Source organism: Rhipicephalus sanguineus, chromosome 1 (assembly GCF_013339695.2).
Source record: "Rhipicephalus sanguineus isolate Rsan-2018 chromosome 1, BIME_Rsan_1.4, whole genome shotgun sequence".
Lineage (NCBI taxonomy): Eukaryota > Metazoa > Arthropoda > Arachnida > Ixodida > Ixodidae > Rhipicephalus > Rhipicephalus sanguineus.
Window position 1 is genome coordinate 159,360,289 of NC_051176.1, and position 72,089 is coordinate 159,432,377.

Below are 72,089 nucleotides of genomic sequence, written 5' to 3' on the forward strand. Positions count from 1 at the left end.
ACTGCCTCCCTACTACTGTGCCGGTACGGAAACAGTAGGCGCTTGTAAAGGCGCCGCACAACCCCAAGCGACACAGGGAAGTTGCGTCGATATAAGCGCACCAGGTTGTAGTCGAGAGAGAGAGAGAATTTATTTGAAGGCAGAGAGGTCGGCCTGAGCTAATGCGCTCTAGCCTGCTGCTTTGCACAGGGGAAAAAGGAAAGGGGGAAAAAAGGAGTGATGAGGAGTGATGATGGGTTGTAGTCGAAGCTGCGATGAAGGGTCTAAAGAGCGAAGTTTCCAGCTTGCGCATTCCAACAAATTCCAAATTGAAAATGGGCTACAAGGGGGAAGTGTGCGATGTTTCCGAGCACCACAAGACCTTGTCAACAGAAAGCAAAGACATTGTAGTTATACATGGGCGCCACGTGCTGCCTCAGTGGTTCTTTCGTTGCGGTTGATACGGTAATGACCCGGCAGTTAAACTATGCGGCCATCTTTTTCATTATATGGTGTTTAGAAGACGTTAGCGCTTTCATATAGCGCACGGTACTCCTTTTCACCGAAAATAGGATATGTGAAAATCACAGCAACGGAAAAGAAATCTTACATAAACGGGCACCTTTGGAGAGTTCATGCAAGTCCATTCATGTAGCGACACAATAATATAATAATTGTTGGAGTTTTGCGTCCCAAAAACACGATATGGTTATGAAGGACGCCGTAGTGGAGGGCTCCAGAAATTTCGACCCTCTGGTGTTCTTTAACGTGCACATAAATATAAGTACACGGGCCTTTAGCATTTCGCCTCCATCTAAATGCGGCTGCCGCGGCAGGGATTCGATCCCGCGACCTTCGGGTTAGCATTCGAGCATCATAACCACTAGACTACCATGGCGGGCTGTAGCGACACGATAAACGACACAAAATACAGCCCAATCATTTAACACCACAGCTCACATAAATTGCGGTCACACGAACACAGAACGCGTTCTCCAGGGTGCTTGGGAAAAGCCGAAACCAGGTGGCCAGAGAATTGTTGAAGGTTTCTTTTGCATAAATAAGAAGGGCGCAGTGTGTTGGTGTGCCGTCTTTGAATTTATATCGCAACGAATTGCACTTTTTAGACAAGTCTTGATAACAGAAGCTCGGTTGTCATTCTGTTACGGTGATTTCAACGTGACTCGCGCATCCGCCTGAAGTTGCATGGGATGCAATGTTCTTTTCAATTAATCAATTGTCAGTTGGCACTGGTCCGGTCATTTCTTGTCCTCGTTCCTTTGTGCCTCCAAAATTTTTTTCACACGAACACGTACATGCTGAAAGTAATACAGAACGTCACCTTGATCCACAGCGCGGTAGTCTGACTTTCCGATTTGAGACACAAATTGGTCATGAAAACCAGGCTTGCTGGCCGTGTGTGAAGTGTCAGCACAGAATCACTGAACATGGTGTGCCAATCACGTGGCTATTGTATGTAATCAACAGCGCCTCTAAGAGCTACCAGTCTCGATCTCTTTTACGTTGTCGCATGTCATGACGTTGATGAGCGCCGATATTGACAGATATAAAACACTGTCATGATAGCGAACTGCCGTTTTTGGCAGGTAGACTATATGATTGCGCGGATATTATTAGCTCCAAGAAAAGCTTCCCCGAAAATGTCGGTTATTACGTGCTAATCACCTCTCACACTGATATCGTTAGGGTGCATGTTGAAATTGCAAAATTGCAGTCTAGGAGCGGCGCTCAGCTCGAGGTCGGAGGTTCGGCATCAGTAACAATTTGTATAGCGCAAGTAAAACGGACATAAAAGAAGACACCGAGGACAAACGAGCGCGCTTCTGTCTTCTGTGTCGTCGTTTGTACGCGTGTTATTTGCGCAAAGAAAACACCTGAAAATTGTGTTCCCAGAAAAACAAGAATTAAGCTTTCCAAACATGTAATTTTCAGCCTGAGGTCAGTATTAAAAAGATCGTGACGTTTGAACGAAGCCAGATAGAGACGTACTAATTTTTCTGCACCATAATTCTGAATGTCTGTGCATTCTTAAAATAACAAAAAATAAAAATTCGCATACTTTTAAAAAAACCGCTTTAAAAGGTGGCGACATACCTTCAGTTTGTAATGATGACGCGCCTTATAAGCCTTTCGTGATATCCACCAAAACCTGTACGAGACCATAAATCTATGTTGGAGTGCTTTGAAGAGAGCAGAGTTTTCATTACTGATTTCAACCAAAAAATGGGTCACTAAACTGAAATGGCATGCGTATCTTAATCGGTTCAATAAGTGAAAGTAAATATTCTCTGAACCACACTGGTGCGATAAAGAGAGAGAGAGAGAGAGAGAAAGAAAATTTCACCCTCTCCCACTAAAGGCAACTATGTGGGGATGCGAAGCAGCGCATGGGTCGACTTAAAGTTCCGTTCATCACTGATACCTTGCCCGATGTTGACGCGTCCTTGCATGTGGAGCACACCATGAATTCACTGTAGTTGCTGTTGCTTTTATTCGTCCCGAACTCTTGTTGGAGCACGCCACGCGGGTTCGTAGCGCGCCTGCAGAATCTCGTTCCCCGACGCCATCACATGATTGCTGAGAGAGTGCAAGGGGGAGAGGCCACAGCGTCTTACCCAGCCCCTTACACAGGCCAGAACGCGCTAGCGCGTGCCAGCACACGTGGTTTTGTCTGCGTTACAGCAAGCTAGGACAGCATACGGCAGCCAGGGCTCCTAAAGTACTCTGCACGTATCATCATCAAGGCGATCGAAGAGCAAGACGAAGAAGACTTCTCCTTGGCGCGAGCGCGCGCTCTGCATGTATCATCATCAAGGCGGTCAAAGAACAAGACGAAGAAGACTCCTTGACGCGAGCGCGCGCTCAGGATGTTACAGATGGCTAGGGTAGGTTTTAGAAAGCGGACGGTCGCCAATGGAACTACGGACAAAGCCCAGCGCAAAAGCTGCTTCGCATCTAAACGTTACCTGTGAGGTTTTACGTGCCGAAACCACGATGTGATTATGGAGCATACCGTTGAGGGAGACTCCGGGTTAATCTGAAGCATCTGGGATCCTTTAACGTGCATATAAATTTATGTACCCGGTCGTTTTTGTATTTCATCCCGATCGAAATCTGGTCGCCGTGGTTGATAATCGGACCCGCGCCTTCGTGGAACACCTCAGTCCTTAAAGGGGCGAAAACTAGAAGTAGAGGGTCTATTATGCCTATACAAATTTCAAAAGTGGGCCGTAAAGAATATTTCAATGCAAAACAAGCCCTAGAAGTTGCCGGCTGTAAACCCCGCCCACCGCCTGCGACCGCCATTTTGCCATGGCGCGTGTGACGTCTTGTGCAGCACGGAACGAAGCCGTCGTCTTCAACCAAAATTTCAGCCGCTGCAAATCGTTCAATTTCAGTGCCAAGCTGAAAAAGGCTAAAATATCTCGATATCACGTGCAGCTGACCACGGAACAATATCGTTCGCCGCAATGCAGACGCTTGCACAGCTAGCTGCTTGTTATGTCACGGCTCGCGAGTGCACCAGTGTTGCCTGACTCGGGCCGCTCGCGTGTTTATAAAAATATTCGATTATAAATTAAGTGCTCTACCAAATGCGCTAAAATTTCGCCAGCTGATTTGTGAATGCACATGGATTAATCCACATAACACAGAGTATGATTGGGTGTCATGGCCCCTTTAAGCCACTATACATTGGCTATAAAGGAAAGAATGAAAGGATAAATGGAAGTTATAATTATGTTTTATTTCTAGGAATAAAGGAGTGGTTGGCGTAAACATGATCGCAAACAAATTTTAACAGAGACAACGCATTCGATGAGTGGCACATGAGAGGCCGTCTGTGACGGCTCATGTAGGGAATAAACGAGACCGATTTTTCAGTGATGCCTTGCGCCTTAGTCTGCACCGCTTTTAGCATCCACTTTTCAAGTCAAGTTGACCTAATCTATTACGCAACGCGGCCGAAGCGTTGCTCTGAACGGTGAAATGAGTGAAAACCAGCGAAAAGGAATATAATCCGAAAAGCAATCAATACAAAATTGCGGCATGAGTAAGAGAAGGATTTTGTATTTTCTTAAAAGGTTTTGAAAGCTAAGAGGTGCTCTTTCCTGTGGCCGCATACAGTGTTTGCCATGAGCTCTCAAATTATCTGAAGGTCAACGGTCGATGCTCTAACAAGCTTAAATCAGCCTTCACAGCTTTGTCATTGCAGCGATTGGTCGTTATATTTTTACCGACTTTTTGATATTTTAGGCGACATAGTTTCGTATATTTAGTGACTCACGACAGCTACGTGACAGAACAATTAGCGACGTCCTAGAGACTTATAAGTTAATTAAAGCGCTTCTCAAATGACTTTCCTGAGTTCGTGCGATAAAGTTGCAAAAAGTGGCCGAAATTGGTTCCATAGCGCCTTAGTCATGCATGATTAAGCAACGGCGACGTGCACGTGCACTCACGCAGGCCATACGCTGCAATTAATTTGGCTGAGGGAGACAGGCAGGGTTCGCATTATAAAGCCGGAAAATTCGTGTTGTTTTTATTTGTTTAATAAAACCGACGAGATAAGGTCTAAGCGCTGCGGATGCTGCAATTCTCTAAATACTTTCGATCGGTGGGCGTTCGCAGTAGTTGCCAAAGCCTATTTCAGCGAATGTTATGGCCACATTCTGAAAGTGGACACACACACACACACACACACACACACACACACACACACACACACACACACACACACACACACACACACACACACACACACACACACACACACGCACGCACACACGCACGCACGCACGTACGAACACACACACACACACACACACACACACACACACACACACACACACACACACACACACACACACACACACACACACACACACACACACACACACTTTTTATTTTCCCATGTTGTTATTCAGCTCAGTTTCCACTCATGAACGAAAGAAGTATAGTGCGATGATTGCTAGAGTATGATATGTATCTGAAAGCCTGCACCCGCATATATAAAATAGGATTGAGATTTATAAGACAATCATGCCGTTATAACAGCGGATAGCCATATTTAGGCGACATTGACCAACACTTATTACCATTCAGACACATTTCGACATCCCTAGCCAACATTCACCGATAGTCAACCAGCACTAGCCGACATCCGCAATCATTTAGCCAACACTAACCGATATTGTCCACCACTTTATTTAGCGAACACGCTATACAACGTTAGCCAGCGTTAAACAGGGCTGGTAGTCAAGAGTTCCAGAGAATTTTGTCTTGTCAGGTAAACCAATTGTTAAAACTGAAGCAAGCCACCGACTCGGGTCAAAATAGAATGACGTTTCATCAGAATGAGATTACATCATTCCATTATGATCAAGGAATCCACAGGGATTCTGAAACACTGTTTTCACCACGGCCATCGCGGAGGGGTTGAGGGGGGCCCAACACTAGATGAATGGGGAAATCAGCTATCGCTTTGTGTCACCTCAATCTAGGGACAAAGCATCAGTTATCTTGCCTATATTATTGAGCTCAGCTCTTTGTTCAGCCAGGCCGGCTAAGCCTTGTCTCCGAGGATTTGAGAGTATATTTTAAAAACAGTGGAAAATTATGACGAATACGTTGCTCTCGAAGCTTCAAGATGCAAATATAAAGCATATACAAGCATAGGTTTCGAACTTACGGGCCACCAGCGTTCGCCGACGACGAGATAAATTCGAGGCCGAAGGAACCCGCTTCGACGTGTGCCGCCATGTTGTATTTTTTGCGCCGCTGCCATCTGCTAATTTTTTCGCGAAGAACGCGTGCGCGTTCGGTTGCGGTTTCACCGCTGAATTTGGGTGAATTTCATTTCTTCGCAATTATTACTGGAGGCCGCTTTTTCTAAATCTCAAAGCTGCAACGGGTTCTACGCATGGACTTCAATTCCCTCATTTAACGTAACTTCCTAACTCCACTAATTAGAAAGTTAATTATTTGAACTTTTTAATTACTGCCCCAAGCGATGTCTTTAGCCATCTTAATATGCCTGCGGCTACAGAAGAAGCAATTGTGAAGGCGTAGAACAAATATCGCCTTTCCTTGATTTTTGAGGATTTTGGACACATTTCATGAAACACATTGTACATGGCTATGTTATGTTGCATCTCCTCCTCCTTTACCTCCTCCTAACCCTCAGGTTACACCCCTTCACTTCTCTTTCCCACCCCTTGCTATGTTATACTGTACATGGTTAGGCCACGGATTACCTTCTTACCTCCTCCTCACCATGACATCAGTCCTCCTAACCCTCATTTCTCTTTCCCATCCTCTTGCTAAGGCATGCTATACAAGGCTATGCCATGTTTTGCCCGCTTCCATCCTCCTTTCTATCCTCACCTTCACACTACTTCTCCTCACTGTCGCTTCCCTTAACCACCCCTTGCTATACTATCATCATCATCAGCATAATCATCATCAGCCTGTCTACGCCCACTGCAGGGCAAAGGCCTCTCCCATGTTCCGCCAATCAACCCGGTCCTGTGCTTTCTGCTGCCACGTTATACCTACAAACTTCTTAATCTCATCTACCCACCTAATTTTCTGTCTCCCCCTCACGCGTTTGCCATCTCTTGGAATCCAGTCAGTTACCCTTAATGACCACCGGTTATCCTGCCGACGTGCTACGTGCCCGGCCCATATCCATTTCTTCTTCTTGATTTCAACTATGATATCCTTAACCCCCGTTTGTTCCCTGACCCACTCTGCTCTCTTCCTGTCTCTTAAGGTTACACCTATCATTTTCCATTCCATCGCTCGCTGCGTCGTCCTCAATTTAAGTTGAACCCTCTTTGTAAGTCTCCAGGTTTCTGCTCCGTAGGTAAGTACCGGTAAGATGCAGCTGTTATATGCCTTCCTCTTGAGGGATAGTGGTAGACTACCATTCATGATTTGATAATGCTTGCCGAATGAGCCCCATCCCATCCTTATTCTTCTAGTTATTCTAGTTCTATACTATACCAGAGACTATACTATACGTGTCTATGCTATGCTTTTTTCTCTCTTTCTGTTTTTATCTCTTTGTCTCCCTCTTTGTCTCTCTCTCTGTCTAATTTTCTTTCTTTCGTTGTCTCTCTTCCTTTCTCTCTATCTTTTTCTCGTTCTCTCACCCGTAGCAACACAATCATATGGATCTGTTTCTATGCGAAGCGAGGTACGGCTGTGCCAAGTGGTTGCAGGTATACGCGCAGTGACGTCATAGCCAGGCGCCATTTCTGTTACTACGCAATACGGACAACCTAAAAGCTTGAAGGCAAAGACCAACTGGTCACAACGTGTGATTAGATCCTGGTAAAAATGAAAAGACATTGAAATATAGTGAGACTCCAGCATCCTTTTTGCGTTGTGAGTAGGATTAATATTTTTAAATCGTGTTTAAAAGTAACGAAAAACCGGTATGTCGCGCAGCCTAGTGGAAGAGCCTTGAAGCTGGATTATGGAGTCGATCACTTTTTGCTGTACGTAGTCACGTAGTCTGATGCTGTCGTGCGCGCCATAATTAGTCCTGAAGATTAGAGTATATATATTATTATCTATCCCGGTTCTATTTTGTGCTGCTTACGACGTAAAAGGAGTTGCACGGCAAGAAGCGGCGCTGCCTTCGCGGTAGCCAGTGAAACATGTCGAGCCGCGGCGCATGCATGCGGAGTGCACGCATGCGCAGCAGACCGCCGCGCTCGAACACGAATGGATCACGCGCTCAATGTTTGCAGCTTGGGTACAGTGGCTAGCTTGGGTTTTCACTTTTGTTTACGACTTCATATTCGCCGCAGATAGAAAAATTCTGATTACAAATGTTTTACGGCACTTCCAACGTTAGCGTTCCGTGAGGAGAAACTCTCCGCGGCAAGCTTTCCATTGCGCTAAAGAAAATGGGCACCACAAAAAATTGTTGTCGCTCCCTTTCAACTGCTCCGCAGTTAAAACATTTGCAGTGGCTTAGCTCGGCTATGCTAGGATATACGTAGAGTCTTAGCTTTCCAGATTGTCTAGGATTATTAGCCTTCTTCTGTTCATTCTTCGTACGCTGAGCGGCTATTTGCCAGGCACCTACTTCGGGATCCGATGAGATAAGCTTCTCGGCTCTTCTGCGCCGTCGAGCAGCATTTGCGCTCTCCTCCTCCATGGCGTTACCCACCTGCAATGCCAGCCAGAGGCGCTATCAGGCGGTCCCAGTGCAGTGTCAGACGGCGACTGCACAGCGAAGGCGAATAGCTGCGCGCGCGCCGGCGCCGCTGTGTCTATGGCTACGACGTCACTCCTCTCGAATGCGGCGCAGACCAGCAGCGGCGAGCCGCGCGCGGTGGTGGCGGAGTCTGCGCGCGTGTCTACCGCGCCTACGACGTCACTCCTCCCGAACGCGCAGAGCAGCAGCGGCGAGCCGCGCGCGGCGGTGTCGGAGAGCGCGTGAGATGCCAGCTCCGGTGACCCAGCTGTGTGACATCACTGATCCTCGCGCATGCGCAGCACGGCTCATGACCCTCCACGCGAAATCGGCTCCGGCTAGGCAAGTGTAGCTAACGCTACAAACATGGTTGATCCCTCCGACATAAGAATCGGTGAAAACACGCAAGCGAACCGTGTCTTCAGATGAGTATAGTTGATTGTTTATGGCACAATGTCTATTGGTGTTTGGCAGCTATAGTACCGTTTGACGTGTATGCACCTACGTTGACGCCTAGTGGCACATCTTCATACCGACCACTAACGCCAAAGATCATGATTTAACCCTTGAGGTAGCTAAAGTAGTTAACATACACCTGGACAGAACATATGCAGAATCCCGCGTAAGGATGGCATCAACGAGCACATAACACTAGTACTCGATATGCACTTGTTCAAGGCGTCGTCATTTGAGAAGAGAAACGCCAAGGTGTGTGTTCCCCAGTAATAGGGTAACCTACGCCTGTGCTCATGCGTATACCGCCAGCGCTTCATGAATGCGAGAGGCAGAGTTCGTAGCTTGAGCCGTGAACGCGGAAAAGCGTACCGCTTCCCCCTGGCGAGCCTCTCGCTACACCGAAAACTGAAACTGCCGAAGAGCTCCCTGTCGGCGCTCGTTAGTGTCATGATACAGTTCTTCACTTCCCCGATCCCAGACGGCGACACCGACCCCCGCTAACCAAGATCACTGTGAAAGGGAGGAAGTATGAGATATATAAGACGCGTTCGGAAAGACTTATGCATGCGCGTCGGTAGCGCAGTGGGTAGAGCGCCTGGTACCTATCGTAGCGGACCGAGAGGTCGTGGGTTTGACTCCCAGGTAATCCAAATCAACGAAACTTTTACAGCAGAGCTATTATGGTCGAGGTTCGCCATGTATCGTAGAAAATTATAATCATCATTAACCGGCACGTGCTCAATAACTGCCCGATCATTCTGTACAGATGGTTAACAAGAGAAGCTGAAATGTGCCCAATTTTAACAGCGGAGATGTTCAAGCCGGCCGTAAAAACTTTGTTGTCCGCCGAAAACCGCAGGTTGGTATACGCCACAGGAATTGGGCATGCCCCGCTACCGAGTACAGCAAGTGCGAGCATTAAACGAGAGCTATGCTCGGCGAAGTGAAACACCTGAACAAGAGAAAGAAAGCGATAGAAAGGGAAAGAAAAATAGCGAGAAATAAAGGGAATAAAGACATACAAAGACAGAAAGAAATAGAAGGAGAGAGAAAGAGAAAGAAAGAGACAGACACGAAAAAGAAATAGAAAAAAACGGAGAGCAAGATGGAAAGAGAAAGAAAGAGAGAAATAAAGAGAAACAAGGAAAGAGAGAGAAAGAATCAGAGAGAGAAAGAGAATTAAAGATAGAAAGAACGAGAGAGAGAAAGAAATAGAGAGAGAAAGAAAGAAAGGTAATGCAACAGGTACAAAAACAAATACAAGAAACAGCGGTAAAGAGAAAGAAAGAGAATAAAGACAGAAAAAAATAAAGGAAGGCCACCCCAGCTCCGCTCTTCCTTCAGGCTTGGCACCACTAGAGCGAAGCTGCCATGTTTTTTTATTCTGCTTTTTCTTTGTCATCTGTTCGTGTGCATTTCGCCGATGTCACATCCGTGACCGAAATGATGTCAGTGAAGTCTTGATGCACCCCGACATAAAATACTTTCGTGCTTAAAAAGCTATGTTCACGCGCATGGATTCATCCTACGGGACACCTTCCAAAACCAAAGCAAACCCTGCGGAGCTCCTTGGGGGGATGAGCGGGAGTTTATTCGGAAGTCTCCATTCGGGGATTTCATTTAGACTTGAAAAAAGGAAAGAGCTTCAGAAGAAAATAATGAACACCGCGGCCAGGGGCGCAGCCATAAATTTTTTTCGGGGGGGGGGGGGGGGTTCAACCATACTTTATGTATGTTCGCGCGTGCATTTCTGTGTGCGTGGGGGGGGGTTCAATCCCCCCCCCCAACCCCCCCTTGAATACGCCCCTGACCTCGGCCTAGTTGCTGATCAAGCGCAATCAATCAAGAATAACTGAGAAGGTTACTGTCCACACAAACTATAAAAATATAAACGATGCCTTAATTAGGAGGCACGAATTTCAAGCCTACGGAATAGTGTAAAAGGCACCGATAATGATGTGACCCAATCTACTCCGTCGAAGGGTAGCATGAATTAGGCGTGGCATCGGTGCCCCAGCCATAGAGGCAACGCTAGAACAGCACCTGTCAAGGCCTTCACGAGACTTGCACCCGCCACCTGCGGTGCCTGGGCTACCACAGAAGGCGGCCCCTTGAGTTAAGGCGCTGGATGCATGGCCCTCTGCACCAGCAGCTCCTGTACTTAATCGAAACCGCAGGCCCACCCCTTTTCATTTAACCTAAGCCGTCGGGATACTCACGCAAAAAAAAATTAAAAAAATCGAGCACCTGAGGTTCTTTTACGTGCAGGTAAAGCTAAGCCCACGGGCCTCTGGCCGGTTTTAATGCTGTCCCGAAAGGGCGCTGATGAATGTTACACCGAGAATAATAAACGCACAGAACGTGAATATCCATTCATTTTTCTAATTAAACTGTCTACGTGAAAGTGCACGGACACGTGTAGTCAGATAATCCTGCAGGCGCATTTGATGAAAAATGCGGCATGGCGGTTATGATTCCTTGATAACGGCATCATCAGAGATATGTGTATTGTGAACATATTGCTGAAACAACTATCTTAGATCGCACTGCAGCCTCCCCGCACAAAAGAAATTTCAGCGCCGAGGCACCTCAGCGCGTGTAACACCTCTGATACACGAGAACGCGAAAGGTCTTTGGACAAGGCCCATACGTATACAGCGGAAACAAATGAATCCACACGGGGTGACACAAAGGTAAAAGAAAGTATCATCTGTAAAGGTCCCTTGCGGAAGGGAAGCTCGAGCTCCCGAAAAGTTGACTTCGTACGCACATTGCAAAGCAAGGTTCCTTACGATCCACGACGAAGCTGTATTAATTTCAAAGTTTTAAAAGGGGTGTTATGTTTGGAGGGGACACAAATTAACAAGGGTACTCTTTTCCCAGTTTTATGACATTTAGTTTTAAAAAGCAGAGCCATTTGCTTTTCTACGGCGCTTGCAAAGTCAGCAGTGACCTTGCAGAGGAGTTTCATTGCAAAGTCAGCAATAAAACTCCTTTTAAAAAGGAGTCCTACGTAAAAGAAATGGAGATACTTCAAAGGGCACAAAGGACAAAGGTAGCGATCTGAATATTTCGTCGTACAATTCGACGCAAGCAGTGTTCGAGAAAGGAGGACAAAAGGAGAGATACCGACGCCCGTATCTGTTCTTTTTTTTTTATTTCTGTTTCTACGCTACATAGACAGCGTGGTGAATTACCAACATGGCGAGTCTGTTTAGCTTTCGTTTCCTGTGGACCTCCTTGCATTATAATGTTTTGCCTCTTTTTCTGTTCTCACCGCCGAAAGGAAAATAAAACCGCCTCATGGGTTTGCCAGAACGGAGGAACAAAACCAGAGAGGACAACTGCCGTTATTATGGTGCCTTGGGTTATCAGGGCTGAGATAAATAAACGTACCATATTCACGGATCAGTGCAAAGCCTGCGAAAGTTTCGGTGATTAATTATGAGTGCCATATCGCCCTAATCAGGTGTGAGGGGAAAGTGCAAAAACTCAATGAAGCCTTGTTTATTTCGGAAGAGCGGAAACCCGGGATAATCCGTATGCATTCATTTTAAGGACCAGGCACCGACGGAAGAGGAGTGATCCAAATAGAGACAAGCACCGGCCAACTATAGCGCCAGTGTTTGTCTTTCCTTCGGTCGAGCTTAGGCTGTTGGCGCTTCGTGGACAAGATATCGCTTCATTTATTTATTTGTTTAATTTAGGCTCCATGTACCTTGCGCTGTTCGTCCCTGGAATACGCGATCAAATGTTTTGCCCAGAACTGCGGCTGAAACCATTATTCGTTCCCAGTGGCACGCCAGTGAAGTCGCGGAATATAATAAAACATACGTTCGCCGAAAGACGCCACCTTTTTGCAACGTGGCCGTGGCGTACGCGTCTATGCTTTCAGGAGGCCAGAGAAGCAAACTCAGCAACGTTGTTGATGTCGCGAACTATCACGGCGCACATGCACAGTGATATAAAGTAGCCACCTCCTCTTTGTTAGCCAAGAGTGACGGACCTTTACTGAACAGTTAGAGTATCTTAATGAAGTATGGCCAATCCGCAGACTTCGCTTGAAATGAAGTACATTGCATGGTTCAAGTTAATAGCTTTAAGGACCACTGGTACACTGACGGAAGAGCGTCCTTCTTACAACTTTTTGTCCGAAGGTTTATGGCGTCACACCAAAGTTTTTTTTTAAATTCAAACTGAAACACATGGCCTCTCATTAGGCGACGAAATTTCTAGCAGTCTTTTTTTTTGTTCATTTTCGCATCAAAAGTACCGGAAGACAAGTCGGTCACATACTGTATGATTACATGGCACTCATACGTGAGTTTTTTAGACGCAAGTTAAATCTCTACGGCGCAAATTGTGACGCAGTAGTGCATAAAGCTGTGCAAACAGTAGACGCTAAGCAGCGTGTCGAAGCATATACGACAAAGATTGTAGGACAGGAGACGTGACACCTCTGTTATAAAAAAGAACTAAATTCGTGCGAAGTGGGCACTATATTTAAACGCGAAAAGCAGATCGATGGCGCCGTTCCTTCCTGGCACCTGTTCGCAAAATTGAATCTGTCAACGAATTCATAGTTCATTGTTCTAAGCTTTTCCAGCATATGCCTAGTTGAAAACCGTCAACGTACTGAAAACAGGTGACGAAACTAGCATGCGAAAACGAATTATAGTGGAATACCGACACTATTGGAACTAAAAAAGGTTGTGCAGAGCGATGCAAGTTGGCATCGAAAATTGACATTCATGAAGGCCGGTCGACCGGCCGCAACGTTTGTAAACGAATTGAATTGTACATTTTTGATGTGGGTATGTTCATTTTCGCATATATCTTCGGGGTCAACGTATACTTGTTTCTTTCTATATATATCAGGGTGAGATATATGGCACTGAAAACAGTCAACAGTACTAGAAGTGAAGTTTAGCGGAACAGACAATTGGGAAAGTTTGTTGGGCTCGATGTTACGAACGTTCGAACGAAGAAATAAATGTAAGGTTGCTGTAGTGCCATACGTCTATCGCATGTCACATGGCTTAAAAAGCGTGGCAAAAACGTTGGGCGTTTAAGTAGCGTTTTCGGCACCAAAGCAAATGAGTGGCATCTGCGCCGCCTTTGAGCGGAAATCGGAAAGAAGGCATTGTCTCCATAGACAAGCATACTTACTTAAAGAGCGGATACTCCCGTAGGGCCCTGTGGCCGAGCTACTGCACTGCTTTCACAGCCACGAGCGGCTGGTTAGGCCTATAATGTTCTTCCGAGATTTGGGACGGTAATTGGCATAAATGATCAAAACAAGAAAAACTGTTTCCGAGGCTGGAATTTGAACCCTTGCCCTCATGCTCCGAAGGCGAGTGTCTTTACCTCTAGGCTATACACCCATGCTCTGTTAAAGTGAATACGTGTACATCTAAACCATATGAATGTGTTCTACCTATGGCGCAAAACAAATGAAGACAATAGTTTCTATGCAGATTTTACTTATTTTCGTGGTAGCGCATTAAACGTCCTCTGCAGGACACGATGTAGAGTCGACATGGAGGATTGTACACATCAGTAAAATTTTTCCTCTGAGAAAATTTAATGCCAAACTTGCGTTTCGGTGGCCCTCATGAGGCGGCTATTACATGTGCTGACTAACGAGTGGAAGCGAGCATAAATACGATAGATACGCCAGCTGGCGAGTAATCAGACGGTTGCCTGCCCGGCCACGAAAAGGCTCGAGTGGCCGTTCTTAGTATAGTGTATTTCTCTATGTTGTCTCTGCAACGTTTGCGGCGTTAAGCGTAACTCCGTTTTCGTATATGGGGCAGTCGAGGCGCTGCATCAACGTGGGCCATAAAGAGCATGAGAAGGCCAACAAGACTGACAGGCTGTCGCACACATAGTCGCACATCGGAGAGCATTGTGACAAATGTGGATGCGAACCCTACTTTGAGCTACGCACTATCATTCAACGCCATAGGAAGCAACTCGTAAGGCATATAGCAATAGGGTACCATATTATGACAGAGTGAATACGATTTTCTTTAGGAAACAGACATCGATCAGGCTCAATCTTTCGTGCATAATGTCAACGTCTAATAGGTATGAGCGTGCCCATGACTACTGATCGCGCTTGTTCTGTATAATGTTTTTTGGACTGCAAGTAAAATGATGGCGTACGTGTTCATTTCAATATACTTCATAGTTGCATGTCAGCGCCCGTTCTTCCTTGCCATATTGCTTGTTACACTAAAAGAATGAGAACGTCGAGGCAACCTGACTGATATTTTCGTAAAAATCAGCTATTTGACTGCAAACGTAGCAGTAGGGGTTACCGTATTACGGGTGCCTCTAAAATATTGCGCTGGTTGTTGTTCCTTGCGTTATGCCTGCGTGTTGCAATCCAAAGGAAAGATTCGCAACACAAGACCCTAAACTAGAAGTGCCTCAACCGAACCCACAGATATTGAGCATAAAGCAGGTTGTCGAATGCGATGCAAGTTGCTGCCGAAAACGTTCTTTGCTTTCGCGGGGCTCAAGGAACATATAATCTGCCTTTCATCATGCGGTCACCATTTCTGAACAAGAAGCTAGGGGTGTTCGAACTTCGCTTTCCTTATTGAACTACATATATAGAACGTAGAAATGTTTCAGTAAGACTGCAATCTGATGAATCTGAACGGGGCCAATTGCTATAATCCAGATCTGGGGTCGCGTTCTCGTTCTCCGTCATTGCGTTTGTTGTGGCGGGGAAGAGCAGGTGATTGAACAGGCTATAAAAAGTGCTATCGTTCCTTCGTGGCCGTGGCAAAGCACACTCAAGCGCAGAACACTTCTTGAAGCACAGGAAGCAACATCAAGGCACAGAAACGCGAGACAAGAAGACGTTACGAACAAGAAAAGCAACCACGCGCCAAATGTGAGAAACAGGATGAGCGTGCTTCTCGCGTTTCACGTAGAGTAAGCGTACGTTTCCTGGTGTTAGTTTTACGTTATATGATAAGCATGAAGCGCTATTGTATTGGCACTGCAGTTGAACTTTATTCCATGGTACTGAACCCTAACGGTAACTCAACGGAACTATTTCAACAAGTGCTGCCAACTCGACAAGTCTTTGTCACTCGGCGCGGCATTAGCTCAATTTGATTGAAAAACTTTATTCAATAAATAAGAGACATAAGGAAGCCTCAAGGGTGAGTCCCTAGTCCAGGACTCCAGTGGCCGTTGTTGTACGCTCAGTCTGATCCAAGAGACCCTTCTGGGTCTTCAAATCAGCTCGAGCACATGATATCACGGGCAAGCTGCCATATTCCGCAGGCGTGAGAGCAAATAATTCATCAGTCTCAGATGTCTTCGTTTTTCTATTGTCTTTGCACTGATGTTAAAATGTTCTATTGATCTAATCTCGAGTAGCTCATCCTTTTTTTTCTGTGGTCTGTGTGTGCTGTTAGTGACTCATCCTAATTTAACGGTCTCCATGATCCAAGTCTTAACTGTATATTTATTCTTACGGCGGAGCTGTGGTCGGCGTGTGAATAATGGACAGTATATATACCCAGAGAGGCCGTCGCTTTTGGACGCTTTTGTTTCCATACGCATTTCAGCTTTCTTAAATTAGATTTTGTTAACGAACGTTTCCTAACATTTGACAGGAGAAATATAGATGAACAGTGCTGCCATTCCATCGTATTCATTTGCACTTTGAACTTCCCAGAGAAGAACGCTAATTAACGTATTAAGTGCGGTTTACCCACCTGAAGTATTATGCTAGGATACTTGCTGAACTTCATCGACAATAGGTCAACGCAATTTTTCGCGCAAAAATATTCTCCAAGCCACTCGGCTCTAAATGCTCAAGTACAATTGACGCGAAGACTACCCTGACGCTGAGCACTGTTGAATGAGTTGAATATCTTAAAAGTCTATGGTTCACCCATCAAGGACTGTCGCCACCATCGTACTGCATTGGTTTCTTCCACGCCATTGAAGTCATTATTCCGCAGCTTTTTTCTTTAATAGCGAAAGTGTTAAAGCTGGAGGTAAAACGTATGATCGAAGAAAACTATCATCATCATAAACGGGCATGTGCCACAGATATTGGGTAAATCCCACTACTCACCACCGGTCCACTAAAAGTGAAGAAGGTAACGGTTAGCCCAACAGATGGCTGCGAAGCGACAGCAGCGAGCCGAAGACCCCGAGTACGTAACACGAGAAATACTAGGGAACGGGAAAGGCAACGGCGGCGTTATAACGAGAGAACACCAGAGATCGGGAAAGGCACCCTAGCATCACCTAGCTAAAGCCTAGCAACAACCTAGAAGCAACCTAGATGCAACGTAGCATAACCTAGGTAAAGGCTAGCAACAAGCTATAAGCAGCCAGATTACACTCCAGAATCGTCCAGTTTCGCTGTTTCCAAGCCTTGGGCAACTGCCCTACTCTCTGCGGTCAACGTAACCTACATACAGAGCGTTTCAGCGAAGACAAATATTTAAGGACAGGATTTTTTAGTTTTGAATTACGCTTCCTTCAAAAATAACGCCAGCTGTTGTGGACGACGCGTGAACATTAATATAGGTCGATTCAAAATCCCTTAACAACTTTTCTGCGGATTAAATTGTAACTGAAATATTGAAGCAAGATTCTCGCATGCATGCCATATCTAAAACCAAGATAACCTCCACACTTTGCTGCCGAGGTGACATCAAGGGCAGGAAAAAGGCTACAACACCACGAGGCCTGTAACGAGCAGTCGAGGCACAGAGAGTCGGGCCATGATCGTACAGGTTTAATTTCAAAGTCAAAGCAAAGATCTGCACGAGGCTTAGCCGTAAACCGCGTTAAAGCCGAAATTTATACATTAGATAATGGTTCAGAAGAATCCGCTTTGCGCAAGTAATTGAACAAAGCTAATATGGACAAGCTGCCTTTCACATGCAGTCATATGTTAGGATAGGAAAGCAAATACCAGCCTCCTTCTGTAACTCAGAACTATTGCCCGGGTTAATTGCAAACCACTGAAGAGAGCCACCTAAACGCTTCCAGCGATTTGATGTTTTCGACGTAATGCTCACCCGCGTGAAGTGTGCGCATATGTTCTCATTTCTAGGCTGATTGGCACGGCGTGCTATGACATCAGCGTCTGTGCATTCGTGTTGCAAAAAACAGCTAGGTAAGGATGCCGCAATGATTTTTCATTATGTTGGCAAATAACCTAATTATGAGCGCATGAATTAATACGAACTCAGCATTATTATGTTACTAATGTCATTGCTCATAAAGGTACGCTCTCGTTAAATTGTCGGCAGTTTTCGAGGAAATATAAACAGTGTTGCCATACTTTCAAGAACGCTTTTTGTTTTTCATGACATTCCTAGAGATATAGGGAACATATTGTATTTTAATTGTATTGCAATAACAGTTATGGCGACATTCCAAGCGAAAATTTGCCGTCTGCGTCGCTGTGGTGGTCCGCATAAAACAAGTGCGATACCCTGACCACGCATAGCGTATAATTTCGCTTGCGAATGTTGTGGGTGGGCGGGATCATCGCGGATCTGCACAGCGTCAACGCGAACACCAGCGTGGCGGTGCAAGACGGGACTTGCGCGCTGTTTATGATGGAAGTAGGTAAAATGCGCTGAAGTGGACACAAGAGCAGAGAACCACACAGCACAAGCGCCGCCCATCAGCTCTAAAGACAAAGTATGGCGGAATAGAAGGTGCGCACAAAACTTATCCGCCCATGCTCAGGAATGGCCTCCTCCTCGTCTCTATTGAGCGAAGCAATGCCATCCCGGCGTAAACGTGTAATTTTTCGAAACATTTCCCCCTTGGCTGAATGAGATGTCCAAGGGGGAGCCTCTGGAACGCAATTATGTGGTTTTGTTTATGTAAAACCATAGGGAGGGCGTCACTTTCATGGGGTTTTTTAGTAACGGTCAACTCAAGAACGGGCACCAGCCAGAGTACTGCATAGTGCCAGAGTACTGCATGTGAAGTTCTGCAGTACGCAGCCTTCTCTTTATTAAGCAAACACACAACTGGTTAATAGAGGCGATGATGATGGTCCTTGTCAGCATACCCCTTAAAACGCGGTGGCGACCGGTAGTTACCTGGCCTGTTCATTACAATCATGCGTTACACTATATATTACAGTCCAGCACCCTGGCTATCTCTTCTTCTTTATATAGGAGCTCCGAATATTGTAATGTACTGTTATCTACACCTGTCACTACTCCTATTCCATCAACGTGATGCCTGCCTTTTTCCACTCATATTCTAAAAGTCTCTTGTTTATATCAACCGCCGCCCTGCTAACATTTCCATCCACAATGAAGCCCATAGCGTCTGAAAGATATACGCGTTCCACGTGTCTTGTTGGGTGAATATCTTGGCATTCCATCACAATATGTTGCATATTTTGTGGATTTCTCTCGAAGAATGAACGTGTTTCCTCCTACTGTGACTGATTACTGCGTCATGTTTTTGTCCTCAGACAGCCAGCTAAATTACAGAGATTTGCTACTTGTGTAGTCACGCACATGCTCCCTTCATTTTTTTTCCGCCTTTGTAAATCTTCAGTCTTTTTTTTCTTGTTTCCATCCTTTTTCTCCATTTTGCCCTTTCTGGTTCCCTTTCTACTTTATAATACCTTATTGTATAGTAACAGCTTCAATTAACCTGTACTTGATTTCCAACTTCCTTCATCTTTTCCTGCATTCCATGTCCATGTTTTTTAGGTACAGGCACTTGTGCACTCTAGTCGTCCATTTCTTTTCCTCTATACTTCTCAGTGACTAAAACAAATCTTGATCTGCGCTTCTCTCGCTTCAAGCACAGCCAAACCCTTGCCCTGCCTCGCTTGGGGTCCTTCTGTGGGCCCCCAATGCCAATCAGCTCACTGATCTTTGACTAAGTTCCAACCAAGACAAAACCTTCGATTTCAAGCACACAGCTGCATTCGCGAACGTTAGGTATGGTCCCATTGCTCCTTTCCAAATTCTGGCCACCACCTCATATTTACTGTAATACCAAAGTGCGTAGCGTTTCCCTATTTCTGCATATCATTTTGCTTTTATTCTGACGGGTGTCTGCATAGGTTTTCCCTTCATTGATGCATACACTGAGGTATTCATAATGATTGACTTTGTGAATGGAATTCTTGTTAGATTTATCTGACATCAATGCTCCTGGCTCTCTTAAAAAATCATAATTCCAACTTTTTATGGGCTAAAATTTAGGACTACATATGTGACCTCAGTCAGTGGCGTAGCCAGGAATTTTGTTCGGGGGCGGGGGGGGGGGGGGGGCTCACGTTGCAGCGCGACCTCCTCCTTGAATTTTTAGAACGACTAAGTATATGAATAACATTTATTTATTTATTTATTTATTTATTTATTTATTTATTTATTTATTTATTATATCTCAAAGGCCCCGTATGGGACTTTACATGAGGGGTGGGCGTCATAAAATGGCGGTATCGATGAAGGTATATGTTAGGATGTGGTTGAGTCTGCTTCCTGGATGGCATTATTGAAGCGCGCAAAATCGCGGATGACTGCTGCTTCGTTCGGAAGGTCATTCCAGTCTCGGGCGGTGCGCAAAAAGAAGGACTGCTGAAATGAGGTTGTGTGGGCACGTGGTGGAATCACAGCCTTTGGATGACTTGTGCGATGACCTCGATGGACCGGCTGGATGAGGTGGTTGTCACGCGGGGTTGAATAAAAGAATCTGTGAAAAAGGCAGAGACGTGCAATACGACGATGAAGAGCGAGGGTAGAAAGATTTAACTGGGATTTGAGGGCGGAGACGCTCGAGTAGCGGGAATAATCTGAAATAATGAATCTGGTTGCTCGGTTCTGTACTGACTCAAGTATTTCGATATGATTAAGGATTAGTTTGGTGGGGGTCAAAGACAGCAGATGCATACTCAAGTTTTGGTCTGACAATGGTTTTATAAGCGAGTAGTTTAACGGAAGGTGTTGCCATGGAAATGTTACGGCGTATGTACCCGAGAGCGCGGTTAGCGGAGTGAATTATGTGATTTATATGGTCGCCCCAAGATAGGTCACTCGAAAGGTGGACACACAGGTATTTAATCGAGTCAGTAGCAGCTATATGACAGTTGTTGATTGTGTAAGTAGCCGGCGTGTGATTTCGGCGACGATGGAAAGAAATTACTAATGTTTTTTTCGCATTAAGGGACATCAACCAGGTGGTACACCACTGCTGAATGCGTGAGAGGTCATGCTGTAGAGAGGAGACATCGGTGGGGTTATTTATAGGGCGGTAGAGGACACAATCATCAGCAAAAAGACGGATGTTAGATTCAACGGAAAGCGGAATATCGTTAATGTGTATTAGGAATAAAAGAGGCCCTAGGACGGTACCCTAGGGCACGCCGGACAAGACATGGGAGAGGTCGGAGGAGTGATCATTAACATGCACGAATTGTTTACGGTTTGTTAGGAATGCTTTAATCCAGTTTAAAACATGCCGATGAAGGTTTAGACGCGAGGTTTTTAGAAGGAGACGGGAGTGGGGTACCTTATTGAAGGCTTTTTCAAAATCTAAGAACAGTGTGCCAATTGGGATCTTACGGTCCATATGAAGGTGAATGTCGTGCAGGAATAATGTTAGTTGGGTCTCGCATGAGTGATCTTTACGAAAGGTTTGGGTGAAAGAAGTTTACGGATAATAAAAATGTAGCAACATGTGAAAACATGACGTGTTCCATGATCTTTGAACAAACACTAGTGAGCGAGATTGGTCAGTAATTATCTGCAAATGAGCGGTCACCTTTCTTGAAAACCGGAATGACCTTCCCAACTCTCCAGTCTAATGGGACTTCACCTGTGTCGAGTTACTACTGAAAAATGATTGACAATATGGAACTGCGTACATGTTTAGTATTTTTCAGAATTTTGGCGTTTATGCCATCTATACCGCATGACGAAGAGTTCTTTAATTGGTTAATAACTTTTACAATTCCCTCTGATTTGAATTCAATCTTTGGCATTGGCGGAAAAGCAAAACGCGGAAAATCAGGAAGTTCGTTGTTAGGTTCGTTACATTTGGTGGAGGTACGTGGGTTTCCCCTACGACCCTGGATCGTCGCTCCCGTAAGCTTCCCCCCCCCCCTTCGTGATACCAACATGGCCACCGAGACTCCTTCCCAGCCTGGCCCTTCGGCTGTCCACGTCACTTGTGGCGCAGTGTATCCTCAGCGGGACCCCCCCATCTTCTCGGGCTCCGGTGAATCGGACGTGGACGAGTGGCTGTCGAGGTATGACAAAGTCGGCGCCAGCAACAGATGGGACGATCCAATGAAGCTTGGTTATGTGCAATTCTACCTTGCCGACATAGCCCAACTGTGGTATCACAACCACGAGGCCGAGCTTCCATCTTGGTCAGCTTTCAAGACTGCTATCAAGGACGTCTTTGGACGGCCTGCGGCTCGCAAGCTTCTCGCCGAGCAGCGCTTGCGTCAGCGTGCGCAACAACCGGGTGAGACCTACACGGGTTACATCGAGGATGTCCTCCATCTGTGCACCTGCGTCGACCCCGCTATGCCTGAGGAGGCCAAAATCAACCACATCTTGAAGGGCATCGAGGACGGCGCCTTCCAGCTGCTGCTCGCGCGGAATCCCACCACAGTCGCTGCGCTAGTTTCACTCTGTCAGAGTTTCGACGAATTGCGCAGGCAGCGCGTGATCGCCCGTCAGGCCCTCCCGACCCCCGACACGCTCTCAAGCTTGCAGCTAGCTGTCCCTCCGGCCGCTCAGCCGACTCTCCAGCCCACGATCAAAGACTTCATCCGTGAAGAAGTCGCGCGCCAGCTGTCCTTACTGCCGCTCACTCACGAGCCGGCGCATCCTCTGGCTCCGGGCATTCAACAAGCCATTCGGACGCAAGTTGCTGAGGCTCTCCCACCCATGTTCCAACAACCGCCCGTCACTGCGCCGCTTACCTACGCCGCCGTTGCTGCTCGGCTCCCTCAACAGCCTATGCCCTCTGCTCCACCTCGACCACTGATGCCGCCTTGGCGACCACCGCGTATCACCAATCTATGCCTTACGCTCCACCTCGGCCACTTACGCCGCCCCGTGTCTTGCCAACATCCGCGTATGCTTCGTCGCCGCCCATCCCAACCCGCTCGGCTCCGTCTTTCCGCCGCTCCGACGCGTGGCGAACCCCGGACAATCGGCCCATCTGTTTCTCCTGTGGCCTCGCCGGCCATGTCGCTCGCCATTGTCGCCTGGTTCCTCCAACATTCGACGCCGTGGGCATGCCAGTTGCGTCGTCGTCCAGGTCGCCCCCAAACTACGCCCCTCCTCACTTCGACGCCGACGGCAGGCCGGTCGCTTCGTCGTCCCGGTCGCCACAGGAGTATGCCCGTGATCAACGACCCAACGACACCCACCGGTCACCGTCCCCTCGACGACGCTCCCTGTCACCTATGCGTCGCCGACCTGCTGCGCAAGAGGGAAACTGATCGCTGCAGTTCCGGAGGCAAGAACTGCATGCGAAGCGAACTGCCCAAGGCCTCCGTCTTTTTCGCCGCAAAACGTTATCGACGTCAATGTTGAAGGGACCACGGCCCAAGCGCTAATTGATACCGGGGCCGCCGTTTCCGTAATCTGCGAGAGCCTCTGCCGCCAGTTAAAAAAAGTGACCACGTCGCTCTCAGGACTCATGCTCCGCACTGCGAACTCGCAGTTCATAGTACCTTCAGCCGTGTGCACCGCGCGCGTTAATATTCAAGGAGAACTTTACGTCATTGAGTTTTTCGTGCTGCCGTCCTGCTCTCACGACGTTATCCTCGGCTGGGACTTCCTTTCACGTCATCGCGCCATCATAGATTGCGCCCGAGCAGAAGTCGCCCTTACGCCGCTGCAATCTTCTGTTTCGGGGCCTACCATATCTGACGCATGTAAACTTGTCATTGCTGCCGACGCTGACGTAGCCCCAAACACGTCCACCCTTGTCGCCTTGACTTGTCCGGCCGCTCCTGACGGCGCTGTCCTGTTCGCCCCGTCAGAGCTGTTTCTCCGCCGCCACGCCCTACGACTGCCGTTTGCCGTACTCGCCGTCGAATCCGGCGCTACCATCATGCCGATTGCCAACTTGCGCACCTCGCCCGTTCGCCTACTTCGCGGGGAATGTTTGGGAAGCATACATGCCGTTGACCTGCTTCGCTTTCTGGAGTTCGCTGACGCCCCACTTCACCACCAGCTGAATGCCATGACAGCCCCTGTTGCGGCACCTCCGAAGTCAGACATTTTTCACCCTTATGTGTCCCCGGATCTATCATTGGACCATCGACGCGAACTATTGGCCCTTCTAGAAGAGTTCCGCTCATCCTTCGACTGCGGTCAGCCATCTCTGGGTCGCACAACGAGCGTCACGCACCACATCGACACCGGTGGTCATGCCCCTTGACGCCAACGACCATATCGCGTTTCGGCGGAAGAGCGCCGTGTTATCAAGTCGATGATATGCTCACGCGCGGAATCATTCAGCCATCTGAGAGCCCCTGGTCGTCCCCTGTCGTGCTTGTGCGCAAAAAGGATGGCTCTATCAGATTCTGCGTCGACTACCGCCGCCTGAATAAGATAACTCGGAAGGATGTATACCCGTTGCCACGCATCGACGATGCCCTCGATTGCTTGCAAGGAGCAGAATATTTCTCGTGCTTGGATTTACGATCGGGCTATTGGCAAGTTCCACTGGATGACCCTGACCGCCCGAAGACTGCGTTCGTTACTCCCGATGGGCTTTATGAGTTCAAGGTGATGCCCTTCGGACTCTGCAACGCCCCAGCTACCTTCGAACGAATGATGGATGACATCCTTCGTGGCCACAAGTGGAATACCTGCCTGTGCTACCTTGACGACATTGTTGTATTTTCCCGCGATTTTCCGACTCATCTTGTTCGTCTTCGCGCTATTCTCACGTGCCTCGCCTCTGCTGGCCTTCAACTTAACATCAAGAAGTGCCATTTTGCTGCGCGCCAACTCACCATACTAGGTCACGTCGTCTGCAAGGAAGGCGTTCTTCCGGATCCCGCTAAACTTCGTGCCGTGGCCGAGTACCCCAATCCCAATTCCATCAAGACGCTCCGAAGCTTTATTGGGCTGTGCTCGTATTTTCGTCGATTTGTGCGCGACTTCGCTTCTATCATCGCACCTCTTACCAACCTACTGACAGCCTCTAACGGCCTGTCGGCTTGGTCACCAGAGTGCGATGAAGCTTTCATGACGCTACGGCGCTTATTAACGTCACCTCCGATACTCCGTCACTTTGACCCTAATGCGCCTACGGAGGTCCATACTGACGCCAGCGGTGTCAGTCTTGGTGCTGTACTGGCTCAACGGAAACCAGGATACGACGAGTACGTTGTTGCTTACGCGAGTTGAACCCTGAAGAAAGCGGAGTGCAACTACTCAGTCACTGAAAAAGAGTGCCTCGCCATAATCTGGGCTTTGACCAAGTTCCGTCCGTACCTTTATGGTCGCCCTTTCGAAGTAGTCACGGACCATCACGCGCTCTGTTGGCTCTCATCTCTGAAAGATCCTTCAGGCCGCCTCGGTCGTTGGGCGCTTCGGCTGCAGGAATACGACATTCGTGTTGTGTACAGATCCGGCCGCAAGCACTCGGACGCTGATGCGCTATCCCGCTCACCGTTACCGTCTGACACAGCTTCGCCGTCAGCCACGTCAGCTGTCTTAACGCCCCTTGACTTCGCAGACATGCCGTCGGAGCAACGCAAGGATGCGTGGATCTCCGAACTCGTCGACTTTCTGACTGGTTCATTGGTTCATCCAGCGTCAAGAACTCTCCGTCGTCAAGCCACGCATTTCGCACTCCGCGACGGCCTCCTCTATCGGCGTAATTACGCACCTGATGGTCGGAGGTGGTTGCTAGTGATCCCGCACCACATGCGCACAGAAGTCTGCACTGCTTTTCACAACGACCTGCAAAGCGCTCACGCTGGCGCTCTGAAGACTTACAACCGCTTGCGTAAGCGATACTACTGGCGCGGCATGTAGACGTTCGTGCGCAAGTACGTACGTGCTTGTACTGCTTGTCAGCAGCGTAAAGCTCCACCTCAACGCCCAGCCGGTCCACTTCAGCCTCTACCTTGTCCGGGACGTCCATTGGACCGCGTCGGCATCGACTTATATGGCCCGCTTCCCCCGACTTCCTCTGGGAATCGGTGGAACATTGTTGGCGTGGACCACCTCACCCGTTACGCAGAGACTGCAGCACTTCCAACGGCTACCGCAAGAGAGGTTGCGTTTTTTATCTTGCGCAACTTTGCCCTTCGCCACGGTGCTCCCCGTGAACTTTTGAGCGACAGAGGGCGTGTTTTCCTGTCTGACGCTATTCAGGCCTTACTCGTCCAGTGCAACATCGTTCATCGAATGACCACCGCATATCATCCGCAGACGAATGGCTTCACGGAACGATTTAATCGCACACTCGGTGATATGTTGACAATGTACACGGCATCAGACCAGACCAACTGGGACACCGTCCTGCCGTTCGTCACGTACGCGTACAACACCGCAACGCACGCGACCACCGGTTTCTCACCTTTCTTTCTTTTATACGGACGCGACCCGTCCTGCACGCTGGACACTATGCTTCCCTATACGCCGGACTCGTCTGAATATACTGCGATTTCTGACGTTGCCAGATACGCCGAAGATTGCAGACAATTAGCCCGTTCGCTGACCACCGAGGACCAAGGCCACCAGAAGCTACGGCACGACACTGACCGACCTCTCTCTACTTTCACGACTGGTGACCTCGTTTGGCTCTAGATCCCATCGAACACTCCTGGCCTTTCCTCGAAATTACGTGCCCGATATCAGGGGCCCTACCGCATTCTTTCTCGCACGTCTCCTGTCAATTATGAGGTTGAGCCTCTGACAGCATCCCACGATTTACGTCGTCGTTGTCGGGAAATCGTCCATGTCAGCCGCCTGAAGCCCTATTACGACCCCGCTATACTGACAACGCCTTAGGTCGCCAGGATGGCTCCGCTATTCACCAGGGGCCAATGTAGTGAAGAGTACGTGACGACGACGAAGAGCGAAGAAAGCAAGCCACAGTGCGAGCGACAGCCACGCGCCCCGAGCTTGCGCTTGCCTGGATCTTGGCCCTTGACGTTCCACGGTGTTCTCGCAGTTTGTACGTGAATAAATCACGTGACAGTAAAGACGGAACAAAATGCAGAGTTGACGGATGGAACGTCGCAATCGGCAACGGGGGATCCATAAGTGTCACAAAGAGAGACTGTGGTTTCGTCGTCCGGTTTCATAATTTTCCAAAAGCGTCGTGGGTATGTACATGTATTACCATGTACATACAACGTCACTGGTATTACCATTAACATGTATTACCAGTGACAGTCTGTATTAGATGCTGCAAATCACTTCTTGAATGCTGCCCTCTGTTAAGAACGAGTAAGAAATGTGTTTTTTTCGTAGATATATTATGTTGGCACGCCCGCAAAATCTTTCCAGGAATAACTGTCTTCAGTCTTTTCAATATTTTTTTTGTGTGTGTAACAGGTATGGCAAATATCACGTAAACTTCGGATCTGCATCAGTTTTGAACTGTAGAAGCGCCTGATAACAAAAAAATGAAGTCCACAAAATAACCAGGACGAGATAAAATATTTTAATGCAGATTGTTTACGCAAAATGTTCATCTTTTTGCACAAATGATGCGGCCAGGGAAAAGCAATGGGAAAGTACACCTCGAATACAAGCAAAACATAAATCACCGGAAACAGTGCCCAGTATGCTTACGCAAAACTTCACAAATGTACATTTAAATATGTAATCAATAAACGGAACTAAGCAATGATCACTATACATAATGCCCAACTGATATGTCCTTGGGCCAAGCTGCTGTCTCGGACGCACCATGTGGACAGAACTATAAAGGAAGAGCGCAGAAAAAACGAAAGAAACTATTTCAAAACTGTTTTAAAAGTGCGAACCACTATTGTGCACTCAATATAAAAGGAAGATTGCCGCTTCTAGTTCAGAAAGCAATGAAGAACAAAAACGACAAATGAAAGTAACAAACAATGCTGCTGGTACGGCTTCCCAATAGTTGAATTTGTTTGGTAACGCCGCGTATGCCGACCTCTCAGTGAACAAGGTGAAGATGTCGATTGGCTGGTAATGTCCACCTGATGCCTGTATTCTTATGTTTATATTAGGTCACAGTGTTAACTGCTAAAAGGTACAAAATCCTCACGGCTTTAAAAGGTGGTTAACAATAATATTACGTCAGAATTGCGGGCTCATTGACCTGAACTCCGGAACAGCCGTGTCTTTTCCTTTCGTTGGCGCTGATTTTTGTCCTGCTCGGTATCAAAGGACAACGTTGACCCGGCGAGGAAGCTTAGCGAAACGGTCAATGACTTCCGACACGCTGATGTCGACATTCCTGTGGGCGTACAGAAGTGCCTGGCCAACCATGCGTTTCTCAGACATCGTGAAGCGCAAGTAGTTCTTAAGTAACCTCATGCTTGAAAACGTTCTCTCTGCGCTGGCAGTGGTCACTGGAAGGGTGACTAGAATCCGGAGTAGCTTGTACACATTCGGATAGAATCTGCTGTCGCAATGAGAGGGGCATAGGTTCCTGTACTGGGGCGCTGGCTTGCTGCTTTGTTCGCCCACTTTGTCCACCATAGTCGCAGTTCACCAAAACCAGCCCTCGTTTCGCCGTCAAGCGCAAAAACGGTCAGGAGATTTTCTGCCCCTTTCTCCCGATCATCTTGCATTGGTGGTATTGCGGATGGTACAAATAATGAAAACTCCTTTAGAAGTGCCCTGTGCTTTTCGAACCGTTGGTTTAACTGGGCTAGTACGTGGTCTATGAACGGAATCAACAGGGTCCTGCGAAAATATTCTTCCGCGCTTTCGAATGCATTGTTCCCAAGGTTTTGCTTCCGGACACCGGCTCGACGGCTGTTGATTTCCACATTCAGTTTTTCTGCCAATGCCTGCACTTTTGCAAATATTTTTTGAGAAAGAAGCATTCGTGTTCTTGCGGTCACTTTCAATTGTCTGCTGTACCACTTCTATGTCGTCAATGACAGCGCTCATGTCGATACTCCTCGTCTGCAGCTTCTCTGACAGTGGCAAAATCAGTGCTAACACGTGCTCCGTCACATGCAGGCTTACAAGGAACGCTGGTGAAAAGAGTGCCAACATTAGACTGTTTTCCTCCACTAGACTTTCGCCATTTCCGTTAAACTTAATCTCCTCTAGTGCTGCGATCAACGGCTCAAAGAGGCTCACAAATGACAGCACTGCATCGTGCTTCTCGGCTCAGCGCGTTTCGCATAGTCCCAAAAGGCGCCACCTTGTAGACTCGGGACAGCTCAAACTTATCATTTTTCGCAAAACGTGTGAGCGGCTAGAAGATTTACGGAAAAAGACTGACGTCGCCTTCAGAGTCCCAAAACAGTTTCGAATGTCTGTGATGGAGCATGCCGCACACACAACTAGATTAAGGGAGTGACACGCGCAGCGACTACATAGAGTGCGGCTGGATATTTTTCACGAACAGCAGCTTGAACACCATTCGTTTTGCCGGCCATCGAACTTGCACCATCGTAGTCTTCACCACGGAGATGCTGCATGCTAATTCCCATTTCTATAAGGAGCCTTATGATGGTGTCGGCGAGGACCCGGCCATTTGGTCGTGAATTGGCACAAAGCCTAAGAACACTTCTTCGATTCCGTTCGCATCCTTATTAAGGTACCTTGCACAAACAGTAAGCTGCTCGATACCAGCAACATCCGTCGTTTCATCAGCATGTGCGGAAAAGCAGCCTGCAGCGTTTACTTTTGCTACTAGGCTTTCCTTGATGATTGCAGCAGATATTTCTATAATGTGGTTTTGTACATCTGGACTAAAATATGAGGCCTTATTTGGGCAACTTTCCGAATGCCTTTTTATATCTGTGTCGCCACAATCCGCGCGCATGCGAAGCAGCGCTCTGATGTTGCCTGTATTTGTAGAGCAGGCTGCGCTTGAATCCATGGGACCACTGTCTCTATGTCCACGGAGAGCCACACCTTGCAGCCCGCAAAAGAGAACTGTCTCAACAATATGCTGTAACTTCCTTCGGGTCTCTCTTATTTGAATTTGCCTGCCATGGTCCAGTTGATCAACAACACTGGGCACACATCCTGAGAAGGTTTGAAGAAAACTATCGGCTACCAGATGAGCGTCAGTGTGATATTTAGTGAATTCATGTGCACCGAAGACTTTGAGGGCGTGCTTCCACTTTTTAAATGGCTTGGATACGAGGGCCTTAGTGCGCGCATGTTGGCCCTTGCCAATCTCACTTCTGCTAAAAAGGACACACACTCGGAAAAACGCACCCTCTTGAAGCGCTGAGTAGCTAAGCCATCGGTACCTGTCCAGCCAAGCCACGTAAACCTTCGTTTCTGCTTAAAATCGTTCATAAACTTAAACATATAGCATGGCGGAGGAATCCAAGGAGAAGCTAGCCGTTGATGTTTTGTGTCATCATCCACCTTTGACCCGTCTGTGTACAGCCCGATATCAAACTTGCTTCTGCTAACATTTTGAGGGTCACAAAAAGATAAATAATCAAATAAATGATAATCAGGCTGAAGCCCAATAAATCCCACCACCCGGGTGACGCCGCTGGTTGTTGGTGTATGAGAGCACGAAAAATTTCGGGGGGGGGGGGGGGGGCTGAAGCCCTATAAGCCCTCCCCCCCCCTGGCTACGCCCCTGACCTCAGTGTCACACATGTTTTCAGTCCTACAAAATCTTGCATTGTCCACTTGCAAAACGATATCTTCCGACCACACTGGTTTAAGAATTATTTAATTCGCCACTCGCTCATTACGCATGTCAGAAAAGTCAAACACTAAGTCACTGTTTTCCTCTGGTAGTTCTATACTCTTAACATAAAGTTTGAACAACAATGGAGATCGAGTGCATTCGTTCGTCAGTCCTCGATGAATTTTTGTAATTCGCACTCGGGAGAAAGCTTTTGATTAAGCGCCCACTCGCGCCGCAATGAGAAGCTCCTCACAAAGTACTCTGCGCGTTCAAATCTCGTATTACTTTGTTGGGTTTCGGAAGTTCGTCAATAAAGTTCTAAAGCTCTGCTCTACCAAGTTTGCACCAGGAGTCATGAAAACTGAACCTAATGTGACTTCCTTATTAATCAACGCTGCTCAGACAGCAACTGCTTCAGGTGGAGTGTACAGACAACGCCGTTATAAACTATTATGGCCACACCGCCCGACGAGGCAATAACGTCATTGCAGCCTCTACGGAGAAAGGGATAGAACCTCAAAAACTCTGTACTTGTGCTGTTTTTAAGAGCGTCTCGTGAACACACAGCACCCTTGTAGCATATTAATTAAGGACTTCCTTAACGCAAAGTAAGTTGAGCAGAAGACTACTAACATTCCAGGGCAATTTGACTGGATTGGGAAGAAATAAGAATAAAGATTATCGGAGAATACCTCACCAATTTACGGTTTCCAGACAACATCGTACTCTTCAGCAATGGCGGCAACAACTGTTAAAATATGATTGATTATTTAAATCGAAAAAGCGTCAAAGTAGGGCTGAAGATGAACATGTAGAAGAAAAAGATAATTCTAGGCGGTGAGGCGGGAGAACGAGAGTTCGTGACAAACAACCATACCCTAGAATTAGTATAAGAGTACGCATATTTATGTAAAATACTAACAGGGGAACCTACTCATGTATAGGAACTTCACCGAAGAATAAGGACGGGGTGGCGCGCATACGTTAGACATTCTCAGCTCATGATCGGCAACTTACGACTCTCACTAAAGCGGAAGGTATAAAAACACATATGGCGCCGAAACCTGGAGAATAACAAGGAAACTCGAGAAGTTAAGGGCCGCCCAGCGTGCGATGGAACGATGAATGATAGGCGTAACTATAAGAGATAGGAAGGCAACAGAGTGGATAAAAGAACAGAGAGGGGTAGCCGATACCCTAGTAGGCATTAACCAAAAAAAAGGGACTTGGGCAGGTCCCACAAAAGAAGGACAGGTAACCGACGGTCAGTTAACCGATGGCGTCGGAATAAATACCAAGAGATGGGAAGCGCAGCCGATGAAGGCAGGAGGTTAGTTGGGGCGACGAAATTAAGAAATCTACAGGCATAAAATGGAATGGGCTCACGCAAGACAGGGTGGGTCCGGAATCATTGGGAGAGGCCTTCGTCCTGCAGTGGACATAAGATATACCGATGCTGATGATGATGATTTCGGTGTCCATTTTGTAAGAAAGGTTTGTGCTATGGGCCTAATTGAGATTAGTTTAGCATACAGAGCCCTCTGCGGGCCCCGTCATTCGGGCCCTTTCTCCCAAGCCAGCCCGAGCTTCGCCATAAGACGGCAAACGCCGGCACAAATATTGACCCTTCGCCGGCAGCGCTAACCGCGTCAAGAATGGCCCCATGCGGCCTCGCCAACAAAAGCCCTACTTGGCTCGCGCAGGCAGCGCCAGTATTGGCATACAGCCGGCTCTGCCTTTAATAGTCTCCCACCTTGCCCAATGGTGGCGCGATGCTCATTTAAAAGAAAAATACGGCGCGATAATATGATCGCTGAAACACACACACACACACACACACACACACACACACGCACACACACACACACACACACACACACACACACACACACACACACACACACACACACACACACACACACAAATCTGGCAGATCCCACGTACTGTGGGTGTCGATGTTATGCGAAGCAGTCAGCGATGAGCTGCATACGCCGCATTGTTTAGCTTTGAGACAAATCATGTCATTCATGTAATGACATGTCATTGGTTATAGCATGTTTGTCATGCATGCATGCACGGCCGCGAGAGCACGAAGACGTAGCTGACGAGATAGATAGATAGATAGATAGATAGATAGATAGATAGATAGATAGATAGATAGATAGATAGATAGATATATAGATAGATAGATAGATAGATAGATAGATAGATAGATAGATAGATAGATAGATTCTAGCCGAAGGGAAAATTCGAACCCGTATCCTAGATCCGAAGGCGAGCGTCCTAACTACTCGGCTATCCAGGTATGCTAGCAGAGCATAGCATAGCTTTGTATAGTATAGTGTAGCAAGGGGGTGGGAAAGGGAAGTGAGCGTTAGGAGAGATATGATGGTCAGGAGGAGAGAAAGGAGAAGGGGAAATAGTAGAGCGTAGCAGAGAAAGAATGAGAAGGAGAGAAATGGAGAGAAATAAATGCAGAAAGAAAAAGAGAGACAGAGATGATCAACGAAAGAGAGAGAAAGAAGTAGAGAGAGAAAAAAAAGTAGAAAGAAAGACGAAGCAAGCATCGCGCCGTCCAGCAACCAGATACCTAACCACATGGCCAAGCCGCGCATGCGCAGTAGCTAAGCCACGCCCAACAACGGAGACATTGCTAGCAACCTCCGCTGCGTACTCCCGAGCAGGAAGCCGCGCATCTCGAAGCTAGTAGTGTTGCTCGACGGGGAGTACGAGCGGCGACGGGCCCGTGCTTCGCTGTGCCAAGCTTAGCGCGACTTAGCAGAAACTGCCCGCAATTTTTTCTATAAGCGAAGATAAGAACGAACTGTACGCTTTCGAACAAGCACTTACAAGCAAAAAGCTTCGTGAATCTTGTACCTGAGGAAGACACTGCATCTTACACCATCAAAAAAAAAGGGATAGTAATAAAAAAATTCCCCGGCCATTTCGGCAACCTAAAGATTTGTTAGAGCGTCTCACAACATTATTTTACACCATTTCGAAATCACCGAGTGTAAGATGTAGGTAGTTAGGTAGAGTGAACTGGGTCATTTGGAATGATAAGAGGCGCTCTTTTCTGGCTAATTCACATTTGTCCGTAGAAAAGCAACAATCGTTCTACTGCTACACATCGCTGAAGGATGCACAAAAAACAACTGGTGACATCATGGATGGAGTAAGACATTCTACTGTGGCTTTATAATGTTATGGATAATTACTTCACAAGTGCAAGATAGGAATAGGAACTAAGGCACGGAGGAAATACGAGGCACCATTTTGCCAGCGTTATTAAGAGAGCTGTATCCAGTACCTCTGGGTTCAAGAAAAAAGGATGCAATTAAAATTTATCATGTCAGGAAATAACGACTTTACTGTTGCAGGAGGGATAAAGGGAGCTACGTGTTTATGGTAAAACATGTAACGCATGCGTGAGCACCTTCGAGCTGTTATGCTGGTCGCATTGAAAGGAGCACGTTTTTGTACTCTTTTGTGGTTGTAGAGATGGCATTACGTAATTAACCGCGCCGTTCCATGTATGCTGCGATGAACAATGTCGCGACTTGTTCCTCCGGATGTCAGCATAGGGCACCGCGCTTCGTTCAAGGTAAGGACATAGGTGGTACATACGCGATACGCCCATACTCCGACCACACAGGCATGCGCGGATGTTACAAACGCTGTCGGCCCCCAATTCAACGGCGAAACCACGTCATCCCAAGCGGTGCTGGAAAGCTTTCAGGAAATCATTTTGGGAATAAGACACACACACACGCACGCACACTCTGTGCACTCAAAGTGTGGCGGTGCGCATAAGGAACTCGCATATCTGTAGGTGTCTGACATGCACTGATTCCTTAAATTATGCAGCACCAGGTGGATCAGCCTGAGAAGCGAGAGCAGCGTCTTAACAGCAACTCTAGGCTTTGCCGGAATGTTGAATGGCTAATTCTCGTTATAGCAGCGGCCGTTCATTCTGTCGCATACTAATGGCTTATGCACAGTGTGTCGTCACCCTGGCACCGCCTGCAAAAGCATACTAGCTCGCGCTTCAGAGAGGCAGTCATAAAATCCGTGAGGTCTTCTTGCATCCGGCATAGCAAGTGTGCCGGAAAAGACTTCATTAAGCCACCTCTCCAGCGGCGCTCCTTGCCGCTAATTATTCTTTTTTTCATTAATTTTTGTTTTCGCGTAAGGCAGCGCTCTCGCGCGATCCGCGTAAAAGCAGTGGTGGTAAGGCGGATAGTCGACACGCTATACGAATTGAGCTCACAGCGAACGCATTAAAGATTTCAATGCTATCTAAATTAACGCGAGCCCAGCGGTCCGCGAGATTCGCAAGACTCATTTGCAAGCTTTTCGCACGCACGCACGCGCGCACTCACGCACGCATGTTTGAAGATCTGGGGAAGGAATAACGCGTAATTCTATTACCGACTCGTGTACACGGCTCCCTGTAGTCTGGTAAATATATTAACACCGTACTTGGAGGCAGCGCAAGTCGCCATTTTGTGGTCAAAGCAAACAAATCAAGATATCTCTGTTTGGGTACAAAGCCATGGTATTACTAAAAGGAGGACACCTTTCAGGGTATCAGAGCATCGCCGTCAAGGCGATCGGATTTCATGTGAAGTACTGATTCATATGCAGATGAAGACTGTAGTGCATATCGGAGACCGTTTACAGGAGCAGAAGGTGTAGTATCTAAAGTCAAAAAGTAATACGAGACTGAGTAGAATATTCTGCCGCTACCACGAAGTTTTAAGCTTTATTTCATCGTTGAAACGGCAGTCAAACCTGTGCCGCGGTGCTCATTCGATGTTATGTGGCGTCATAATTCTATTGCATGACTTGGTGATTGTGTGGCGTGACACACAGTTGCACCACCCTATCACATAGCTCATATAGTGTTGCCATAATGCTGCTGTTCTTCGCCACCATGATATTGCTATCATTATCAGTGATTTTTTAGCTATCATAGGCGAAGACAGGGGGGTGGTAATTAAAAAAATGTCATTTATTACAAGTAATTAATTACGTTTAATCCGTTGCGTAGAAGTCTGATTTCCGCACGAACCAAATTGCAGCTCTGAGAAGTAGACTCATAAATTGTGATTATAATGGGTGAAGGTTTGCCGGTGTCACCACCAGCAGAGCAGGGTGTTGTGCTCAAATATTTAGCATTTTAAAATTTTATTTGCCGCTGTTTCGCGGTCATGGAACTTCAGACCGGAAAGTTTTGTTAGCAACACACATATATGGAAGCTCCTCCGGCAATAAAATGGACTTTTCTTTTGTTGCTCGAAAGGCGGACAACGGAAAGAGCAACTTTCGATAACGTGCACGTAAACTGTGCGCAAAGTAATATACGCAAAGCTTAGCCACTATAAGATATGGAAACAGCAGCTAGCTGCTCACCGAAGCTCAGTTATCGGCTAAGGGGCTGTCTCCAACTGCCTTAGCTCGCTAATTGTGGATGTTCTTGAATTATTAAAATTATTAAACCGAATATCCAATGAAGCGTTGTACATGCAATGGAGTACAGGACTTGCCAAAGTTTTTTTATTTTACATAATTCCAGTATGTCGGACGATGGTAAGACTTCTTGAGAGGCTTCGTCCATTTGCAACGCGTTTATACGCGTTTTCAATTTAATGAAACCAACAGACAATGAAGCCAAGGAAAGTATAGGGGAAATTATTCGTACTCTTTTAACTGTAGTCTAGTAGTTATGATACAAATGCAAAAATCTTAAAGTGGACAGAAAGACAACTTGCCGCCACTTGGGACCGAGCCTACAACCTCCGGATAACGTGTCCGAAGTTCTACCAACAGAGCTACAGCGGCGGTCGTGCTCCCTTCCACTTTACCAAGGCGAAAGCCTTAGATGCCTCATCAAACGCGAAAATTGACCGTCGGCGTCGCTCGGCGTCGGCATCAACCCGAGTGACACAAGAGAATCATCACGTGATGACGTCCCCAATGACATCATCGTGATGTCACAGATCGTCAGAATGTGTGACTTCACGTGAGGTGACGTCACCAACACATGACATTGCCACTTGGTCAAAGACGAGCCGGTAGCAGAGCCAGTGCAAAACAACGTTAGCTGCAGAAAGCTTCCGGAGGTGGGCGGGGGAGGATCAATAAATTGACTGAGAGGAAAAAAGAAAAGGACGGTTTTCACCTTGGAGTCGTCTAAGGGGAATGCATAAGGGACCCTCATTCATGAAGTGTTTGTATGATGTCTACTTGTATTGCTTTATTTGCAGTGAAAATTATGTACATGCATGTTTAATTGAATTGTTTGGTTGCTCTATTGTTGTACTTACATCGAAACCATGTACATGGATGCCGAATGCGCATAGCAGTAAGAGCCTCTGTCAGGCAATATGGCCTTTAGCTTTTACTTTTTTTTCCTGTATAAGAAAGAAATACAATAAACTTCAAACCTCAAACCCTGCAATTTTTGGGGGGGCATTTATGCGCACGTAAACCTGGCAATGTTAGCCAGTGCAGTCGTAGCCATAGCGACGAGTGTGGAACACTCTTTTTTTGCCAGCTGATGTCACGAAGGACGTGATCTTCTTACGAACTGGCAGCTGACCAACAAACCCTCTCACGCTACCTGAAGGCATCAACTCTGCCGGAACGAGACCGTCGCTATGAATGAACGAAAGAAGGGGAATTTTGAAGGGCTCCTTTTTTCTTTGTAAGGCACAACCTAATGAAAGCAGGAGACAAAAGAGCCTATGAAGGTTAGGCATACATTATTTGCAGCCTTACGTCAGAACGCGTCAGAACGTGCCCAGTGAAGCTTCTATAACAAATTTGATCAAGCAGCCGCACTTGTGCTGCGTTGAAGAAAACGCAGACCCTTGTCATGATTGGATGGTAGCACGTGTTTCTGGATAACGTTCAAAGCTCACAATCCTAAAACAAAACTTTCAAGCTCGCTCGCACCACACTGAAAACAGGCCTTATCTCATGAACGGCATCATCACCATCATGGTCATCATCATCGTCGTCGTCAGCCTTTTTTAACGTCCACTGCAGGACGAAGACTCTCCAAATGATCTCGAGTTTACCCTCTCCTGCACAAGCTGATTCCATTTCACGGTTGCAAATTTCTTAATTTCATCGCCCCAGCACCCTGCTGCCGCCCTCATCTACGTTTCGGTTATATAGCTACCAGAAAACCCCGTAACGAAAACCGTCTTGTATGACAGAAAGCTGATCTAGTTGGTAGGGATTCATGTTAAAAGACGGTGGATGTGCACACATGGACACAAGAAAGAAGTCAGGACAACACAAACGCCGTGTCTTGTCCTCTCTTTTAACTGCGGAAGCAAAGAGCAGCGAGAGTTTCACAGGAGTGGTTACTATGCACGCGTGTATATACGAAAAACTAGTTCCAATGCTGCTTACGTTTAACAGTACCGGAGTTCCGTCGCCTTATCTATGACAAAACCACGAGCACTGGAGTCTCTCGAAACCTTTCCTTTCTGCAAGGGCTTGTAAAAAGAAATAAGAAAAAGCGTCTTTTCCGGGCCGTCAAAATTCAGACTGTCAATCCAAATGGCACAAGTACTCCGAATGTCTCCATGCCTATGCGAATCTTTTAAGGCGCTCAAAGAAGAAATCCTTCAATACAGACTTGCAGGATATCCTTCGAAATAACCCCCCAAAATTCTGGCAGAGCCTGTTGCCGAACCACAACACGTCACAAAATATTATTTTGCATGACCAAGATGGCTCAAACATCCCTCCTGATCGTTGTGCTGATCTTATGAATACCTTCTTTTTTTCTGTTTTTACTCGCGGGCCGGTACGTAATATACCCCACACTCCCAGCCATAATTTCAGCCAGATGCCTCCAATATTCATCTCAGCTGAAGGCATAGCTAAAGTTATCAACAACTTGAAACCATGCAGCGCTCCCGGACCTGACAACATAACTACAAAGATTCTAAAAGGCACTAGAGAAATTTCACGCCAGATATTGCAAATAATTTTTAGTCAATCAATATCCACTTCTTCAATTCCAGATGATTGGAAATTAAGCAAGGTCGTTCCGATTTTCAAAGCAGGCGATCGTTCTGGTCTATCGAACTACCGACCAACTTCACTAATGTGTATTGTTTGTAAAATGCTAGAATATGTCATTTACTCACAAGTTCCTTTTCACCTGGACAGAAATTCTTTCTTTTTTTCCAAGGAACATGGACTTCGTTCTGGATTTTCTTGCGATGCCCAACTTTACGAGTTAACCATCGACCTTAACTTAAACGTAGATTCTTCATTCCAGACTGATATCATCTATTTAGATTTTTCTAAAGCCTTTGACCGGGTCCCACATCAACGTCTGATGGCTAAACTTTCCTCCCTATCCTTAGATCCCTTAATATTGTCCTGGATTTCTTCGTTCCTGTCAGACCACGCTCAGTTTACTGTTATTGGCAACCACCACTCCAACTCCCCTCAAGTTATTTCAGGCATACCTCAAGGCTCCGTCCTCGGACCACTTTTATTTTTAGGGCTCATTAACGACCTCCCTAGTGGTATTTCGTCCACAATTCGTCTATTTGCATACGATTGCGTTATTTATCGTCGCATAACTTTTATCACTGACCAGAAACTTCTGCAGAGAGACCTAGACGTAATAGAAACCTGGTGCAGCCTCTGGCTGATGAAACTAAATGTATTCAAATGTAAGAGCATGCAAGTGTCGTGAAAGCTTTGCACCCTAAATTATTCATATGGTTTAAACTCTACGACCATTCCATGCGTTGATTTGTACCGTGATCTAGGTGCCGTTATCACTAACAAGCTTAACTGGTCCGAACAATTACGAAATTAGTAGCCGACACACCAAGAACACCTGGATTCATTAAACGTTCTCTTTCTTTATCCCCGAGTTATATCTCAAAACTCACCTATGAGGTATATGTCAGACCAAACCCCGAATATGCCTGCGCGAAAATTGAGCGTATAACAGGCGCTGTATGAATTGGTATACGCGTAGGCCAAGTTTTCTGAGGCAGAAAGGTAAATTGGTACATAGACCAGAACCGCGCTATAGATTTAAATTACGAATGCGTCTTTCGGCTTCCATGGCAAGCCCTACAGAGCAGAAAAATGACCTTAGTGAGTGAGTGGACGTTTTATTTGGCACTAAGGCGCATTTATTCGCAAGACGCAACGTGCTAGGCCTTCATTAAATGCACCGCAGAGTCAAGGTATAAAAAAGATCCACGCGTATCCACGAAGTGAATGAGGATGAGTGGGCAAAGCGCTGGGGATCGTTCGGTAACCGTGAATCTCCCGTGACATTGCCCATTCGCGGATGTAAATGAGTGACAACGCGTGTGTACAGTGATATACAATGTGTTTAGGGTAAGGCGGGGCAAAATGAGACGCGGGGCAAAACGCGACATTTTGACTTTGCCGCCCTCTATAGGTAATACGAAAAGTACCTTTTCTTTGTTTCTCTAATTCAGCGATAGGTTCCGGTAGTTTTCGACATTTTATGTGTAAAAGTTGATGATTGCTCACAGCGTTCGCTAGGGAAAAATTGCGCGGCTGATGTCAGTGTGTTCGTGACCCGCCAAAAAGGGGCGAAATTCTGCTCGGCCAAGTTTTCGGATCCGCGCATGATGCTACTCCGGCATCAGTACAACAATGTAATTATATATGTTGTTACATTATACTACTAGCTACATGCCACCAAAAGTTTAGTTCATTTGGTGCCGTGGGCCAAAGGGGAAATTGTTTTGAATTCGGGCATGTGAGAGGGGCAAAACGTGACAAAAAAGCATTGAACTGCCTTAGTGTCTTATTAAGTGAACCATTTATTTACGCTCATTATATATGATATTTTTTTGTTAATGATGGTGTGGACGTACAAGAGAATATCATCTAGAGTTTCCTGGGAGGAAAAACGACATGAAAAAAGCACTGAATGCTTTTCAGGAGTTTCGGAGCAGCACAGCGCCGGGTTGTGTGTGGATTCAATGCGTGGAGTGCAAAGACTGGGCGCATGAAGACTGCGTGGCGGCCCACGGAGCGAATTTGAAGTGCTTCTAGTGCAAGAACTGAAAAGATAAAATTTTTTCTCGCTGTCTCGTGTTGCCTCACGCAGCGTCTCGTTTTGCCCCGCAGGTTGGGGCAAAATGAGACATGTGGTGCATTTTTTGTTTCTTTTTAAAATAATATTTTGAAACGTCGCAGCATCACCATATTTATGTAGCACATACCTTGTTCCAAAAAGAATGTTCCTGTGTTGATATTTTATGGTAACGAGTGAAATAAAAAAAATATATTCACTATATTCAAATTTTTGTCGCGTTTTGCCCCGCCTTACCCTAATTGGTCATAACTCGTATTTCGTGTTCAGTTGTGGGTCGTTTTGCCTCCATTATTACTGCTTTGTGGTCCGTGAAATGTAGAGCCAATGATTCTTCGATTGGATCTAGCCTGAAGTTGGCAAAGACGAGGTCGCACGGCGCCGCACGCGCTCTGTAGACGGTTTTGTGTATGTTTTTAATCAATGCGCTTCTTTTCGAACAGCTTTCGAGTGGCGCCGCGCCGAGTACGGTCTATTTTTAAACCATATGTGCGCTATATGCTCGCTCTGTAGGCGGTTTATGTACAGCTGTTTTGCACCTGCGCTTCGACTGTAGACTACGGCGGACGGACGGACGGACATTGTGAGATCTTAAGGTGCTTCGCCCCTAAAAAAGGAACAGCAAGTTTTAACGGCGAACTTCTATTTTTGAGAACACCCTTTTTTCATAGGGTGTTCTCAAACATACAACAGTGTGCAATCGCGGTCATGAGAACGATGGTATAACAAAAGTGTGTTCGTGAACCACCGAACAAAAATAGTGTAGGCAATCAGCGGCGGGCGGTGTTATAAAAAAAAGAGAAAAAAAAAGAAACATGGTTGCGCCGGAAGGCGAAATATTGAATGCGATAGAACAAATTGGAATTTCATGCGAAGTAAGGCTGGCAGCTAACTCCTTTAGCAGCCGACTTGGCGTAACTCAGCAAAACGCTGGCGTATGAAAACGCGTTTGCTGTAGCAATCGAAGCGACTTTCATGCTGTCTATCGCTTCAACGCAAACTGAGTGGTGAAAACACAGCCCGTGCAAAAGTATGAGCCGCCTGCTAATCTCTGTCAAGATAGGGCGCGCGCGACCGCGCCCGGCAGCTCAAAGTACGCCGTTCACAACGGAGCCACGCAGACCCCACTACCTCCCCCTCGAGCTTTTCGCACGATTGAAGACGGCCGGCGCTTCCTCTCCTCTTGAATTTTGATCGTCGGCTGCTCTTGCATGCTTTCACTCGCACATAGAACGTACGACGTTCACTCGCGCATGCGACGTGCGGGGCGATGTTATCAATCACCCTGATACATTATATGAAACCTCATGGCGACAGCAAAAATTCGCCTGCGGTGTCCATGTAATTGCAATAAAAATTTATGCAGATTCCTTGCATATTAGGAATCCATGTTATTCGAAGCAGGCGGTGGAAAGTTGGCTATGTCGTTCTTTGGATGCGCGCGGCATTCTAGTTGCGTATTGAGTAATTCTGCTCTCACTGCGCAGCACGCCTTTCTATAAATGAAGTAGTTGTGTTCATTGCAAGGGCTTACCTTGCACGCCGACTACACCTTCACCCCTAGAGGGAAGCTTATAGTTCACGTAATGCCGGCACTCGCGCACTAAGCACCATCAACACTAACCAACAGTCGGGCAACCAGTACATGTGATGCCATACGTGTGTCAGGTCATGCCATTTACACTAGGGACCTTTACACAACACTAACCAACGGTTGGGTAACCAGTCTTGGTTTTAGGCGAGTAAATACGGCACATGACATATACATTGAATGACACATTGAATGACGTCAATGAGTTGTGGTCGCGTTTTAAAGCTATAATATTACACTGTGAACGCAGCTATGTGTCATTAAAAAAGAAGCGTATTAACAGAGAATACCCATGGATGAACCGTGATTTGATTCATATGAAGCGCAAGATCAAACGCTGTCGTAAACGTGGTGACAAGAAACGGCTACAAAGCCTAGTACACATTTTCCACGAAAAAATGCATGCAGCAAGAGACCAGTTTTTTTCGTCTACTCTGTCTTCCTTCATGACAGACCAACCCAAACAATTCTGGCGTTACTTATCTAAAGATAAAAACAGCATCACAGAGATAAAGACATCTGACGGAACTACTGATAATGCTGCTGTCATTGCTCAAAGTTTCAACGCCTTTTTTCAGTCCGTATTTACGCTGACGGCCTCACATGCGCACTTGCCATCTTATACGCTCGTCAAACATATGCCTAAAGTATATTAAGGCAAAGATGGTATTTTTAGCCTCTTGTGTAAATTAGACACAAAGAAATCCCCGGGTCCTGATGATATATCGAACGTTTTTCTTAGTAGATATGCAACCTGGGTTTCAGAATATTTGTATAAGATATATGTAACTTCCTTAGAAACTTGTGTGATACCCGATGACTGGCGCTCTGCAAGAATAGTCCCAATTCATAAATCAGGCTCACCATTAGAATTAAACTACAGGCCAGTTTCCCTTACATTCACAGCTTGTAAGCTACTAGAACACATAATATTTAAGGCGATTATAATACACCTGGAAGACAATAAACTTCTTCACGACAACCAACACGGATTCAGGTCTGGCCTATCCACTTCAGCTCAATTAGCCGAGATCACTCATGATTTTGCAAATTCATTAAACTTTAAGGGCCACATTGATGCAGTGTTTTTAGATTTTTCTAAAGCGTTTGATGTAGTACCACACGATGATTTAATTACGAAACTGTCAGCTATTGGTGTTGATCAGAACATTGTCCGTTGGGTTGCATGCTATTTGTCATCACGGAAACAATATGTGATGGTCAATGACGGCGTTTCTGACTCATTAGACGTATACTCAGGAGTGCCGCAAGGATCCGTGCTTGCACCATTATTGTTTTTAGTGTACACAAATGATATTTATTTCTCAGTTCAATCACCTGTGAAAATCCGACTTTTTGAGGACGATTGTGTTATTTATGCCGACATTGATCAGCATTCTGATCAAGCCAGACTTAACGATGCATTGCAATCCATCTGCGCCTGGTGTGATAAGTGGTGCTTGAAGCTCAACGCATCAAAAACGGCATCAATCAAAGTTACGAACAAACAAAACCCATTAGCATTCCAATATACCATTAATAACGCTTATGTTAAAAAGGCTACGCAAGTAAAATATCTGGGTGTCACGCTTACAAGCAATCATAGAGTTTCCTACAATACTTACTAGAGGGAACTCTGGCGCTAGTGTCTATGGGAGCTGCAATGCATCGCGCTTCAGCCAGCATGGGAATCATGGGTAGTACACGGATTTGTCTAAACTTCGTTCTTTCGGCTCCGTTTGGCTCCGCGTCGCCTGCATCCGCTTTGTCGCAAAACGAAGTTCAGCAAAAATCAGCAGTTTCACTTCACCACTTTAACTTCTTTAGGCTCACCGATTCAAATCTGGTCACGAAGTTCACAACGATCCATTCTTTTATCCGAAAGAAAACCAAAACATAGCAATAAACAAAGCCACAAGTGCGTTCGAAGCCCACAAGCACGAAGACTAGGCAAATCCGTGTACTACCCATCATTCCCATGGTGGCTGAACGATCGCAGCGCCAGAGTTCCCTCTAGGTCATTGTAGGAAACTCTATGCAAGCAATTTAAATGGGGAGTAAGGCTTTGGTCTGGGCGAGTTGGTTCATAGCAATGGGAAGGCAACGCGCAACTGAGACAATGGACGTGTGTGTTGCGTGTTCTTGTCCATTGCCTCAGTTGCGCTGTGCCTTCCCATTTAAATGGGGAAACCCATATAGACAACATCTGTAGCAATGCGCTAAAGAAGTTAGCGTTTTTAAAACGCAAACTGCGTCACACTTCACCTTCTGTAAAACTAACAGCTTACAAAGCGCTTATCAGGCCTAAGTTAGAATATGCAGACCTGGTCTGGGCTCCGTATCAAAAATACTTAATTAAAAAAATAGAGAGGGTCCGAAACCTGGCTCTGAGGTTCTTTTATTCCAGCTACTCTCGTTTTGCAAGCGTTTCTGCCCTTCGCGAGAAGGCAAATCTGAAGACACTCGCTCATCGTAGAATAGTCTCTCGATTAAAATTCATCTATCCATTGTACCATATGGTCCCTTCAAAATTCCACGCAATCGTTACATAACCGACCCGCCCATGCGCTTTGATCGTATTCATCATAATAAGACACTTAGACAACCATTCAGTCATCTGAACGTTCATCAGTACTCATTATTCCCTCATGCTGTTTCATTATGCAACAAGTTACCTCAGGAGGTCGTTAATGCGGACACAACACAAGCGTTCGCCCATCTCGTCAATGACCTAGCACTTGATTTTTAACATTGCAATATATTATGTTCCTCATTAGTGCTGAGATTTTTTGTATTTCTGTATGGATGCCATTATTGCTATGTATTAATTATATTTTTCCCTGATGTTGAGAATTTTCTTAATTTCGTATCTTGCATTGTAATTTCTTATGTTTTTATTCTGATTTTGTCACTGACATTTGTTACCCACTCCTGCTTGGGCCCGAACAGGGCCTGCAGTATTTGTAAATAAAATAAAATAAATATCTCGTGTCATTTCATTTATGTTATATCATGCACATTCAGATACCCCTGCTAAAGTAATGACTGCTATCACACATTATCATTAAAGCCGTTCATGTCATGCTATACATGACACGCATAGCATGTCATTCATGTTATGTCATGTGATGTCACATGTCACTTATTACTGCATGTTTGTTATGCGAACGTGTACATTCTCGCACAAGCCATGTGGGGTAAATGGCCACGACGGTTTCGCGTCACGTCGTTTGTGCCATTCATGCCATGATATGCTAAAGGGCAATCATGTCATAATCTGTCATTCATGTTTTTCATTCACGCGCGTCATGTGGTCACATTCTGGCACACAGGAAGGTAATCAGACGATTACCATGCCATCAAGATATTATCTTGCCATTTATATCATGACATATATGACATGCATGTCAGGATTTTCATGTTATGATCCCTCATTTATGTTCATCATGCGTTTGTGTCCTGTCATGCCAATTTAGCTTTATATCAAGTGAAAGAAAGGGCCACCAAAGCACAAAATTGTAGATAGATAGATAGATAGATAGATAGATAGATAGATAGATAGATAGATAGATAGATAGATAGATAGATAGATAGATAGATAGATAGATAGATAGATAGATAGATAGATAGATAGATAGATAGATACGCTTGAAGTTACTTTGGTCCGCCAAGAAATGCTTTCCATTTAATAACTACACGCAGCCTATCCGATTACCATCGTTATTCGTGCAGCCTTCTCTGAAAGGACGCCATCTTTTCGAGGGGCAACATGGGCTTCACGTCAAAAACGAAGATTAACATAAGAAAACCAAGACTAACAAAGACCAACAAGACTATCATAGACAAAGAAGCAAGGCTATCGCTAAATACATCAGTAGCCTGAAATAAAAAAAAAAAAATGCTGCCAGCTCCGCTCCGTGGGACCCGTCGAAACAGCGAAGCTGATGCCCCCTCGTCGTGCTATTCTTTATATGTTTTTGCAAGTCTTTCCAAGTGTTTTTTCACGGTCACCTTTCTTCTCATGGCATAGCCCTCCCCCCCTTCCCCCACTCTTCCTACCGTGTGTCACCCTCTCCACATCGCAAGGCATCGCAGCCAGCGCTGAGCGAACACCGACAGACGGCGAAGGGCCAGGAACAGCTTCGCTGTTAATATAACAAATATAAGGACATCAGTGTAACTAATCAAGGTGGACGATTGGGCGAGTTGGTGATTCATGATCGACGTATGTAACTGCGCGGTAGTAAACACGGACGACAAGAAGATACAAGGACAAGCGCAGACTATCAACTGAAGGTTTATTTTTCACAAACCACATATATATGACTGAAACAGAAAAAGAAAACACAAAAATCTACAAAAAATGATGATTTAGCACTTGACAATCAATCATATGGAAACATGATCTGTCCAGGGCATTAGTGAAGCAGGAGTTCACTATGCCTCTCTTAACCAATTTGCTATGCGCTGATTTAAAAGGCAAAAGCGGTTTCATAGCGCGAGGCTCATACATCCAGCATGTGTGATTCACGCTGAACAAAAGTCTCATGTCTAGGAAGCGAATCGAGTTGTTCACTGGGAGTTCATGGGTCAGTACGAGTGGACTCAAGCAGTCACTAAAAGCTTCAATGACATCAGAGGACAACCCCATTACTCTAGCAGATTCACACTTAAAAACCACCAGGTAGTCGTCGACGAACCTGAAAATTCTCACGACTTCTTGACAACTCAGCCGCTCTTTCAAGTTCCTGTCGAACTTCGCAAGCAACAAATCGCTCAGAATCGGTGCAATCGAAGATCCTATTGAAACACCACTATTTTGATAAACATCACCGTTCCATTCTACATAGGTAGAGGTCAGATAGGTAGCTAGCAGGTCAAGAAAACTGCTAACACTGACACCAGCTGCATTCTGGAACGTTACGTGGCCCATTAGATCAACACACTCTTCTATGCATGAATACAAAGCGTCACGAGGGAGAGAATAATATAAATCTTTGATATCTATGGAAAAAGCACTCAAAGTGTAGTTAGAATACTCTCTAATACTCTTAGTGACTCTTTAGAATACTTAGAATACTCTTTAGTGACTGCTTGAGTCCACTCGTACTGACCCATGAACTCCCAGTGAACAACTCGATTCGCTTCCTAGACATGAGACTTTTGTTCAGCGTGAATCACACATGCTGGATGTATGAGCCTCGCGCTATGAAACCGCTTTTGCCTTTTAAATCAGCGCATAGCAAATTGGTTAAGAGAGGCATAGTGAACTCCTGCTTCACTAATGCCCTGGACAGATCATGTTTCCATATGATGGAAACAAGCTTCCAAAATCAAGTTGAGCGTCTGAAAGAAGCTGGCTACCCGGATTCGCTTCTCATTTCTGTGGCAGAAACAATAAAAAAGAAGAAAAAGCCCAGAAGTAGAGAGAGCACTAATGACAGAGACAAAAGCAAACGCGACAAGGTCGCGGTAATCCCTTACAAGCACCAGCTATCTCACAAGATGAAAAAGCTCGGTCAGCGCATGGGCGTAAAGGTCGTTTTTTCGGCACCTTACAAGCTCTCTCAGCTAGCAAAAATGACATGTGTAAACAATAGGCCCAAACAATCTTGCACTGTCAGGCATAAAACCCAGTTTGTCAGATGTGACACGAAGGTAGTTTATAGAATTCCGCTATCTTGTGGTGCGTGTTACATCGGGCAAACTGGGAGATGCCTAAATGAGCGCCTGCGCGAGCACGCACGCAATGTGCGCAATGGCAATGAGGGTTTTTTGGCTCAGCACGTCAGTAGGTGTGGCTGCCTTGCGCAGTTCGAAAGCACGGTCGTAATGTACAGGCACAAAGACGATCATACCCGTATGATCGTCGAAGCGGAAAAAATGGCACGGGAACCAGAAAACTGCGTCAGCAAACCGTCGTTAGCTCTTCTAGATAAAGAGCTACGGTATCTGGCAAGTGGCGCACATGGTCCATGAATCTGCTTTTGTCAAACGTTCACGTTTTGTTGATTGTCAAGTGCTAAATCATCATTTTTTGTAGATTTTTGTGTTTTCTTTTTCTGTTTCAGTCATATATATGTGGTTTGTGAAAAATAAACCTTCAGTTGATAGTCTGCGCTTGTCCTTGTATCTTCTTGTCGTCCGTGTTTACTACCGCGCAGTTACATACGTCGGACATCAGTGTAATTGAATGTTTGGTAACCCGGCTAGACAAACCGGCTTCAATATGACAAGAGAAAGACAGGCGATTTCGGTGGCGAACGTGTCCCACTGCCATGCCATAACCGCTTTCACACATGTACGGCCAACCTTGCAGAAACACAACACATCATCACCACTCGCCAGAGCACTTGACCTCTAGACGCCGCAAATGGAAGAAGAAAAGTTTCTGTCTTGTGTCTTGTTCACACAACAGCTTTGTGTTCGGAGAGTGGGGAGGCAGAGTGGGGAGCCCTCCCTATACTACACCGCCTGATGACGTTATCCCGCATTCCACGTTGGGCTCTTGCTAAGCGACATTTAATGCAATATGTTTGCGAGAATAGGTGTTGTTGTCCGCGGCGATGCCATTCAAGACATGTCGACTCTGGGGCAATAGTATTGTGGCATCGTCTGTCATGGCAATGCCGAAAGGTCTTTGTTCAGCGTATTGTAAATTGCGGGCGAAAACTCTACCTATGTACAAAAGCTTCGGCAAAGAAAAGAAAACAGTTTAGCTGAAAGTATCACGTATATTGTGTTCGCCTATTCATATGAGAGTCTGTGCAGCGACGTCGGCACTCGCATGGAAAGCTAGCACCATCCTTCTTTCCTGCCGCCGGAAGCCCTCTCGCGCAGGGTGAATTGGGGAGGTCTCTACATCTGGAGAGCTCTACTATAGCGTCTAAACGGATGTCACAAAGCTCCCACGCGGTAGCGCGTGTACCTCTATATAAATTGTTGGCATTCGGCGACAAATGCGCACAGCAACTCGGCACGTGCGAGCTCATTTGCATCGGCGCCTTTGTATCGGCGGTGGAAATCTGGCAACCATAAAAACGGGAGAAAGCCAAATAAATCTGTTCAGTAACAAAAAACAACGGCAGCAGATCCAGCAATTTCTTCAGCTTTGAAATTAGCGCTGCGGGTAGCAGTCTCTCACAGTATGTAAATAGTGTAATTGTTGTTGTGGCCTCATATTACCTGTCGTACGCACGAAAACATGGCAACTGGTCACAAAGGAGTGTGCAATGCCTTCATAGAGTTTTCAAGAGAGAAAGAAAAAAAAGAAAAGAAAAGGTTATGTATATAAACACTATTCGCATAAAGTGCTAAAGCAACATTCTGTAATCGGAGCCTCTATTAGCTAAACTTTCTGGCCGTTAAAATAACCTTGTGAAGGCCTGACTTGCTGGCTGGGCGCAAAACTCATACCCGCCAACTGATAAGATATTTGTGGTACATAAAGTGATACATAAATCTGAAGTGATTCGAGGAGCACTCCTCGCAGTAAGGAAAAGCTGTGACAGGACCGTAGAATATCGCCAATTCTCCTCAAGCACAAAGTACAAGTACTTCTTTGCGATGCAAGCAAGACCCTCTTTGCTCGCCTCAGTATTGCCTCCTCTGGTCTCCAATATGTGTGTACAGTCGCCAGCACCCCCGGAGACCGCCGGACACACAAAACTCCAGTATAAATTGTAAAGCACCATCAGCTTTTATTTCAGCCACTTCTTTATCTACGTCGCAAACTTAGGTGACGCAGTTGAGCTTTTCTTCATAACCGCACAGTGGTTTTTGCATGTAAAACGCCAGAAATTAACATTAATTCACATTTCCCGTAAAAGACGTTGCCTGCGAAACAGGGAACAACTAAAGGTATTGACGAACATATATTGAAGGGAATGAGAGACTCGGAAACACAGGAGGGAATAGCAAAGAAATAAATGCAGAATTACACTGCATAGCAAAGAAAATGTTACATTTCAGAGAGAGAGAGACAGAAACGAAAGGGATGTAAAAAAATCAAACTGTTAGAAAACGCATTTCAAGGAGTAATTTTTATTTGCGTGCTGTACAAACCATACCCACTAGCTATAACGCGTTCACGCGACGAAACCATGCAGTATTGCCGCTATTCTTAAAGGATTTGGACGTAATTCGAATTCAGGTTGGCGGATACTTGGAGACAACGCATTAAAATTGCTAGCCAATGACTTTTGAGTAGCGCTTTCAGTTGCTTCATATAGTTCGGTAAGGTCGACTGTCCTATTTGTACTTCAGTGGATATAGGTGTACGAAGCGCAGTTCTAAGTAACATGAACCAATAACGCAGATATTGCAGACGGAAACGACCTACGGCTCCAGCTGACGTTATCGTGGCTGCCATTTTTGGGTGCTATAGCACGTGGGGGATCTGCGTAAATGAGAAATCGAACAGCGTGGGCAATCGACATTTCTTCTACAGAGTGAGATATAATTTCACCAGGATTACTCGCTTTCGTACCCGTAATAATGTGGCCGGCATAACAAGCTCATCGAACTAGTCACTTCTATCTCTAGATGAGCAGCGCAGCGCCATGACAACTATATGAGCTACTGCGACAGTTAAGCACCGTAAAGGCGACAAATACATACAAAACCGGAGCGTGTGTCATGATCGCACCTCCTCACAATGGGCTTCATTCCCCAGCGTGATGAGTAGGAAGAAGACTCGGACGTGAAAGGCTGCGTTGTGCCTTTTATTACGCTAATTGCCGATTCTGATTTGTCTTCGCGGCCGCCTACTGTTTGCGCGTACGCCTAACGGAAAAGGGTATCGCAAAATAAAGTTGAAACTCGATTTAACTAAGTCATCACTACGCTCGAATTATTTCGTTAAATCAGAAAATTCGTAAAATAGAGAAAGAGTTTTTGGTGATTCGATATCTAAAATCGTAACGTAGTGACACCCAAAAGCTACCACGGCATTGTTTTTGCCGCCAACCCACGCTTGTGCCTGTGGAAAAGCCTCGGGGGCACCCCGGACATGGGGGGATTCATGTCCGGACGATGCAGGCCAGGTAGACGGTCACGTGCAGCTATAATACGCTGCCGATACGCAAAGACGCGGCGAACGAATGTAGTAATTGTGCGAGCAGGCCGAGTGAGAAAGTTGCGAGGAGACGACCAGCGCTATCTGTAGCATATCCATAAAATAACAAAAACAACCACCGCCGCCCACAGCGCCATTTGGTACGTAAGAGGCGCTGTCGACTGCCGAGTCCATGCATGGGCGCGGCGTGAAGTTTCGTCAAAATAAAACTGTAGGGCCATGACAAGGGCGCCAGTATGCTTTAACGCGACAACGTTAGATTGAACGCGCGAAGAAAAACCCGCCTGTGCCAAAAGGAGAAGGAAATCACCGCTTATTTACTGATTTATTTCAGGAAAAGCTTCGTTAAATCAGGTTTGGTGACCAAGTTTGTTCGTTAATTCAGGTCGATGACAACATTGAACACTATGGGTACCTGCCACGGAGTGAAAATTTCTTCGTTAGATCGGGAACTTTGTAAAATCGGGTTTCGTAATATCTAGTTTTAACTGTAGTGACATTATAAAGGGACCTACCTTCCAACCGTAACGTAATTCCGCCGGTCTATACGTGCAGCTGTCACAGCGCCAGACGGCACTATCAGTGGCCACAGCTTTGTCTTCCTAAGCACCAAACCTTTTCTCAAAGTTAGAGATAAAATAGGGGGGCAGAGTTACTACCGTTTCAGGGAGCTTGGAACTGGCGCTGAAACGTTAGACGCAATATAAGGCGAAAGAGGGAAAAGAGCGGGTGGAGATAGGTGGACGATAGGAGGAGTGGGGAAGGGAAACAGAACGAAGGTAATGAAGAGAGACGATGTTATGGTTCCTGTTTCGTAATGGTCTCTTAAGTCACAATTGATCATGACTTGCCGGAAAGAAGCCCTGTACGAAGGAAGGCCCCACGTTCGGGAGAAAGGCAGGAATAGATACGGACATGACAACAAAAACTGAAGCCGATGAAGGGATTGGCAGGAAGCGCCCGAGACACACACCTAAAAAGCAATAAAGTATGAGAACCCACACTGAAAAAGATGAAGAGTCTTCACTAGTGGGCCTCTCAGAAAAAAAGTAAGCAAAAATAAAAGGCGGAGAATGCTGCAACGCGCGTGACCAACTTTAAGTGCGTGAAGGCCTTGCACTGGAGACAGAGCTCGAAAAGGTCAGTTATATTTGCTGTACAAGTTCGGGCGCACGCACGCGTGAGTGACAGCGCAGAAGCGAATTCGTGTGCGACACGGCATGAAACAAGAACAAAGGAAGAAGCGCCAAGTTTCTCACAGCTGGCAGGAACAAAGTTGAAGATGCGCTCTTAAACTTTATTGCAACGCGCGAGCAGAGCGACGACAATTTTCCAGCACATTGACGCAGCTTTCGACGGGAAGGGCGCTGTCGTCTTTTCGCCGTCCCAGTTGACACGCATAGCACACGGGAAGCTCAATCGACAGCAACGGTGAGTACAATGGCACTCTAAGAAAAAAAGAAAGTCTTTTGATTCTTTTGTATGAGTCCTGACTTGGCACGTATTTGACTCTCTCTAAAGAGTCATGTAAACTCTCTTTGGAGATCATTATACTCTCGTCGGAGAGTCATGGGACGCAGAGGAGAGTTAACTTGTTTCTTGAAAGAGAGTCACTACGTGGCTTGTCAGGACTCACGGAAAACCCATACTATTTTTTTTTATACTGGGCGAGTGAGTAGACCTTCTTGCGATCCCATTTTTCAAAATGCGAGTAGCATTTCTTCAGCTAACTCGACGAGTTTCAGATGGGTGATGGCGTCACTCACAGACACACTATCTTGCGACTCATACTCCGCACCTCACATGTTAGATTTAGCAGGCGACGAAATACATTCGTGTGACCGGGCCCTAACACCATCAAGTTTCATTCATTGTCCACTGCATGAAGTCATGGGACAGCACGTTTTCTTGCGCATCGTGAGCATATATTTCGAGAAACTCAGCGCGAGACAAGGAGTTTCCGGTAAATTTCATGCTCCTTCTCCAATCACTGTGATTTATTAAACAATCCTAACAAGGAGAATGTTAATCTATATCTTCACTGTTAAATTTCGCACAAATTCCTCGAGAAGGCTGTTCAATAAACGTTACTTTACTGTATCGAATCCCTATTTTGATTGATCTTAGACGTCGGAATTTACGAACTGGACTGCTGCGAAGTGTACGTTAACGATGCAACGACTGAACTCTGGCTATAACCTGCCGGCATGCTACATTTGCGGCGTGATATTAGCCTACAGTAGTGGGCTTAAATAATTCCCATATCTGTCGCGCAACATTAGGTGTACGTGCGCGCACTACCCTCCTGCGCTGATGCTGCAGCGAAGAATACTGCACCTCGGTTCCTGACAGCTAGTTAAGATGACTGGCTGACGTCAAGCTTCTCCATAAACTAAACACGAGATGAAAGAATTTTAACAAAGCCAGCGACAAAAGACAACGGAAAGACTGTAAGCGAGGCGCGAAAACGACCCGAGGGTAGAGTAGACTAGAGTAGATCCTATAACTTTCTACTCAGCTCACTGCTATAGTATTCCTTTTTCTCGAAAGAAGGTTGCTCGCGACATGTATGTGAATGTCCACATCAAGCGATACCGTGTGAAGCAGTGCAATGGTTACACTAATCGTGCCACCTATCGCATCGTTGGCTCGCTTCATGAGTGAAACCGCAAGTGATTTTGGATAGACAAGAAGATGAGGGGGCGTACATGATTTGCATTTGCGGACTCTTTACGGCATCTGTCCAATGGTCGCCTCTTTGAAGATGCGTCACGAAGTATTGAGTCGACGACAAAGCTAGGTCCTAAGGTCCATAATGTCTACGTTGATGTCTCCATTGTGCTTCGGTTGGTAGTTGGTTAATGACAGCTTCCCGCTTGTTCTCCGCGGGCTTCTAAGAAAATGCTAACATTCATTTTGAGTACCAGCCTAAATAATATTTCAAATAATTTATGTCCTAGTTCATTTCGCGTGTGTGTTTGCATGCCAGCCCGCTGAAGCGATGCTATGAAAAGGTTTGCATATGATTAGGCGCCATTTCTGTTCCCATTTCTGTTACGCTTAACTAAAGAAAATATCTAACGTTGAATTCAAAATTGTAATTATGTGGGGAGCAGTCGCAACAGCGTACAGAGACACGAGAAAGTGTTCTCGTCCAAATTCTGAAGAGCGTTTGTAGTAATGTACGCAGCTACTGGTCCAATAACGCCATCGGAATGCGGAATATTTGTGTACACTCACGTCCCGTTCCATTTCACAAGAAAGATTCCTTATGGTATTATGAGGTGGGACAGTAACCTAAGGAGCTATTTTTCATCCTGAACATGGGTTAGAATGACTGGCACGGTATTCCTGATTAAGAACGGTAATACGCATGGCATTATTTCTGTGACAGTTCCATTGCTTGAAATGACGGGTTGAAGTCATTTCTTTAGTCTGAATTTTGGACAAGATAAAAGCGTACGAACACTGATACTTGGGTCAGGTGGTTGAAACGCATGCTCGAACAGCAGCGCAAACCACATACAGAACAAGAAAAAAATTATTTTAACCTCGTTTCAAAGAATTCAAGCTCGCAGTAAACAAAAAAAAAAGTTTGATGTGACGTTGATACGCATTTTTTCTCTTTTCTTTTAAAGAACACCCCTTTCCGCAACCTCGCAAAATGGCATGAAGGCTGTTTTAATAGCTAAGCCTCGTTGTTCTTTACGACTCATCCGCAATATTTGCCATGTTGTGCGAAATAAAAAGAGCGCACCATTAGTTATATACTTCCTGCTTTTTTTTAGTATTGTGCACCATCCGGTTTGTTCAAGACAACGGCATGCCCCAACCGAACGGGATGTCGAAAATAAAAGCGGCCTGAAGGCGACCGAAGAGTCTTCCGAGCTTTGAGCACTTTGCTTATTTCATTTTTGCCCGACGATATTAAGCTTCGTCCGCCACGGTGGTATACTGGTTACCGTGCTCGGCTGCTAAGCCGAAAAATTGCGGTTTCGATCCCGGCCGCAGCGGTCGCATTTCGATGGAGGCGAAATGCTAGAGGCCCGTGTACTGTGCGACGTCAATGCACGTTAAAGAACACCAGATAATCTAAATTTCCGGAGCCCTTCATTACAGCGTGCCTCATAAACATATCGTGGTTTTGGCACGTAAAACCCCACAATTTTCTCCATATCATATACTGTTGTTTTAGGCTTCCTGTTTATACCTACCTCAAGCTTGCCTGGGACCGTCTGCGAACTCTAAATAAAAGCGCTTATTTTGTTGATGCCGGAATTAGCGAGTGCTGTTGTCGATCACCCCTGCCAGATAGTATAGCACTCGCAACATGAACGTTTATCAGCGACTTTATGATAACGTCTTTTCGGTCATTAAGCGAGAGAAGAACATTTCGTTCTTGACTCGAGGTATTAGTTCGACTTGATTTTGGCTTTGAGGGCGCAGCTGATATATATTTTTATGGCTAGAATGTATGTACAGGCCGTTTCACACTTAGGGGAAAACTCGGAGCGCTTTGAAACGTGCTCCGAGTTCTCCCCTAAGTGTGAAACAGCCTGTACATCTCTAAATGTTTCTTTTTCGTTCGTTAGGGAACCAAGACATGTCATGTGTCCCTGAGAGTTCGAGTTCTCGGCTTGCGTCCCTGTGGAGAAAATTCTCCCGTATAGTCGGGGTTCTTCGTAGAGTTGCTTATCAATTCTGATATATTCTGAATTCAAAAATTCACAGGGCGTTTTATGCAAAAAGGTTCAGCGCAAAAAACCGGACATAATGGCCAAAGAAGGAACGGGGACAAACGCCGGGCTGCGCTTGTCCTTGTCGCTTCTTTGTCCACTGTGTCCGGTTTTTGAGCTGAGTGTTTTTGCATATGCCATACCAGCTAGCCCGCTCTCATGCCTTGCTCTCTTATGCAAGTCACGTGATTAGCTGCACACTGCGATGTGGGCGATGATGATCATGATGATGAAGCTCAGCGCTTCGTAATGGGTTGGCAGCTTTCAACCACTCACTCGTTGCGCAATGTGTGACGCCTGGCGCGATTCTACACTTCTTGCACCCATTTCATCTGTCAATGCGACTCCTTGCCAGACATGACTAATGTGCAGGGTCTTTTTCCGAAGCGGTTTCAAGCGTTGGCCTGACTCTGTGGTCGAATACTTGACTGCCACGCAGAATAACATGGTTCGATTCCGGCTCGAACCATCTGATTTTCCAGCGAAACCTGTTATGAGATCCCAACAACAGCCGATTTTGGTGGCGAAGTTGTCTGCCGTCGGCGTCCGTAACGGCTGTCGAGAACAATGGCAAAAAAAAATAAAGTAAAAAAAATTCGAGCGCGATTTGAACCCAAGCACTTTGCGTGGCAGTCGAGTATTCTACCATATCGCCCCGCCGGTTTTTTTTTTTTTATTGCAGACTTCGGCAAGTCACGGCTTACTTGGTATAAACCACGTCAGCCACGCTTTGGCTGACACGAGATTAACATTTTGGCAAAGGACGCCAAATCGTCAAGTACAGGAAATCGCTCTAGCGTACCATCGAGCGCATGGCACACCTCCTTCAGACGCACAACCCTTTCAATGAAATGTTCCCGTACAGGACGGACGACATGGTGAGCATGCTCAAATTTTATTCTTATTTTCCACAAAGCGTGGAGTCCTAGGCACACAATAAGATCATACGGAATATCATCAGGTGTGTTCACCGGTAAGAAACGTATGCCGTATCGTGAACAGTGAACAGTGGACAAAGAAGCGACAAGGACAAGCGTTTGTCCCTGTTCCTTCTTTGGCCATTATGTCCGGTTTTTTGCGCTGAACCTTTTTGCATAAAACGCCCTGTGAATTTTTGAATTCAGAATATATCAGAATTGATAAGCAACTCTACGAAGAATTTTAACAGTGAACTCGCCGACAGCCTGCATGTTCGCTCCCCAGTAATGCAAGGATGGCCATTGTCACCTTCATTGTTCGCAGTCTGTCTCGATCCACTTTGTCTGGCCATCGCCAAAAACGAACTTATATAACAGTTGCAGGCGGCACATGTTACAATATTGGCCTATGCAGACGACGTCGCCATCTTCTGTTCAGACAGGGACATCATTAAAGGGGTCGTGAACAGAAAATGAAGCTGTCCGGTTGTAATTTTCCCTGCTTCAATAAGGATTAGACGTGCCGATTCCGAAATATATCGGCGCTATATTCAGTTTATAATTAATGACGCCCGTTTGAAATCGCACTTTTCTTGGTCTCCTAAACGACTATGCGGCACTACCGGCCGCCATAGGCAATAACGTGTGACGTCATGCTAAGGGAAGTTATAAACACAGTGTTAGCTTTCTTTTGCTCTAAAATAATAGAGGTGTAGGAACTTAGAAAAGAAACAAACAACACAGCAACTTTTGCGCTCTGAGTTGTATACTGTGCAAGTACATCACTTAATGTGCTTGATTCCGGTTTCAAGTACATCCGGGCTCCGTCGTATGTGTATTCTTGCCTTCGCTCGCACGGCGCAGCGTCCCATCCCAGTTCTTTCTTTCTGGTTGCGATGGGTTGTGTTTTACGACGTACTTTGGGTGGCTTAGTCCTCGCTATGCCAACCGTGTGCGTCATCAAACACTGCCATACAACTTATCAAAGTGGAAACAACGTTCGCTTTCACAAGCTGCCGGCGTCACAATCGAAACGGTATGATGCTACGAATCTCGGCCAACTATGGCTCAGCAAACATCGCTGCGTCACCATGTTTTGTCGACAACACAGACTACTCATTGCCTGACTTAAAGTGACGTCAGCTGTGCAGTTGAGGGGAACGTGAGCTGGGAAATCGTAATCGTGATTTTACAGTTATTAAATGAACCCGGGCGATGAAACGAGTCGAGGTATAGTATTGAATGGAAAACGGCCAGGGGGGGGGGGGGGGGGATTCCGAATACGCACGTAGTTCAAAATTTACAGAAAACGTTTCACGACCTTTTTAAACAAGCCACGACTGTCGTCGAAAGGTTCTGCGAATGCACTGGTGCCCAAATTAACTGGGATAAGTGTCATGATTTTTCGCACTGCGGCTGGGATGTACCGCCGGAGTACTTCCCTCGTTTGCAATGGTCGACAATTCCATCTCGATATCTCGGCGTGCCACTTGATTGTTACCGAGATCCTGAAGCGCATTGGTCTGAAGAAGTGCGATGTGCAAGAGGAAAAGCTGAAGCGTGGCGAGGCAGAAAATAGGTCCATTTTTTTTAACAAGCCACTGTTTGTAACCTTTTTCTTATTTCCAAGATTTGGCATGTGATGAGTCTCTTATGCGCATCACGCCTAAGAATTCAAAGAATTCATTGTGACTTTGCCGCTTTTATTTGGGCGTTCACCTGGGAGCGGACCAGTCGCATGAATCTATTTCGCCCAGTCCAAGTTGGCGGGCTTGGTCTAGTACATTTATTTCGCAGACCAGCTTGTGTTTGGCTTCATTTATCTACGGGACCAAAGTGACTATTTTCGTTGCACAGTCATGCAAGTGAGGCTACAAAGACATATACCGAAATTTATAACATATACAAGAATTAATTATTAAGGTTTTACGTCCCAAAACCACGATGTGATTATGAGGGACGCCGTAGTGGAGGGCTCCGGAAATTTTGACAATCTGGTGTTCTTTAACGTGCACCTAAATCTAAGCACACTGGCCTCTAGAATTTTGCCTCCATCAATATCCGGCCGCCGCGGCCGAGATTCGATCTCACGACCTTCGGGTCAGCAGTCGAGCATCATAACCACTAGACCACTGCGGCGAGTATCCCCGGGATTTACTGTGTCTTTTGTGCAAATACAGGAGGCACCGTGACAGGGTATCTGCGCGAGGTGGTGCTCTCGTTTAACTTGTTGAGCTCCTATTTCACAGGAGTATCTGTGCAGCGTTAGCAACAAAAAAAAAACGGTAGAAGTATCTTGTTTTGAGTATGTTTCCAGTGTCGTTATACCGTTTCCCACACTGTGGAGGCGCAAGACAAGGCGTCTTAAGGATAGTAAAGAAAATGCCGGTACCACGATCTGATAAAACGTTTCTATTTAAACTGCACACAAACACACAACCCGTTAAGACAATGCTTATGGATGAAGGCATCTTTGTACCTTGAACGACCGACTTTCTTTTTATACAAGCAGCCCGAGACAATATAACACGTTTTCTTGGCTTGTTGGAACCCCATTTTCTATTGGGATGTGTTTCAGCGCACATTAAAGAAACAATTACCCCTTCACCAATTATCTCTCGTTAATGCAGACGACAAAGCCAGCACAGCATTGCTGCAATATAGCGCGACTAGATAAAGAGGAGAACTACATGCAAAGAAGTTGCAAACCTGAATGTTAAACTGCTCAGCGCAGAAACTTAAAACGGGGCCAGAAGGAACACACACAGCTTATTTTCCCCGCCTACCCTTGCTCAGCTGCAAATACTTTCTTAACTGTATAGTCGGGTGACCTTAACTGTCACCCGACCATACAGTTAAGGCAAACATAAAAATGGCGTACACGCGTAATACGGATGAAGTATTCGCATGTTCGCGTTTGTACAGATTTACAAGTACGCTTATTCAACAGTATTATTGTCCCCACAAGAAATAATTCATGCGCGCCAACACGCACACGCACACGCACGCAACCCCCCCCCCCCACACACACACACACACGCACAACACACACATAGAAAAAGGGTAGGGGTTATGATAGTGGTGGTGCGTGCCACAGCCACGGAAACCGGCCGAAAGATAAAGAATAGGAGAGAGGATGTGGATTCAGCTTACAGTTGCGCTGATTTATTTCTTTTTAACTTTTTTCACGGTCGATCGTGTCCTGTTCCTGCGCAAGTTTATGGGGCTGGGTGAGCGTCTTAACAGGTGTACAGGCGTGTGCTGCCGCTTCTTTTCCTCGAACAGAGTAGAGTAAACAAGTTAAGCTTACTTTGGTACAACAGGGACCAAGAAGAAGAAAAGCAAGGGAGATAGAAATCAGAGCTGTACGGGGGTTAGCTTTCTCACAACGTGCCTATAAAAGATAGAAACATTGCTCGAATGGATATGAATACATGAATGAAATCGATTAAAATTATGAATAAAAATAAAAAAAGAAAAGTGAAGAGCAGTGGATATATCATTACAAATAGGTCACCATTGACGCACCTTATTTGGTATTTAGCTTTATTTTTTACTTAGGACACTTTTTGTTAGAAAGGCTACAAAATTAACAAAAAGTTTGCCGCTACTGTATAACTATCTGCCCATGCGGGCACCTGCTGCCATAAAAGCCAAGACAATTATTTAAGTAACGACCCATTACATTAATGAACTTCCGAGTTACAAATGATACGGAACATGTCTATATGAAAAAGTTGAAGTGAATAGCCGTAAGTGGCGAATTCCATGTTTCTACACTTCAAGAACATTTGTATACTTCACTTTGTGAAGCCCGTCGACCGAAATAACTGGGGTCAAATTATTTGTGACTCCCACGCACTCGGACTGGGAACAGCAAAGCAGGGATCCCGATGTATGTATATATGTATGTATGTATGTATGTATGTATGTATGTATGTATGTATGTATGTATGTATGTATGTATGTATGTATGTATGTATGTATGTATGTATGTATGTATGTATGTATGTATGTATGTATGTATGTATGTATGTATGTATGTATGTATGTATGTATGTATGTATGTATGTATGTATGTATGTATGTATGTATGTATGTATGTGTAGAGAGACAATATTAATTTATGTATTATTCCTAGGGGTGTGCGAATGTTAAAATTTTCGAATACGAATCGAATACCAAAAAGGCAAGAAACTGCCTTCGAATATCAAATTGAATATCGAATATGCCATCATCATCAGTGTCATCATATCAGCCTATCTTGTGTGCTCTGCAGGATGATAGCGCAGGCTAAGGACAGGGACAAAAGAAAGACACATTCGACACCACACAGCGCTGTGTGGTGTCGAATGTGTCTTTCTTTTGTCGTGTCCTTAGCCTGCGCTACCATCGATTATCATGCCATACCAACAAGCCCAAACTGCCACCCTCGTCGACTGCAGGATGAAGGCGTCTCCCAATGACCTCCAACGCACCCTTGCCTTCGTGAGTTGGCTACGTGCTGTGCCTCCCCATTTCCGAACGTTCTGCCGTCCTCGGCCGCTTGTGCATCGTTAAAAAGTTGCAAAATGAGAAGTAGCAATAGTTTTCATTGCTATTTTAAAATGCATTAAATAAACTGCTGCATGTCATTACGCTGCAGCACATTGAAGTATCATCTTTGGTAATGCACTGTCTATAATTTATCCTGCAGAAAAAATAACTACTTGGCATGTTGGAAGGTGGGCACTCTTAAATAATAACACTTAAAGCGGAAAGTTGGGGTATCGAGCATAATATGACATGATTACGAGCGTAAAAGGAGACGGGGACGAGAAGAAGAAACACGAGACCATGCTATAGTTCTCGTCCCCGTTTCCTTTTACGCTCGTCATCATGTCCTGTAATAGCACGTCTGAAAGGGAAACGGATCCTTTGCCTTATGCAATATGATGCTCGCACATTGACTTGTAGTTTTCCAAGCATCTAAACATTAATGAGGTATAATTCTTGACGGTTATTTTATTGTGTCTTTAGAACGCGGAAGTAATACACATGCTAAAGAAGAGAGCTGCAAAATAAACACGGTGAAAAGCAAATCGCTCCTGGGCGTGCGGGACGTAAGGCTGAAATAGAGCACGAACGTAATGCGCGCGTCATGCGTAATTGCCGGGAACGCAGCACAGCTGTGAACGGCAGTATGCAGTAGCGAAGCACAACGTAACCTAACGCGTACGTATTACATATGTTTTTCTTTAAATAAAAATGCGTAGCATTCGTATGTCGCTACTTGGTCGAATATTCGAATTCGTCTGAATACTCACCTTTTAACCGCATATTCGGCTGTGGCCGTATATTCGGCAGAATTCGAACATGCACTTTTTCGAATCCAACGTGTTTCGATTAAGGAAAATATCCAATTCATATTGAAAATTTCGAATATTCGCACAATCTAATTATTACTGTTCGGCTGAGACCACTGCTGCAGTGAAGGCACAATGAACATGGTATGAAAAAAACAAACTCGAACAGTACAAACGCCTCGGCAGAAATTTTTGTTCTAAGCAAGTCAGTGTACAGTTAAAAGTAATATACGTACTCAACGAATAAAGAGGTACGCTTTTGTAAGAGGTTGCCCTTACATATTTTAGTAAGCAGTGAAACAAGTTCCGCTGCATGTCGCGAAAGTTCAAGACATGAGGCTGATATGCAGAATCAGGGAGTGCACTCCATTCAATCATACCGTCTGGAAAAATGCTACAACAGAAATAAACGAAAGAAGGGGAATGTTTTTTTCGAGGGCTTGTTTCTTTGTCAGAAAAAGAAATAGTCATTTCAGAAAGGTTGAAGAACGTAGCGCCGCCCCGCCACGGTGGTCTAGTGGTTATGGCACTCGACTGCTGACCCGAAGGTCGCGGGATCGAATCCCGGCCGCGGAGGCTGCATTTTCGATGGAGGCGAAAATGTTCGAGGCCAGTGTACTTAGATTTAGGTGCACGTTAAGGAACCCCAGGTGGTCGAATTTTCCGGAGCCCTCCACTACGGCGTCTCTCATAATCATATGGTGGTTTTGGGACGTTAAACCCCAGATATTATTATTAAGAATGTAGCGCCTGCGGCGACATGTGGATGTGTCAGTTATTAGGATTTCGAAGTAGCTGTATTTTTCTACAAGCGCGTGAGCAATAATAATAATAAATATTATTATCATTTGATACGTATACAAACATACAAGGACACAAAAAAAAAAAACGGAGGTGGCAAGTTGAAAATAGCCATCGAGAGAGGCAGAAATCCTTCCTACTCTATTTCGAGGAGACAGTAGAGGAAACAAAGATACGAAGAAAAAAATATAGGAAAGAAATAAGCAGTAAATAAACAAATGACAGAAAGTAAATACACTTCGGTCATCCATAACTTTATCACAAGTCTAGCGGATGCAAGTCAGCAAGTTTACAAAGTTCAGTGGCCGATTGACAGTGGCAATACTTGTTTAATATTGTTCTTTTTTTTTCTTCTTTTTGTAACATCTTTTTTCTATCATCTTTCACTCCCCCTTCCCCTTTCCCCAGCACAGGGTAGCCAGCCGGTCTGAGAACTGGCTAACCTCCCTGTCTTTCCGTTTTTTCTTCTTCTCCTCTTGTTTAATATGAGGCTTGATGCTAACATCTGAATTCTATAAAAGTTTTGTTGATTTGATTTAGTATGCGGCATACTCCATGGATGGATGGATGAATAAACTTTATTTCGGTCCCTCGGAACGCGCCCTAGCACGTCGCGGGCCGCTCCCACGTCGGAACAGAAAGACCAAGTCTCTCTGCTGCGTCGCGGGCCCGTTGGACTGCCCATAGTTGTGCTTCGAGTCCGGAGCTTGTAATAGCTTCTTCCCATTTTCACGGCGTGATGATTTCGCCGCCGTGTAACGCGGGGCACCGCCAGAGCATATGTTCGAGATTAGCGATATCTGCACATAATGAACATGCATTAGTTGGCTGTATTTCAGGATAGATCTTGTGCAATAGCGCGGGGTTAGGGTACGCCCCGACTTGAAGTAGCCTGAGTGTCAGAGCCTGTGGTCTGCATACTCCATGACAGAATTTATAAGCCACGATATTTACCTTTCTTTCGTGCCGGTCCCTTTCAATCACAGTAAACCAGTTTACACCGTTAAGGGGGTTGTGCTGTGTCTATGACTAACACCCTTGCACGTTAAGAAAAAGGCGTTTCGCGAATCAAAACGCCCATATAATTGGGGGTTGCCAATCGTCTAAACACGCTTATCACTGAAAAACCGTTAAAAGTAGTCTACCACTGAGGGAACATCCAACTACAGATGATATCAGCTTAGAAGGTGCACGTACGCGCCCAACCATACACACCACATAAAATATTGTAAAATACCCCATGGACAGAGCGCTCGCGCTACACAGCCTTAAACCGACCATCTGGTATATATAGCCATGGTATCTTGAGCCGGCGCTCACTGCCGATAGGGATATTTCTGTTCCGTCTAATTGAACATTAGACATTCACAAAATAGGCGTAAATTTATGGTGTGCTTGTAGCTCTAAAAGAGACATATCTTTTAGTCTAACCTCGCCTAATATCGAACGACTTTTTAATCAGCGAGTCCCAATTACCATCTGGTTCGCTGTAGTATGGGCCACAGGTGTTTCGATAGCCCATGACAGCCTTACTTCCTAAAACTTCAAGTTGTTTTAGGCAAAACATTACCCTTTACGCAAACCGAAAGGCTAACTGGGGAAGGAAAACACGCTTACACCCTCATTTTTGCAAATTATGATTAAGCAAAAGGGTGTTTCGCTCACTTGAAAGCGCTTTAACTGCGCTGTTTACAGTGTTCGGCCTCAGGCTGCAGAGTAACTTGTTAGCCTTGCAATATGACAGACCAATAACTCGATTTTATGTGAGGTTACTCGTTAACAGTATTTCTAACTACGTGTGTTTATCGAACTTGTTAACCTTTACGTATACATCGTTTATGCTGTGAGGGTATTCCAAAAGCTACATCTTCTCGAGATATGACAATAACAGGTTCATCTGCCTTCAGTTCCATCTACCAATCGTCATGTCATTTTATAAATGTTACAGAGATTGCAGTGCAATTCCGCCTTGGTATGTACACGTCGAATTGTATTGTACATCACATAATACTTGGTAGAAGACTGACGGGAAGCCTGGCACTAATGAGCAAGTTATTTAAAAGAGATGGAGGGAGAAGTGTTGTGCAGAACGGGGGGAATGCTAGCCAGAGATAGTTCCAGTTTCCTACTCTTTACTGTGGGAAACCGGCAAGGGGATATAGGGACAAAGAGGGGACCCTGTGTGTTTATCCACTGCGAGCTTCCGGGACAGCATGCATAGTAAGTGCGTAGATGCAAGGAGACGAAATAAAATTGAGCGGGACGACGTCACCTCGGTCGCTCGACGGTAGGCTTTATAGAAGGAACATAAATCACCGTGCACACGAACCGTACTTTACCGCCTATTCCAGGTTTCTACGCCAAAGAAAGATGGTAGCGCGGATTTCAAAGTTCTCCGCAACTGAAATGGATTTCCGCGATGTTCACTCTATTTCGCCGAACTGCTTTTGAATTCAACCGCTGGGATACACTCCGCAATCCGGAAGCCAAAACATGGCAGAACTAGGTAGATCCTTTGGAAGTTTTTCCCGATAGCATTTTTTAAAATCTATGTTGGTGTAAAGGGTAAGGATAAATCTTGTTTCTGCCTGCAGTAAGTGCTTCCAGTAAAGTAGGGAAATCTTATGACTGTCCGTTTTTTTTTTCTTCCAGGGTTTCGTTACATACTGAATAGAGCGCGATAAGCCGCAGGCTAATATTCTGCGAAAAGGGAGCAGACGAGGGGATGAACATTTGGAACATTGATTAGGCTCGACAACACTGGCTCATACTAAAATAAAATACTTTGCTACTGATACTACGGTAGTGTACCTTTTCATCGTGGCTCGTGGTTATACAAGAGAGACAGACATTCAATGAACAAAAGCAGAAAAGCTGGCTGACAGCCCGATCCAGCCCAGCACAAATCGCGTAAATGTGAGAGCGAGTGCAGATAGAGAAAACCATCAAGAGAGGTGGCAAAGTGAGAGAGGAAAAAGCAGGGACTCTGACAACTATACTGCAGTGAAGAAGATGCGCACAGGGTGAAATGAGGCTCCTATGCAGTAGCTGGCACGCATGGTGTGCCATTAGTACAAGGACCTAGAAGAGCTGTTGGTGACCTAATACCGACTGCGCGATTAATTGCGCGAGGTCTTCCTGTGACCTATCACGTCTTCGAGGTTATTTCTGTGTTGTTTTTTTTGCAAGGAAAGGGTACAGAAATCACGTGGTAGTAGTTTTCTTACGCCACGAAACGTTGTAAGTTCTTTATAATAGCTGTTTCTGTTTAACGTCCCAAAGCAACGATATCATTATGAGGGACGCCGTAGTGAAGGGCTCCCAAAATTTCGACCACCTGGGGTTCTTTGACGTGGACCTAATTATCTAAGTACACGGGCCCCAAGAATTTTCGCCTCCATCGAAAATGAGGCGGCCGCAGCAGGAATTCGATCACGCGACCTTCGCGTCAGCATTCGAGCACCATAACCACTAACGAGGGCAGCGATGTGGCTTTGTTGGTTAGTCATACTTTTAGGACAAAAGAACACAAGGACAAAAGAAGGAACCTACACACACACTGGCGCTACTGACAACAATAACTTTATGTCCGTCTCCAAGCCGACAAAGAAATCTGTTTTGCACAGGCGACCACGTGAACACTGCGCAGTAAACAAAATCAACAATTATAACAAGGCAAACTTTTTCTTTTACCAGCGAGTCTCATCAAAGCAAGATTTGCACTGGCATTTGTGGTAGCGTTGCGCTATACATAGACGCGGCGTCACGTAAAGGGCAGTCGGCAATGTTGGGTGGTGTCTTCAAACTAGAGGCATCTTATTTTATGTTTGTCGTTCCGCTTAGTGCAGAAGTGCACCCCTGCAAGAAAAGTGTCAGAAACCTTTACTAACAATATTTTTTAGAGTTACGGGCTGTTTAAATTCCTTTTCAAGCGTTTAATGTCTGCACTGAGTATCCTTTAGAATAATTAGCACCATGGCCTATGAGATTAGCTCTGGCCGAGCGCCTTACAACACCGCGGCTGAAGCTAATCGCCGAGGCCACGTGTGTAATCCTCATGGTCGGCCTGTACATTCTAGCGCGTTGCTCGGCCGGTGCGCGCCCCTTTTCGTCCTCTTATTCATCGTCTGCTCGCTCCCCGAACACGTGCGCCCGGATGATTAGCTAATTGGCTGGGCGGTATACCTAGCTATTTAAGTTAGGACATCCTAAGACCGAGCTAATTAAGGCGCATCTTACTAAGACCACGTTAACGAAGCCGTGTAAATCTAATATCAAGCTAATTAAGGACATGCCAATTAGCGCGCGCTAGTTAGGGATGCGCTAATTACAACCAAGGTAAATAGGACCTTACCCACTGAAGTCATATTGTTTAGGATCATGTTAATTAGCTCCATACTAATTAAGACCTTGGTAATTAAACCTGAGTAACTGATGTCGTGCTAATTAAACATTAAGTTCAATATGATGTTATTTAAGACTAGCTAATTAATATCATCAAAATTGAGACCGAACTAACGTGGTCTTCACTCCGAAGCAGACTGAGTAGACGAGCCACGTAAAAAGCTGGAAGAAGCTAGGTGATCACAAGCTCCTCCGATGGCTCCAGCCTTGCACAAGTAGTGCAGGCTGACCAAATTATTTTATATGCAAAGAAGCTCCTGCTTGGCGTCCACCGCATGAAACCCTTGACAGGCACACCGGCACTATGACACTCACGAGTTGAACTGGGGCCTTTTCAGAATCAGAGTTTGTTGTACCCGAGTTCGCGCGTCAACCAGTTTGATTGACAGACGCCCGCGGCGAAGACCGGGTATGCCCACCCACCGCGTTTGCTCTTGCCGAGGTGCAGTGCTCACGCCGCAACGCCAGCGAGCGGCACGATTCATGTATGAGCTTAATCGCAGACACACGAAGAACTAAAGGTTATGCCATCACGTCGCTCCGATGTCTCGCATTCAATTTCACCGCGCTCACGACGTACCACTCGCAGCCATGAAGCAGGCGCCCTTGGTGGCATTCGCGGCGAGAAATGTTACTATTTACTTGTTTGTGGAGACATTGTTTCTGCCGATTCGTTACTGCAGAAAAAACTTCAGACGTGTAATGTAAGTAGCAGTAACCTGTCGATTTATTTATCCGTAATATTCGAGAGAAGCGAAAAGAGCTGCACGAGAGTGCTGCGCGTGCGCCATTGTTGCCTTCGAGAGTGGAAATTTCCATGCTTCAGGTGGAACGAAAAAACTTGCCCGAAAAAGGACAAACGCCCACGTACTACACGCCTGTGGGAGGCGTGGTGTTCGGTTGGCAAAAAGATAGCGCGACAATCACGTTGACGTCGCTGCATTGTTGAAATCTTGACAGAATGGCGGCGCTGACGCGTTCGCACGCGGTGTTCCTTTGAAAACCGCCGCAAATGCCGCACATGCGTTTGGGACGCCATTGCTCGTCGTTGTAGCCGTTTTTTATCAACGCTGCTATCGCGCGCTCCACGCTGTCTACCAATCATGAGCGTCGTAGTGCGAGCTTGGAGCAAACTCGTGTTCCCGAGAAGCTGGGGTCATCCTGCGTAGCACCCCTGGACACATATTCCGTGACTTTTGCTTCCCGAAGTAAACCTTAAGCTACTGAAACATTTAGATCAGTAGAATACCCAGATAATTGTTAACGCGATGCTTGCTGTCTGAACATTGCATCAACCAGGTTCGTGCAGGAGTTAAGGCACATTTTTGCGACGCCCCACTTGAAGAGCTTTGAGTGACTGGAGTTGAATGGCGGTAATGCCTTCTTCGCCCCGGGCTCGTACCACCAACATACCATTTGTTGTGCGAGAGCAAATTTCACGTCAAGAATCTAACGATTCCACCTACTTAAAACTCAACAGTCATGAGAAGTGGATTAAGACAATTGCGTATAATAGGTACAGTGTCATCACACCGATCTTGAAAGTAATCATAATAATATCTGGGGTTTAACGTTCCAAAACCGCGATTTGATTATGAGAGACGCCGTAGTGAAGGGCTCCGGAAATTTCGACCACCTGGGGTTCTTTAACGTGCACCTAAATCTAAGTACACGGGCCTCAAACATTTTCGCCTCCATCGAAAGATCTTGAAAGTAATCGTCTGTGCGGTTGCTATGGGCGCTTGCAATGGGTGCTTCATGGAAATATTTCGTGTTGGCGGACTAAAACCGATCTGCAATTGCGAGGTTCAGAAAAATTCCGACTTTGAGAAAATTGAATTCCAACCCGCGTTTTTGTGATCGTGTGATGGTCCTTTCCTTGGGCCTTTATATAGGCTGACGAACGCTGGAAAGAACTTGAAAGATGCCATGCCGATTCGGCACAAAAAGAGCGTTTCAGGGACGGCCGGTACCTACAAAGGAAGGAAGAAAAAAGAAAAGAAAGAAAGAAAGAAAGAAAGAAAGAAAGAAAGAAAAAAAGAAAGAAAGAAAGAAAGAAAGAAAGAAAGAAAGAAAGAAAGAAAGAAAGAAAGAAAGAAGAAAGAAGAAAGAAAGAAAAGCAGAACGTCGGGCACGCCCACGCCAAGCTTTGCTTGCCCCCATTTCCCCGATTCGGGTAGGGTTCCCGAATTTTTCATGTGTTCATTTATTTGTTTATTTACATATATTGTAGCCCTGTGTAGGGCTATAGCAGGAACGGGAACGTTTATAATGCTACTAAGACAGCTACAAAAAAATGCAAGACAATACTACTAATGGAAAAACAAAGACACACACAAGAAAACAATAATAAAAATGCAGTTTACATGTCATTAAGATGCTCTTCAATTGCAACTAAAAATCATTTTAGTGGCAAGGAGCGAATTTTACAAGGGAGGAATTTCCAAGCTTTATTGTACGTGCAGATATACTCTATTTAAATCTGTTAAAACCAGCAAAGAAAGGCGTTACGTTCAAGGCGTGGGGGCTACGGATACAACTTTCGTAAGTAAATGTGTTGAGATTACCGTCAGAAAGGCTGGAGGAGGAGTTAATAATTGCTTATAGAAATTTAAACCTTTGATTTGATATCGTGAGAGTAGCTATTTATTGTTCACTGATTGTAGGGCTAGTGTCGGTGATAGCTGCGGCTGCAGTTATGGAAAATGAAACAGACAGATTTTCTTTGTTATCGAGCGAGCGTATTCCACAGTGTTTGTAGGGGAACCAGACAAAGGATGCATGTTGAATAACTGGCCGAATTAGTTTTTTTTTATATAAAAGCTGTTTAGTATCACGAGGGGTCTTAGGTAAGGTGCGGCGCAAATAACCTAATTTTTTAGAGCTTTACCGTTTACTCAATGTAGTTTATTCAATACCGTTTATTCAATGTGGTTAGTCCAAGAAAGGTGTTCTGAGAGGATGACGCCTAAATATTTGCATTGCTAAACCCTTTTACGTTGACCGCCATCTAGGAAACAGCCAAAAGATTAAAATAGTCAAAGTAAACGATACGCGATCCAATGCAAGCGGGGTAGTGGATGTAAAGAAAGCAAGCAAACACAAGCTCTCTGGAATTTTCGAAACCGTATTCTGATTGCTCAAAGCTGTTCGTGTATAGCGTCTGGAAGCGAAAACACTTGCTTCGATCCTCTGAACGCTGTCCCGACTGTGCTTATGCGGCATTGAAGTGTTCATTTAAATCGTCCTTGCATAGATAGCTCCAGGAGGTCTTTCGGCATTCTTCGAGACCCGCATGATGTGTGCTTTTGTCACGCATGTCGCTCTTTCACTACCAGAAGCGCCATCTAGCAGCGTTTTATTAGAAGTACTTTAGTCCGAGCGAAAGATTCGCGTGTTGGTGCATCCGATGGCTGAAGGCGCTGAGATAGATAGCAACTTTTAATTGTATTCCCGGAGACGTTAGCCTGGTTTATCGCCTGCCTTGCTACTCCAGATGTCGGGTGATGACTATATAAACAATGATTCAATGTACACACAAATAATACGTACATTTTCAAACACACATGTATACACAAGCTAATAATTCATAAAGTGTCGTTAAGGCGAGTGGACCTCAAAAACACCAACAGCGTTTTTTTTTTGTTGCGAATGAAGCAAACACTTAGGAATGAATAACTGTGGCGTTCTCGTGTCGATAATTTGCTGGTTGTATTCCAGGGAGCAACGGCCGTATGTCGGGCAAGAATGAAAAGAATGCTCATGTACTATGGCTCCCGTATTTGACAGCGAAAGCTGTTATGAGATCATTTCACCGGCCGTTTTTGGCGCCGTAGTTGTCCGCCGCCGCCGCCGCCGCTGCCGGTGTCCGTAACCAGTATCGCTCGAAATAAGAAAAAAAAACGAAATAAGAAAAAATTTCCAGGATGGAACGAGGTTCGAACCTGGGCCCTCTGCGTGGGAGCCCAGTATTCAACCACTGAGCCATGCCGGTGCTTGAAACTGTTTTGCAAAAAGGTCCTATACAGGCTTCATGCCGGGAAGGAACCACATTAGCATATGCAATATAGCGTGGTAGAAGAGTAAAATAAGCACCAAGCGTCGCACAACGCGAATTCTGTAACCAGGCGTCACACAATGCGAATTGCGCAACGAGTAGGTTGTTGAGTGCTTCCAACCCATTACAAAGGACTCTGCCATAATTCTTCATCGTCATCAGGCACAGCATCAACAAAGTGCGCATAATGCCTTACATGCGTATAGCAGGTACCAACGCTCTCCGTAGAATGAAGAAAAATGGCACAGTGCCTGCTGCCCTACTTCTCAAAAATTACAATGATTTATAGCGTAGTGGGTTCCTCGCAAGTGCACTTGTATTGGTTGCCAAGGAAGCCCATAAACGCATGATCCACTTCCTCGGGGTCTCAGTAAAATTACACTGATTTATAGCGTAGTGGGTTCCTCGCAAGTGCACTTGTATTGGTTGCCAAGAAAGCCCATAAGCACATGATCCATTTTCTTGGGGTCTCAGTAAAGTTCTACGCCCCCCCCCCCCCCCGTCTCTCTCCCACGTCAACCTATGTTA